We start from the raw sequence: 72,089 nt of genomic DNA on the forward strand, positions 1-72,089 counted from the left end.
AGTTTTGTCCCATAAGTGTTCCCTAGTGTAAAACATGTTTTTGTGTCATTGTGTTCTCTATTTGTAAAATTTCATCTAGTTCATTCATCTAAGTAGGAAATAAACCATTAAAGAATCTAAGATTTAAATAAAACTTAACCTTAATATTAAATATTTCATTTATTTTATCATAATTGTTGTGACAAACTATTCCAGTAGAATATCCATGATACTTTACATATCAATGTTGAAACATTTAATACCACTTTAAATTTCCTATCCATTAAATCTAGCTTGTGGAGAATGGCTTATCATTAGAGGCGTATTTTCTCTATAACTTGGGAAAAATCTTGATTGACCCAATATACCTTTTTCAACCTTTTGTTTTTGTCTATATTTCTAGAGAAGCCTGAGTTAGAGATCGATCCCTTATATATTTCCTCCTCAATTTGATTTATGGTTATCCTTTTCTGCTTTTGATTAACTAAAATTTCTATTTTTTCCTCTCTTCCTTAACCTTAGGAGAGAATTTGGAATGGAAAGAACTAAGTACCTTCATGGCATCCTTTTCAACTCTAGTTACATATCAACAAATACTTCATGGGGGGACAAAGAGAGAGATAATTTGGTTATTGGTTTCAACCTTTTCTGAGACCCTCTTTTGCTAGAATCTAGGAGTACTTTAAAGTTCAACTTAGCCACAATCATAAAGTAGTACAGGGGAGAGGCTTTGGGTTGTGGATGAGGCTAGTGGTTACAATTGCGACTAACTAAGGTGATGAGAATAAGGGGTGAAAATGAAGTGTTGTACTGATGAGTATAGGATGGGATTTGAAATTGATATAGACTTGAATTTGACTCAATAGTTAAATCTACTACCAATCAAGGACGACTCAAATTGACTTTATAAAATGCCTCGCTTTCAAGATACAAAGCAAAGAAATAGAAATAGTAATAATTGAACCAAGAAACAAAGGAAGTGCATTGAGACACTCACCTATAAGAAGTGGAAAACCTAGGTCTTAGGGAGGGCCTTCCACCAGTTCTAAATTATTTATTTTCAAAAGTATCCATGAGCTTTGGACCTTTTGGAATCTTTATGAACTAAAATAACTAGGTTCCTATTGCTCCCATTATGGTGCATAACTCTAGTATTTTCACAAACTCAATGGGAAACTTGTAGGATGGATGGGCCCATTTTAGCATGAATTCCTTCATTGTGCTTCTCCCCTAATTTATGAATTATGTCTAGTACATTTATGTGTAGGATGACAACAACCTAGCATATGTGGAGGATGGTGGAGTTAGAAAATGGCACCCCATATAAATTCTCATTATCCTTGATGTAGAGAAATGGGTAGTAACCTATTAGTTGATTAGGAATTTTATCACTCCAAGGCCATAGTAAGTCTTTACTTACCTAAGTCACCCTTTCATTCACTAATACACATTCCAAACCATTATATTTCCTTCATACATGGGAGGGGATTATAGTTGAGATATATTAATAAAACAATATTTGAATTAAACTTGTTAATGGACACTAGTTAATGGATATTTTATCTAGGTTATTACCATGGAATATTCTAGATGGGGCTTAGTTGAACAATTGTGAGCCCCCTCTATGACCACATTGTTGAGGAAAATTTGTATAGCTAGTTGCATTCCTTTCAATAATCCTACTAAAGTGACTATCTTTGTTGGTATTGTTAGAAAAAATGTAGAGGATGGACCATGTTATGTCTCTTAAAATACCTCTAGCTCTAGAATATCCCACATTTCTTTTGGAGGCACCAATAAAATTAATCTTGATGAATAGGAGATGGGGTCTATACAATTATTGTAGCAACATCCCTTCCTAATTCCCACCAAATCATAGGAGAGTAGGAGGTGGCTACTATGCTAACCCGAGAAAAAGTCATTTCACGCATTTCCTCTACATGCCCTACTTTCTTTTCGCTCGTTTGAGCAATTGTCATCTTTGACATGTTTATTTATATGTCATGCTTGCGACCTTGTTCTGGTAATGTTGAATGTTTGTGTCCAAGTTGTGTTCGCTATATAAACATCTATCACACTCACACACAATGTTGTAAGCACTGTCGCACAAGTGTCATCACAGTCGTTCGAAGGTCTATCCAAAGTGTTGCACTTGTCTCTTTCACCATTAGACAGTCCCACAGTGAGTCACATTGATCATATGTTAACAATGTAAAGTTTGAAACAGGAACTATAAACTCAAAATGGGAACTCTAGCCAAAAAACCCCAAGAAAACATGAAAAAGAGTGCTAAAAATGAAAAGTACTGATGCTGGAATAACACTTTATTTTTCTCAGGTAAATTTTCAACATGTTTTAAAAATGGCAGTGAAAACAAACTTTTTGTGCAAAAATTGTGCAAACAACACACTAAAAACGAAAAGTGTTGATGTTGGAATAACACTTTTTTTTCTAGGGTAAATTTTCAACATATGTTGATGAAATAAGCTCTGTTATTTTTTTCAAGATACATTTTCAACATTTTGAAATAATGGCATGAAATATTTTATCATGACTCTAAGAAACATTAAAATTTCAAAGGAATAATGAAAACATAAATTTAAAAATAAAAACAATAAATACAATGAAAGAAACAAAAAAAGAGTTAAAAAAATAACAAAACCTAAATAAAAATGTAATTAAAAACAAAACATAAAATTAAAAAAAGACAAAAAAATAAAATATATAAAAAGGATGAAAAATATCAAACATAAAAACAAAATTAAAAAACAAAAAATATTAATGAAAAAAAATCAATTATAAAAATGTTAAAAAGGAAAAACAACATTATAACAATTAAAAAACTAATATATATATATATATATATATATATATATATATATAACAAAAATATATTTAAAAAAAAAGAAAACATAAAAAAATGTAAAAAAAAAATCTCGTAAACTATTAAAAAAATTGGGAAAAAAAGGATCGTAAACTAGATTAAAAAAAAAAAAAAAACTAGAAAATTAACAAAAAAAAAAAACCAAAAGAATTAAAACGTCTTAACTAGTTTATAAATAAAATTAAAAAACACAAATAAAAAACTACTAAAATTAAATTAAAAACATTTAAAAAAAACACAAAAGATGATAAAAAAACCTTAAAAAAAAACTCAAATTAAAAAAAAAAAATTGCGCCCATGACTGATTCTGAGAATTGGTCCTCAGCCGCCCATGGCTCGTGGGGGCGCAATTTTTTTTTGTTCAGTTTGATCTTTTTTTTGGTTAAATTTTAATTGTTTTTTGGTTTTTTTTTTGGTTTTGTTTTGTTTTGTTTGTTTGTTTATTTGTTTTTGTTTGTTTTTTTTTTGTTTTTTGTTTTTTTTTTTTAATTTGCGTTTTTTTGTTTTGTTTTTTGTTTTTTGTCTTTTTTTTTTTTTTTAATTTGAGGTTTTTTTTTAGTGGTTTTAATTTTTTATTTTGTTTGTTAATTTTGTTTATAAATTATTTAAGGCGTTTAAAATTTTTTTGTTTTTGTTAATTTTCTAGGTTTTTTTTTTTTTTTGTTAAATCTAGTTTGTTTTTAATTTTAATTATTTTTATAGTTTTTTTGTTAATTGTTTTTAATTTTAATTTTTTTTTATAGTTTTTTTGTTAATTGTTTTTAATTTTTAATTTATTTATTTTATAGTTTTTAAATTTTATTTTTTTTCCCATTTTTTTTTATCAAGATAATTTATTTATTTATTTTTATATTCATTTTTTTAAGTAATCAACATTTAAAAAAAAATAAAAATAAAACAACTAGAAAATTTGTTAAGTAATCATGATTTAAAAAAACAATTGGACATAAAAAAATTTGAAGTGTCAAAAATGTAATATTAAAAAAAAATATATCCACACTTAATACATTAGAAAATTTGAAGTGTCAAAAATAAGCCCTCTAAAAAAAAGGGTTGATGCTGCATCAACATGTTTCAAAATCAGCATGAAAGTCACTAACATTTAAAAAAAAATCTATATTTGATACATAAGAAAATTTAAAGTGTTGAAAATACGTTCCGACAAAAAAAAGTGTATTTTGCATCACCACTTTTTAAAATTGGTTGACTTTTTTGCTACCTCAATGAAACGGGTAATCATATGAGTTCCCGTTTCAAAGTTTACATTGTTTAGAAATATCCAAGATTATTCTTTCGAGATGATGTGTAATGTGGAGATAGATAAATGTATTGTGAATGAAAGAGATAAGACCCAAGATAAAAGAAATGAGATGTAGGAAGTTGAATCATCCTGGGAATAAAATATGGGGTAAAGCCAAAGGAGATCCCCCTAAAACCTCCAGGGTGATATGGAAGCAAAAGTCGCTGAAGGCCAATAGGACATCAAGGAATATAATGTGATAGGGGGGCCCATATAAATATGTAATGGATGACCATGTCACCCTGACGATACAATCTTAGAAAGATGGAATGAGGCATGTTAGGTTTTAACATCTTGGGATGGGAAAGGGTGACATAAGAATCAACAACAACTATCGTGACTTTTTTATTATCCCAAGCCGATATTTTGTGAATAAATAGTTCTAGAATGTGTCAAGGCATGGTTGTTCCTTATGAATAGGGATTATTTCTGCTAACTAATGGATTGCTTCCAAGACTTCTCAACCCTTTTCAATACTCTAAATTTTTTCCAACTTTTCCTTTTTTCGAAATATCCATTATTCAATCAACTTCTTAACACTTTTAGAAACCAAAGTCTTGGGATAAAACAAAACAAACATGAATCGAGCACTTTGTTTCTGTAATTAATTTCGCGAGTAATGCCCAAGTTTTAGCCTTATCAACAAATAAGCATAACATCACTATAATCAATCTCATAAATTTGTGATATAAAGTAAATATAAAGCAAGAATTTTTACATATTCATCTCAAGTATTAAACTAAATCACAACTTGTCAAAATTAAAATTCTGATGAGTGAATGAATACTTCCCTAGTGACATGTTCACAAGAAAATTTTGTTGGGATGGATTTTAATCATTCCTCTCCAGGATAAAAATTAAAGTCATTTTGCTTTCTTATTACATGGATGCATTATTTGATGAACAAAATAAAAGCAAGAAAGTAGAGATAGAAACTAAAGAAACAAAAATAAAAACTAATTATATTTGTACTCCTAATCATACTCCTCCTCTAATAGAGTAGATTAAAAACTAAGTGAAATTATATTTCCAATGGAGCCATTCCATTAGTTTAAGCCATGCACATATGTGTACATCAAATATTACTATTAAAAATATAATTGTAACTAAATTATTAAAAGAAAAAATCAACTTTTTATGTACATTTATTTCGAATTAATTCAACAAAAAGAGTTAATTTACAAGAATCCTTGCTTTAAAAGTATTCTCCAACCATACTTCAATTGGATCATAAAAATTAAGATGAACATATATTAATGATTGTAGAAGATTCACGGGAGTGAAAAACAACAGATCATATTCAAATGGTGTATCTTTAAATGTTGAAGCCTATATAAAAATCCTAGTATTATGTACAAGAGGAAACACATTATTAGAAATCTTCTTACTAATTGAAATTTCCAAAAAAAATTCAAATGGATCATTAAATTGAGAGTGGAAATGTAATGAATCTTTAAGAACATTTCCCCATAGATTAAATAGTTGGATATATTGTAAGGATACACTTTCAAGTGTAGAAGTTAGTGGAAGATATTCATAATTTAGGCCTTGAAATTGATTTTCATGTTTTTCTATTAATTCACTTGATGAATATTTAGCATTTGACTGCTTAAAATACCATCATAAACTATCAAAAATTTTAAATATAGAAGTTGAATAAATATATGAAACAAACCATAATAATGGAAGAATATAAAATAAAATTGCATCATCATTTACACTAATATTACAAATAATGTTACAAAACAATTGACATTTATTTGAAAATTTGTCCTTCTCACAAGTATCAAATGAGATAATGCAATTGGGATTAATCCCAACATCTATTTGCAAAAATGAAAGAGGTTCAGGGCTATGAGAAAGACTTGGAACTTGAATAATGTTAGAATAAAAAATTGGAATGGATTTCTTTTCAAGAAAATTGCAGTCATTATGGTGTTTTGGATTCATGATGAGGAACTTTTGTAGCGATATTAGTATAAGAAGATATTTCATCTTGAAATATAGATTGATTATAAAGATTAAGAGCATGAGAATTTACTGGGTGAAATAAATCAATATTCTCAAACTCTAAATCGTCATCATAAATTATTTTACAAATTTTATTAGCACTCTCTTCCTTTTCATAAAGTAAATTAGAATAAGAAGAATAATAAGTTTTATATGCATGAAATTTCTTAAAATTATTAAAGATGTGATCATTTAAAAACTCCTTTTCCTTTTCAAAATTAATTGGAAATTCATTATTTATTAAATTTGTGACAACTCCTCTATTTTCTAAAACCCCATTTGTATAAGAAGGAACTATTGAATGATAATCAAACAAATCAATCTCAACAAAAAGATCTGGATAAAGAGAGAAATGGTTGTTCAAACATACAAATATGAAAATTTCTCTGTATTATAGAATGAGCATTATAATTATAAATTTATTCCTTAGTTTCTAGTCTTATTTCTTTATGAATGTTTCACTTAGCATGTTATAGCTCTGATACCACTAACAAGTGGTATCAGAGCTATAACATAGCACATAAATCAGATTCGTTATGATTTAAAGTTACTTTAGGAGTGTAGTAATTTGGGCTAAGTGAATGTTCTTGAGAATCAATATCTAATTACTTTGAAATGTGTGGCTGAAAGTCATTGATAGCAACCAAAAATTCAGAGGTATTTTCCATAGAGATAATGCTGCTAAAATAATCGTCTTTGTTGATTTTTTCAATTTTCATTGTTGATTTCAAAGATTTTTCTTTATTAACATAAGCAATTTTATTTTATTTGGAAAATCTAATTCATCCGCAATCAAATGACTTAGAACACTTTCAAGATAAATATTATTTGTATTGAATGCGCTCATGTCATATTGGAATTGTCCATTAGAAATTACTACATTGTCTATTTGAAGAGGATCAACAATACCATTGTGGGAAATCAGTTCCTCAGCAACAACAAATGCACTTAAAAAAGTAGCATCTTTCAGTTATTGGTAACTACTTGGAATGCAAGGAAGTGAAAGAATATATCAAAACCATTCTGTTAACTAAATATCTAAAGGTTTATAATGCTCAAGTTCAAGAGATACTTGTTCGTAGTCATAATATTCAAATGTGTGAAGGAACTTTGTGATAAATTCATCCCAAATATGAATAGAAGAAACTTGCATAGATTCATACAATCTTTTGTTTTTGCCTATGGAATTTAGAGTAAAGATATTGCATAGAATACTCTCATGAATATAATTGAAAGAATAATTTGTAAATTTTTTAATAAATTGAAAAACATTATTATATATAGAAACATTACTCTTATCATCAAACTTTACCTTCGTCAGGAGTCTTACAATTTTCATTGCAGTGGTGGCAGACGCAAGTTCAGAGATGCAACTCCAAATGGGAAGTTTGGAATGATCCATTGTAAATAAATAAAAAATTTAAGATACAAAACTCTGAAAGGAAAACTTGTCATTGGACATCTTTCTCTCACTAAAAATGTTGATGGCCAAAAATGACCATAATCAGCATTGGGGAGATCACTTGGTTAGGGCCCTAATTAGGCCTTTATCCAGTTGATATGATGATTCTGACTAGTTCAAATGGGTCTAATTACCCTTCACTCTCCTTGTTGACTTGTGATATTCTTTATTACTTATCAACAAGAAGAGGATTTAGACTTACCATCTTGTATTTCACTTGAAAGAAATATGTACTTAGTTTGACATAAGGGTTCATCCAAAACACCAATGGAATTTCTCCTATAAGAGGAGACTTCTAAAAATGAGAATTAATTCTAAATCTAAATCTAAATGCAGTGCGGAAAAAGAAAAATAGATAAAAATATTCTAATTTGGAATATAGGAAATAGTTCCTATATACCAAGTGAAATGGTTTTAAAAATAATGGGGGTTTACCATACATTTTATGTTAAATATTGAGTTGTTGAAATAGTTTTAACAATTGATATTCTTGATGCAGAACATGCTTTGTTTATAGAAAAGTATTAAAAGATGAGCCAACAAAACATGGAAATAGTTCACACAATTTAATGAAAATTAAATCGATTTATGATGACAAATGTATGAGTAAATAATTACCTGGAAATTAATTTAAACCCATGAGAAAATCAAGATATTAATGGTTGATCTATGTAATTATTAAATCACATAGATGATCAAATAAACAGAGATTCCCATATTTAACAATAGTGCTAAAACATGGAATCATTGGCACATATCTAACATAAAATGAATAAGGTTATATTCACAAATAATAGTATTTGAAATAAAATCATAAATGTGTATATCTTGTGCTCTGTCTTTACAAGAAATTTCTCCAATAGTCCTTCCAAAACATCCAACTCTACCAATAACAAATGGAGCCACAATTACGTAAGATCTACCTCTACAACAAAGATTAAATTTTAGAAGGAAAACCCCCAAGATCATATTTGAGTATTCCTACAAAATATACAGGAAATATCCTTTGTACAGTAGTGCAAAGAGTACCTTAATTTCATAAAAAAGGAACCCCAACTCTTCTTTAGAGCTTCTATTTATCATTTACAAGATCATATCCCAAAATGGAATTATATTTTAATGAATATTTTGGTTTTATTTGGAGTTGGAAAATCCCTTTTTCTCTCTCTTCTACTCTAATATAATTCCTTCAAGACTCATGGGTCTGATCTTATCCAACAAGTTCTGTAAAAATTATCCAAAAAGATAAATAAAAACAATCAAATTTACATAGAAAACCAAAATGAAAAACTGTCAGAACAACATTCAAATTGATTTTTTTTTTTGATTACAGTGGAATCGGCAATAGGGGCAGCCTCGCGACTCACGTTACATAGGGTTGATTCTGACCGCTACCTTTATAACCACTGGGAGCTGTGCCCGCCCCTCTATACAGCTCCAAGGTAAGTTTGGGGGATTTGAACTCATGACCTTCAGTACAGAGCCTGCCTTTCTAACGAACTTCACCACATTGTGATTACCAACTCGCGTACCCTTGTGGGGCTCAAATTGTAATTTAATTTAATAAGTTAATTAAAATAAAATCCATGATTTATATTTCTTCCTATAGATACTTCTCTAGCAAGTGAGTGATTTGAAATAAATTAGCAACAACTAGAAACTCCAGCCAAATGAAAACTCTCTAAAACAAACTCAAAAAATTAATTTTGGTTGCAAATTTGGAGCCTTCACTTATGCTTATTTTGTTTTGCACTAAATGACCATATTTGGTAAAATAACCACTACCAAATTATTTTCTTGGAAATATATTTCTAATGAGTCCTCATGGGCCTCATTTGGTGGAGTATAACTCGAGATATCTCCTCTCAAAGTTGGAGCTCAAAAATTGTTTAAGTGTTGATAAATACACAATGTTCAAAGTAGTTTGATTTAAATTTAATTTTAATGAATTAAAAGTGTTTAAAAAAATAAAAAAATAAAAGAAATTAAAATGAAACAAAAGGAAATCAAAAATAAAAAAATAAAAAAATTTAAAAGGTGGGGGATAGGGTGAAGATGTGTATGATGATTGAATGAAGTTGGGGGAGTACGTGGAGTGGCAGAGGGGAAACCCACATGAGTTGAGACCGGGCCCTTCCCCACTCCATTATGTTTTAAATAAATTAAAGCACCTTCCCTTATGATATATTCAGTCCACCTTTCATATATAATTTGAGATGCTCTTCCCATGTGATATTTGTTACTCCATGTCATCCAGGACTTTTGATCTTGGGAGATTTCGACAGATCACCATATGAAAACTCCCTATATTAAATTTCTGGGGGTGTTATATGTGCTCTTGGTTGTGGTGTTTTTATTTTTCTTGTTTTATTTTTTTTATTAGCCAATTTATTTGGTTGTGGGGTTGTGTGTGTTGTTGCTCTTGGAGCATAGAATAGTTGGTGTTGGGGTGTACTATTAAGTCACAACATGATGTGAAGGTCACTGGTTCGAAAATTTATGGGCAAAAATCCAGCCATGTTAAGGGTTGTGTGGCCCAAAACTGGTGTAATCCCTAGGTGATTTTGATGGTTTAGATGCCCCTCGTTTGTCGTTTCTCAAGCCACAGGGAAAGCCTATAGTTAAACTCAAACAACATGACATAAAAATATAATTATTTTATTTACATATTAGATAATAAAATTTTATTTACAAATTAAATTAAAAAACAACTTTATTAACTAAGTTATTAACTAAATTAATTAACTTAATTAGCTAAAAATAAAATAATTAAATTAATAAAAATGCATTCACACATTAAAATTAATTTTATTTACAGTTTATAAAAACATAATAAAATACATATTTACATATTTTATGCATAGGCGATGAAAATGACCAAATTTTGACCAATCATAACTTTAAAACTGTAAGTCAGAATTGAGAAAAATTAATGTCATTTCAAAGCTGGTAATAAAACAAAAGAAATGGAATCATAAAAATGTAATACAAAGAAAATTAAAAATCGCTCAAAATAAAGTGAATTAAAGCATTCTAAGAGCAATATTAGCAAAATAAACATGGAGGGACCCATAATTTTTTGAAAATTAAGGCGAATTGTTGAAGCCTTAACACCTTAGAAAATGACTTAATAGTCCACAATAATTGATTGACTTTAATTAGTTTACTTTTCCTATATTTGACTCGGGAAAGAAGACATAAATCACTTACTCTACCAAGAAATAACCTAGACGAGGAAAATAATGTCTTCTACATGTTAAGAAACCAAACCTATGTAGAATATCTATCAAAGCTACCACTAGCTTCAATATTTTGGACTATGTTGTGGGAGAAGATGGACATGAAGTTGAAGAGGTCTACAATAATAAATTCATGGACAAATGGGTATATAGAAGTAGTCAATAGAAATTTAGTGTAGCTTTGTAGGGGTTACAATCAAAAGTATCCAAAGACTTGGGATGAAAACATGTTATATATACATCATTCTTATAATAGGTATGTCCCTATTTGAAACTTATTTTGGATATTTTCCACCTTCACCTCTAGACATTGCATATGGATAGCAAGGAGGAGCAAGGGAAGATATTATATGGGATGCCTTAAGGGAAGAAAAATATATTGAGAAGATTAAGGAAATCTAGATACATGTACAAGAGACATCATAGAAGTTAGTGGAAAAATATAAGGCTAGGCATGATTAGCATAGAACAAAGAATTTCTTCAAGGTAGAAAATAGAGTATGTCTGTAAATGAACAAGGAGAGGGTATAGGGACTTGGAAATAAATAAAGCTGATACAATATATTCCCTTTGATATGTTGGAAAATGTGGGATATAATGCCTACAAACTCAATTTACCCCCATACATGAGTATTTACTTAGTGGTGAATCTGTAACTCTATGATCCTTCCAAGCTAGATCAGGAAGAGGAACAAATCCTGCCTTCTATGGAGGATTTGGCACTATATCAGCATAGGAGAATAAAGAAATAGTGTCTTCGTAAAGCAAGGGAGGTGTGCCTAGTGATTGTGCAGTTGCAACTATGTCAAGGTTCTTCTACTACAAAAGGGGAAGAAAAGTGAGCCACTAAGTGAGAGGTAATAGTACCACCCAGGAAGAGACACACATGAACTAGAAGGCTCATTCTAACATCCAACGAAATAGTCCACGAAAGATGTGATAGTCCTTACAACCAACAAACAAGGAAATATTTGTCTAGTGTCCCACATAATAGTCCACAAGTATTGGACAGAGATAACAACCATTATAACACATTCTCAATAAGATAAGAACTAAAATAACTAAAAGAGTTCAACTATCTTAGTACATGTAAAAAAAAACGTGAAATAAAAACGTCCACATGATATTCTTACAAACATTCATAGTTCATGCATGAAGAACGTGTTGACCTTAAAAGGCTTATGTTATTACGCAAAAGTTTCAAGACATGTGTTTACAATGTGCATCACTAGCCCCAGTGGTGTGACATTGGAGCCACTCCTTGCTCCTCCAAGAGCTAGATGATCTCTCTAATGCCTTGTGGGAGGAGCCAAGGTGAAAACTCCTTTGCTCATACAATGAGAGGATATATATAACCAAGGGGTGATGCTTCCCCTTTGTGACTCTTTGACTACCCTCATGACTGTTTAACTTCCTATGACTTTTCAAACTACATGACTCTCCATATTCATGTTTATCCTTTAGACTTACACTTTACAATACATTTGAATATAATACACACGGTCCACAATGATGATGTGGCATATGACAGTTCATGACAAGACATGACACATGGCACTACTAATATAAATTGCTTGGATGATGTGGCAGTGTTAGGCCACTATTGCTGCTATGAGTGATGTCTTCTTGAGAATGATTTGTCTTCCACCTCTTCATGGCTTGGTGATAGGAATATGCAATGATCTCAAGTCTTGGGCTGTGGTGACAAGAGAGTGTCCTTTTCCCATGATAGATTAGCTTGCATTAAAATACAAGATTGCCCTTTGCATGTCTTCCTCCTCCATCTCCTTCTTCAACATCCCGCCAAGTTTTTGTATCTACAATTTACTCATGACGAGATGACATCAGCTCGAAAACATCCTAACCTAAGATGGTATATTATAGTCCAAGGACTGAGCCATAACTGAGTTACAAATTGGGAAGGAAGGCTAAGTGACTACACATTGTGCAGTCCCAATAGTTAGGGTTGATGCTTGAGTTCTAGAACTAGGTAATGCACAATTAAGGCTGGGATGAGAGACAATCTTTGTGAAGTTTTGGGAGACAATGGGTTAGGTTGAGGGGAATGAACCTAGGAGGATATTCTGTGTATTTTTTGAACATAAGGGAGGTTGGTCCCTTGTGGGGTTACGTAGTTCAGGGGCATAGTGATCAAGTGCTCAAAAAATAGCTCAAAATTCAAAGTTGTTGGATTGGTGTGGAACCTATGATGAGCCCCAAAAATGGGTAACATTATGGGCTCATTTTGCCTTTATTCTCATTTATCCACCATTCTCCATATTTTTATGCATGCTTTTGAGTATATTTATGTTAATTGAGTGAATCGGAATTGTCACTTGACCACAAAGTCTAATATGTGCTTATTGCATATTTTAGGACATTTTTGGACCAAGATCAGGAATTTATGAGTAGATTGGCAGCCTAATACGAAGGAACAAGGCTGAGGATTTATAGGAGGGGTGTCTCCTACACTAAATGGCCCCTTCCTTGAGTTCTCCACCATCAGCTCAGAGTTCAACAACCCAGCAAAGATGATTTCAAGGGTAGCCGAGCAGGTCTAGTGAAGTGGCTGATTAACTACAGTTTTTGGCAGCCAAGCTCCTAAAGTTAAGGACTGTTGGGAGTCCTTGTTTGCATAAGTAGGAAGGCTTCAAGCCTTGGTAGTTTAGCTATTGAACAATTTATTTTTCACACTTTAGTGCAGCTCTACATTCAGCTCATTTTTTAGCTCTTTCTGTAAACAATTTTTTGACATGACTATAATGTTTTGATCAATGAAGATAAATTCCGCTTTGCACCAGCTCTGTGCTTTCTTAGGAGGTTGTAGCTCTTGGTTTTGGGCCCAACCCAAGTGCCCAGTACCTCGTTTGTGTACTTTTATGTGTTCTTATTGCACTCATAGAATAATTTCTATTATTTAGGTTAAATCTTGCTTTGTTACTTAGGTTGTTTTTGATGATTAAGATAGTTGTTCATGCTTCAGGTTGATTTGATAGTTTGATAATAGAAAAGATCCAAAAAAAAGCTACCAAGCAATCCTTGATCTCATTTCTCCCTCCTTGGGACCATGAATTGAGACCAAGGCACACTTGCTGCCACAAAAACACTGTTTTTTCCTTCCAATGCAATTGCTAGTGTTAGGTTTTAAGTTGGAAAAGTTGATATCAGCTATGTGTTCATGCTTAGATCTGTTCTTGCTGAGTTTCCATAGCTTTCTTGCATGATTTCCTGTCTATAAACTTATGTTCATCATGTTTCTTGTTTCTAGGTCAGAATTAGGTCAAAGTAGATAAATCTCTTCTTTTTAGCCTTTGCTTGAATCAGTCTTGGAAAGAAGTGTGCAGAACACCTGTAAGACACTCCAACCTAATCTTCCTCCATCATAAAACTTTCTCTAGTCTCTCTCTCAATATTTCCTACACCCATTCGCCATACTTTCCCAACTTGCCCTAATTTCTACAATTTTGTGCAACATTGCTTCCTTCATACTTGAACAGATCCAACCATCTTCATCACTCTTGAGCTTCATCTACCAAATTCTAGATCCCTTAACATCCTTATCCATCCTTAATTCCCACGTTTCCACTTTTTTTCCACCATCAACCCTCTAAAATCCACTTTCGGCCCGTTCCTGTAGAATTTCCTATAGATCCCCTGCAGACTTCCTGTAGAAGTTCACGCGAGTAGTTTTTCGAGATCTGATCACTGTGGAATTCTCTAGAAGGGTGCTAGGGACCCCTTAGTCCCTCTTCTCACCTTCCCAACCTCCTGTAAATGTCCACTCCATTTCCTTTTTCCAATAAATCTCTGCACAGTAAAAAATAGTTAAAACACATGCATAATAATTCTGCATAAAATTAATCAAAAATACAAAAAGATGATTTTTCCATATTTTCCTTCAGAAGTAGCTTAAACACATGCATTTTACCTTTCAATAGTCAATGGCATCCATTTCAGTAGCTTACATCTCTTTTCTTACACAAGTAGGGTTAGTCGATAAAACTAGGGTTCGCTAGGGTTTCCGTTTCCTTTCAGCTTTCATCCTCTTTCTGCAAGTAGATTAGCCTCTTTTGAGTTAGCTTTCGTCCATCACAGTTAAAATCTTCTTTTGAGAACACATAGAAGTTTGCTTAAGCTCCTAGCGTACTTGTGCCAGCGGATCAAGTGACAACTTGCAGTAAGAATTAGTACTTGTGCATACAGCACCGTCGCTTCCAAGTTTGTTATGAACTATCAGGTTGATAAAAGTAAAGAAGGGAGTCCCAGGAGTTGCAGAATCATTGCTGCAACACAAGAGCCCACCATCTTTTTGGCGCTATTACCAGGGAAGCATCAAAGTATTTGTGATTACTGCTTTTCTTCTATTTTCTACTGCAACATTCTGCTGAGTAGTTTATTTCAGCAAGCGTAGACTAGACATTTCCTGCTTTCAGTTCAATTCCGCAATTTCAATTCTGCAAGTGTAGCTTAGCATTTCAATTCTGCAATTTCAATTCTGCAAGCATAGATTAGCATTTCAATTCTGCAATTTCAATTCTGTAAGCGGAGATTAGCATTTCAATTCTGCAAGCATAGATTAGCATTTCAATTCTGCAATTTCATTTCAACAACATAGATTAGTCATTTCGTGCTTTCATTTCAATTTTGAAATTTTCATTCTAGCAAGGTTTATTTTAGTTAGTTGCAATTTGTTGTTCAATCAGTTTCATTTTTGTAGGTACAAGCAGAAAAAACAAAAATAAACCAAAAATATTTCATTTCATGCCTCGTAGGAACAGAGACAATTCAGGAAAATTCCTACCCAACACCCCCACCACATCACTGAGTCACCCTTCTCTCCTCTTTGGTGGCAGTGATCTAGAAGAACCTATAGGTGAACCTCCAAAGATATATGAAGATCCTATAACATATGAAGAGCAAGAAAACATTCCTCTTGAGACCATGGCTGAACACAGAATGGTATAGGAAATGAGGAGAGAACATAAGTCGCCTTTCCCATTCGAGAGACCAATGGGGACAAAAAAATGAAAAAAATAAGTCCCTCAGCCTTACCTAACTTCCATGGATTGACCACTGAATACCCTGATACCTTCTTGTTTGAGTTTATTGTCCTTTGTCGAACTTATGACTATGTAGAAGATGAGCAAAAGTTGAAGCTCTTTCACTCTACCCTCAAGGATGCAGCACTACGTTGGTTCATGGGGTTACCTGGAAACAATATCACAACTTGAGCTTAGATGCAGCAAGCCTTTAACAAAAAATATTGGGATTACTGTAGGTCAAAGGAAACAAAAGGAGAAATCTTTCAGATGACCATGGGCAATGATGAATCTTTAGAAGACTATGAAGAGAGGTTCGAACTTAGTTATAAAAGGGCCAGGTGCACACTTGACCTTGAATCTCTAAAGATGGTTTTGTTCTAAGGCATCCCTGAACACCTTCTAGATACCCTCCATTTTTTGGATAGGGGAGACATCTACCAGCTACCTTATGATGACATAAAGACTGTGTTTAGAAACCATTCTAGGGTAGCCCGGAAAGAGGTATGGGGAGTCAACTTTCAGCCAGTACCACCTTATCCAAAAACGAGTTTTTGAATTAGATGGAAGACCTCAAAAGTGAGGTGAGACAGACCATTACCATGCAGATGGATACCTTTCGAATCCAATAGAAGCAAGAGGAAGCTAAGAGGGCTTTGGCCATCTTTTGTCCCAGATGCACCAGGAAGCATCCTAGGAACGAGTGTCCATTGCACTCCATAGAGGTGTGTTTCGTTTGTGAGGTAGACCACCCTACAAATTAGTGCCCTTCATTACCTAGATTTAAAGTTATGTACCAAGGGGCTGAAGGAGCCACTGAACCACTCTACTTCATGAACCAAAGGAGGCCACATGGACCCAGACTTTACCAGCAGGGAATGTAAGGGACATCCTAGACTTATTACAACCCCAATAAATCCACTCACATACCTTCTTGGGATCCCCCTATTGATCCTTCCTGGTCCACACCCCCCCTTGGTCATATCCATCTCAATACCATACTCAACCTGTTGTTCATTCATTTCATTCTCATGTTCAGCCACAACCTCAGTGGAATGAACCTCATCAGGGTGGAGGCCCCAATACAACTCTCCTCCCGCTCTTTTTCCTCCACCACCTGCTCAACCACAACCATTACCTCCTGCTCCTCCAAGACAACCTCAGATACCTACTCAACCGAACCTGAACCCCAATAATAGACAGGCCCAACAGGTATATACTGGAGAGACAACATGCCCTACCTATGTTGTGGAGATTTAGGAGATCAACCTATGATTTGGGAAGGTCCTCCCAGACATCCAACCTCCTCCTAAGGAGGATGAAGAAGAGAAACATGAAAGTGAACCCAAAGCCATTCCACCCTTTCCTAAGAGACTAACCGGAACCACGCAACCAAACCCATAAGAGATTGAACTTCTGGGAGAACTTAAACAGTTATGTGTAAAAATACCACTTCTCCAGGCTATAAAAGATGTACCAATATACAACAAATTGATCAAAAAGAAGTGTTTCAAGCACCAGGCAGGCACAAGAGAGATGCCCCAACTATCAATGTCATAGGACAACTGTCTGACCTGATGTTGGGACAAGTAATCTATCTAAAATATCTAGACCCTGGGAGTCCTATAGTTGATGTCCACATCAATGTCACCATAATTCCCCACATCTGATTGATCTAGGGGGTGCCATTAATGTGATGAACAGGGACACCATGCTCAAGCTCAACCTTCAGGGCTCCCTAAGAAAGACCTCGACATTCCTACAGTTAGCAGACCGCTCATCGTGACCCCTGAGGGGATTGTGGAAGATGTCATGGTCTCCACTGATTCTGGGGAGTACCCTGTGGACTTCTTGGTCCTTTAGCCAAAGGAAAAACTCACTGGGTACCCCCTCATCTTGGGAAGGCCTTTGTTAGCTACTACAGATGCTTACATCAGTTGTTGAGATGGGAGCATGACCATTAAGAATGGGCATATGTCCAAGCAGCTAGTCCTATATCCTCCTACCCAACCTCTGTTAGATCTAATGACTGAAGGGACTGTGCTAGGTCATGCAATTTCTCAGCAAGGATTACAGGTGGATCCCAGCAATATTGCTATCATCCAAATGGTCCCACCTCCTCAAAAGGTAAGAGATGTTCGGAGTTTTCTAGGCTATACAGGATATTATAGAAGATTCATTAAGGATTTCAGTAAGCTAGCCTCTCCATTTTTTGGTCTTTTGGGGAAGGATGTTGAGTTTATATGGACTGACAGCTGTCAAGAGACTTTCGATGCATTAAGAGGTAAGATGGTAACTGCCCCAATCTTGAGAGGTCCAAACTGGGCCCTACCTTTCCACATTCACATAGATGCCTCGAACAAAGCCATAGGAGTAGCCTTAGGACAAGTTGAAGAGAAGCTACTGTATGCCATATATTTCGTCAGTAAAAACCTGTCCAAGGCAGAGTTAAACTCTACTGTAACCGAGAAAGAGCTCCTAGCTGTAGTCCATTCCATAAACAAGTTCAGACACTACATCATTGGCTATCAAACTTTTGTGCATACTGATCATGCTGCAATTAGGTATTTGATGAATAAACCTGATGTAAATGCTCGTATCATTAGATGGTTACTTTTATTGCAGCGATTTGATTTGACCATTGTTGATAAGCCAGGTAAGGAAAATGTTGTTGTTGATTTTCTATCTAGACTAGATTTGCCTGCAGGTGAAGAAGGGATGGTGGATGATCAAATGCTAGATGAACACCTATTTGCTGATATAGCAAATTATTTGGTTTCAGCTCAGTTCCTACCATACTTGTCCTTAAAAGAGAAGAGCAAGCTCGTGAGGAAAATTGCCCCATTCACTTGGATTGGGGGCAATCTTTTTAAACTTGGCCCAGATCAGATTTTGAGGTGGTGTGTCAGGGAGGAGGAAGTTTTTGACATCCTCCTAACCTGTCATGATGGGCCCTGTGGGGGCCACTTTGCAGCAAAGAGGATTGTTTTTAAGATTTTGCAGGAAGGCTACTATTGGCCCACTCTTCATCAAGATGTTAGAAGATACATCAGCCAATGTGACCGATGTTAAAGGATGGGGAAAATGATTCCAAGGGATGAGATGCCCCTACAACCTCAAGTGACTTTGGAGCCATTTGAGAAGTGGGGCATGGACTTTGTGGGTCCTATCAACCCTCCTTCAAAATAGAAGCCTTACATCATTGTGTGCACGGACTACTTGAGGAAGTGGGTAGAAGTGGTTGAGTTTTTGAGGGAAAATATCTTTTACAAGTTTGGCTACCCAAGAGAATTAGCCACAGATCAAGGAAGTTAGTTTACCTCTAACCTGATTGAAGACCTGCTCACTCATCACAATATTAAGCACAAAACTTGCACCCCTTATCATCCGCAATCAAATGGACAAGTGGATGTCACTAACAAAGCTTTGGAAGAGATTTTAACTAAAGTGGTGAGCAGCAGTAGAAAACATTGGGCAGACCGATTGGTTGAGGCCACCTGGGCCTATAACACTACCTGGAAAATTACAACAGGTTTCACACCCTATGAGCTGGTCTATAGGAAGAAGGATTTGCTATCCATAGAATTTGAATATAACACATTGAGGTTGGTAGCTCAGCTGGACCTAGATCTCAGCCATGCACAAAAAGAAATATTGCTTTAGCTAAATGGATTAGATGAACAGAGAATGCAGACCCTTCTCCAATCAGAGGTAGTCCAACTTCAAAGAAAAATATGGCATGACCAGCACCTCAAAGAAAAGAAATTTCTACCAGGAGATTGGACACTGTTATATGATTCAAGATACAAGGATTTTAAGGGAAAGCTGAGGACAAGATGGCTGGGACCATATACAGTGGAGAAATGCAATGAAAATGGTTCAGTCCTCATCAGGACCATTGATGAAGAAGCCATCCCCATGCTCGTCAATGGGCATCGATTGAAAATCTACAGGAAGCCCCTTTCAAAGCAAGAGTTCATTGAAACTCTGGGTAAATCAGTGCTGGTAGTGGAGGAGGTCCCTATCTCCACTCCACCTACACCATGAGCAAAAAAAAAAAAAAAAAAAAAAACACAGAAAAAGAAAAAAAATAAAATCCTTGGGTGAAAACCTCTTGGATGCACCCAGGGCAGACAGTGAGGGTGAAAACCTCCTGGAGATTCCCCAGCTATCTCAGACCAAAAAAAAGAGGAAAAATAAACCTAATTTCTGTTGAATAAATTGCAGGTTGCAGGAAGGTCATTACAGGTTTTAGGAGGATCGCACAAGACACAGATAGAGGACATGACCAGGCTGCATGCATCCCTCACAATCCATTCCTCCATGATCATTATGCTCTCCTAAGATTTGGTCTCATTCGGGCTAAGATTCCACCTTCTACAGGAAATTCTATATCTTCTACAGGAGGATCCTGTAGAATCTATGGAAAAGCCATAATTAATCCTAGAAGAGGACCCAAGGGTTGAGAATCTATCTATGAGGCCTGTAAACCTCCTTGCATCCATCCATCACCATATGTAACCCTTTTTCCATCTGTGTACACCTCCATGGCACTCGTTTTTATGTCCCTGCACAGTCACACACAAAAATCCCATTTCCTTCATGCTACAAACATTTTTTTTTCTTTTTCTTTTGACAAATCAAAGCAGCAGTTTTTTCCACTCACCATACCTGATACCTTCCATCTATATTCCTTATCAGTTGAGACCCTCATCATCAGTTGCAGCCTTTCTCGTTTTAGCTTCAATTTCAGAAGGAGAAGTGACTGCAGGAAATCCTACAGGATTCCTGTAGCAGCTGATCCCTCTAAAAGACATGCTCTAAGACAGGGACAATAGAGTATGGCACATGACACATGCATGGTGCTCTATTTGAACATGTGAACATCAGCAACCGCCTGAGGCCAAGCATGCAGAGCACAAGCAGCTACAACAATGAACAAATGGGTTCCAACATCCGAAATATGCATAACACGGCCGCGACTGCACAGGTAAGTGCCTAAACCTATTCCTCAATTACATGAATCATATTTCAAGGCTGCGTGACTATGGGAATGGTTCAGATTGAACGGAATTGGTGGTCGGTTAACTGGCCACCCTCGGTTAGTTACACATCCTCGTGGCATCCAAATGAGCCCCGTCAAATTCAAAACTGCCAGTAATATACGTAGCCAACACGTGTGGTATGTCCATTCAGTAAGAAATATTCGGGGACTAGTAGTGGTGGCGACGGATAACAGGAGGAGGGAGGTGATGGTGGTCAGACAGCATGCAGAAACCTTATGACCATGACCTTGGCTCAACGGTCCAGTCTGGCCACCTCATCTCCTCACCACGAATCATGCCTGTAGTTAAAAGGCAGCTCAGTCGAAACATTCACCACCCTTTGTTCATTCTGCACTCACGACGTCCTCAACTAAAGTACGCATCTACCACTTCCAGAGCAGCTAACTAGTCATCCTCCACCAGTTTTCTGCCTATTTTTGAAAATATCCTACCTATCAAGCTCTGCAAGAAGCACAATTTCATTCTATAGGAGCCAGGAGATTTCTACAGGAAGGGTTCTATAGGAAAGGCAGAGTACAGCTCTGCAGAAAGGAAACCCGCGATTTTCGTCGAAATTCAAGCTCAAAATGGGGTAAGCTTAGGAAAACCTCTTTGTGCATGATTTGTTTGAGTAGGGTGGTGAATTAAACATGGCAGTAGATTGAGAAAGAGAGTGAAAGTTCTGTTTGTGCATTGAAAAAGTGAAATTCTGCCTGCATATGTCCCTGAGCCCACACAGTTTCTCTTTCTCTCTACATCCGAAATCTCCTCATCCTTTTTCAAATTCTCTTGTAAGAAAGATACATGCAGTAGTAAAGGCCAGCCAGTGTGTGTGTGTGTGTGAAAAAAACGAATGTGCCTATCTATCTATGTGCTGGGAAAAGAACCTGTGTCCTTATCCTCTGTTCTGTAGAAAAAATTCTTTCTTTTCAAAAACAAAAAGTCAAATTCAGGGTGACAGCAATTTAAAACAGGGGAATTATTTCCATTTGATGTTGTAAAGAAACACACGGGAAAATCCTTCTCGAGTTCAGCAAAAAACCGAATTCAGCTATCCTCTGTTTCAGTGATTGATTATTTTTTCCCACTTGAGCATTTTCTTTTCTGGTTAAAATGCAAAAAGAGCACTCAACACCATGCCAGGAGGATTCATAAGGAAAGAACCCTTAGACTCTAGCAAATTGTACGAGCACCTCGAGGTGGTGGACCTTTCCACCAGGGCAAACTAGATATCCTTCTTTGACAGAATTCAGGGTTATGATGAGGAGATAACTGAAGAGTTTTTGATGTCCCTGAGATGACATTCGAAGACATATGCCACAGTTAGTTTTAGGGGTTTGACCCTAGAACTTGCACCTAATGTCATCAATAGAATTACTGGTTTACCATTGGGACTCCCTTGGAGCAAAGAGGAGAGATCATTGGGACAAGTTTCTAAGAAAACATTTTTTTTGCCTGAGAAGCATCCTATAGAAGATAAAAACGGGGTGAGAAGGACAAGCTTGCCTCCTCTCTGGAGTGAAGTCAGTTATCAAATAATGAAATATATCACATGTGAAGGGAGGTTCAACATCATTTATGGATATCATTTTAGGTTGTTATGTGAATTAAGGTATGGGATGGACTTACCTCTAGCCAGAAAAGTGAGCATCCCATATTTCCTCCTTCAGTCCTTAATTGAATGTGGTACAAAGCTAAATGAAGGGGTTCCAGATCAGTTGGCCCACCATGGGCTCATCAAACTGTTGGTGGAAGATGCTTTGCATACATATACTATCCCCATCACTTGGGAAATCTTCAGAAATATTTCCATGGATGATCACATCAGAATTTTGGCTGAGAACATCAGCCCATCTAGTAGTGATGAAGGGGAGAAAACTGAAGAAATTGAGAAGAAAAATGATAAGGGAGCATAGGACATTCAAGCAAAAGGCAAAACAGAGGAATAACAGAAGGAAAAAGAGGAATTTGACAAGACTACTGAACCTAAGATAGAGAAGGAGACAACAGCAAGAACAGAGAAGGGAAAAAGGACACAGATTGGAAAGTAAAAGGCCAAGAAATCCCAAAAGAAGACTACCACAGCCAAAGCTGGCACCCAGCAAGAGAAGGAAAAGACACACCCTGAGATATCAGTGACATAGGCGGAAACAGTGGGCATAGAGATTTCTATAGGAAGCGAAGGAAAAGAACAATAGGAAGAGAAATCCCCTGAAATGCCGGCAAGGGAAGCAGCAATTGTTCTTGCTGCATTAAGCACACCTACAAAACAAAAAGGAAAAAGAAAAAGGAAAACCTCCATGTACTTTCAAGCCAGAAGAAGCACAAGGATCAAAGTGGGAAAACCCCAGCCACGATCAAAGGAACCAATTGCCATTGAGGACACACCCACTAAAAAGAAGGAAGAGTCTCCTTCCAAGATACCCATCACCTATGAAAGAGGAAGCCAAAAAACCTCCACATGGAAAGAGAAAATTAAGTTGATGAATTCAAAAGCAGTTCTACAGGAGGCTGAAACATCTCTACAAGAAACTCTAGCCAAGTTAAAAGAAACTGAGAAATTAGAAGAGGAGGCTGCGAAACAATCACAAGAAGCAGACAAGCCCGAGGAGATACTTGAACCAAGCCCTCAGCCTAGTTTGGGCTCATATTAAAACTTGTTAGAAAGTGGGAAGATCATCCCACAGAACTTTGTTGTACCACTTTTCTTTGCATTGGAACAGGAATGGGTTAGGACTCACAGTTGGATGAAAATTGCTAAATCCAAGGGAGTTGCAGACATGGGCCACCTGGAAGAACAACTGAAAGAATTGAGAAGAGAATTGGCCCTGGTGAGGCACATAGAAAGTAGTAAAAGAGCCCAGCTACAAGGGGAGAATGAGCTGTTGAAAAAGCAGTTGTGGCTACAGGAAGTGCATAAGGAAGATAGGTTGTCCATTTTGGGATGGCAGTAGCAGCAAGAAAGACCTCCAGCAGACAGGAAAACAACCAAGGAACAACAGAAAGAGGGAAACCTACAAGCTAATGTTGAGATGCTGACAAAACTGTTGCAAGAAAAGAAGTCTCAGGCAGCAGAAGAAATACAGGTTTTAAAACAATAGTTATAAGACAAAGAAACCCAAATGGCCTGCATGGCCAGCTGGGCAGTAGAAGCCTTACAATGTAGGTAACCTACTGAGTCCTATGCATTATATCTTAAATACCAATGGTTGAAATTTCAAATTAACACATTGGCCCAAAGGGGCACCATTCCATTCCAAAATTACAATCAGTTTATGCATTTGTGTGACAATAGCTTAGCTGAAGATAAGGCCAAGTTAGCAGAATTCTATTTACACAACTTGGCACTTCCCAGCATGAATATATGGGATCCCAATGCTGCATTGGGAGATGTACAACTCATGATTATGGCTTCATGGTTAAGCCATGAGGAAAAGAGGGCAGTAGAAATTCATAAGGTTATGGCCAGGGAGCTAAGTGAGCCACTCATGATCAGGGCAGAGCCAGAAGATCCCTCAAATTTACTATATGCTCATCAACACCTTGTCAACAACCCTCAAGTCCTTTCAGATTATGTTGAAAGGAAAGCTCATGCCATTGCTCACTTTGAAGACATGGAACGACTGTTTGGTGATAATTGCATTCATGCTTGCACAACGAGATGGAACACATTGTCCCATAGTCTGAAGATAAGAGAGTACCACTCCCCAACCAGAATGAGGGGGGCTTTGGCAAGAGTACCCCTTTATAAACAGTCAATACAAAACTTCAAGGCCAACTGGATTGGCCTAAAGTTCAGTCCTCCACTACTCTTAGGACTACTGGAAGGGGTCAAGGAAGAAGAAGAACACAGACAATGGGAGGAAGTAGATAGAAAGGCAGGGTTTCATGACAGAGAAGAGGACATCACCTCAGAGGCCTGGGATGTCAAAGAGGCAGTCAAAGCAATCAAAGATGATGAATTGGATTAGTTGCTCAGAGGATGAGCAACACATTCAACAAGGGGGTGATGATGAGCCCCAAAAATGGGTAACTTTATGGGCTCATTTTGCCTATTATTCTCATTTAATCCACCATTCTCCATAGTTTTATGCATGCTTTTGAATATATTTATGTTAATTGAGTGAATGGGAATAGTCACTTGACCACAAAGTCTAATACGTGCTTATTGCAGATTTTTGGACATTTTTGGACCAAGATCAGGCATTTATGAGCAGATTGGCAGCCAAATACGAAGGAAAAAGGCTGAGGATTTATAAGAGGGGTGTTTCCTACACTAAATGGCCCCTTCCTCGAGTTCTCCACCATCAGCTCGGAGTTCAACAGCCCACCAAAGATGATTTCAAAGGGCAGCCGAGCAGGTCTAGTGAAGTGGCTGATTAACTGCAGTTTTGGGCAGCCAAGCTCCTAAAGTTAAGGAGGACTGTCAGGAGTCCTCATTTGCATAAGTAGGAAGGCTTCAAGCCTTGGTAGTTTAGCTATTGAACAATTTGTTTTTCGCACTTTAGTGCAGCTCTGCATTCAGCTCATTTTCGAGCTCTTTCTGTAAACAGTTTTGTGACATGACTATTATTTTTTTATCAATGAAGATGAATTTCACTTTGCACCAGCTTTGAGCTTTCTTAAGAGGCTGTAGCTCTTGGGGTTGGGCCCAACCAAGTGCCCAATACCTCCTTTGTGTACTTTTATGTGTTCTTATTGCATTCATAGAATAATTTGTTATTTAGGTTAAATCTTGCTTTGTTACTTAGGTTGTTTTTTATGATTAAGATAGTTGTTCATGCTTCAGGTTGATGTGATAGTTTGATAATAGAAAAGATCCACAAAAAAGCTACCGAGCAATCCTTGATCTCCTTTCTCCATCCTTGGGACCATGAATTGAGACCAAGGCACACTTGCTGCAACAAAAACATTGTTTTTTCCTTCCAATGCAATTGCTAGTGTTAGGTTTTAAGTTGGAAAAGTTGATATCAGTTGTGTGTTCATGCTTAGATCTATTCTTGTTGAGTTTCCATAGCTTTCTTGCATGATTTCCTGTCTATAAACTTATGTTCATCATGTTTCTTGTTTCTAGGTCAGAATTAGGTCAAAGTAGATAAATCTCTTCTTTTTAGCCTTTGCTTGAATCAATCTTGGAAAGAAGTGTGCAGAACACCTGTAAGACACTCCAACCTACTCTTCCTCCATCATACAACCTACTCCAGTCTCTCTCTCAATATTTCCTTCACCCATTCGCCATACTTTCCCAACTTGCCCTAATTTCTACATTTTTGTGCAACATTGCTTCCTTCATCCTTGAACAAATCCAACCATCTTCATCACTCCTGAGCTTCATCTACCAGATCCTAGACCCCTTAACATCCTTATCCATCCTTCATTCCCACTTTCCCACCGTTTTTCCACCATCAACCCTCTAAAATCCACTTTCGGCCTGTTCCTGTAGAACTTCCAATAGAACTTCCTGTAGATCCCCTGCAGACTTCCTGTAGAAGTTCACGCGAGCAGTTTTTCGAGATCTGATCACTGTGGAATTCTCCAGAATGGTGCTAGAGACCCCTTAGGCCCTCTTCTCACCTTCCAACCTCCCACAAATGTACACTCCATTTCCTTTCACCAATAAACCTCTGCACAATAAAAAATAGTTAAAACACATGCATAATAATTCTGCATAAAATTAATCAAAAATACAATAAGATGATTTCTCCATATTTTCTTTCAAAAGTAGCTTAAACACATGCATTTTACCTTTTCAATACTCAATGGCATCCATTCAGTAGCTTACATCTCTTTTCTTACACAAGTAGGGTTAGTTAGTAAAACTAGGGTTTGCTAGGGTTTGCGTTTCCTTTCAGCTTTCATCTTCTTTTTGCAAGTAGATTAGCCTCTTTTGAGTTAGCTTTCATCCATCACAGTTAAAAGCTTCTTCTAAGAACTCATAGAATTTGGCTTAATCTCCTAGTGAACTTGTGCCAGCTGATCAAGTGACAACCTGCAGTAAGAGCTAGTACTTGTGCATACAGCATTGTCGCTTCCAAGTTTGTTACAAACTACTGGGTTGATAAAAGTAAAGAAGGAGTCCCAGGAGTTGCAGCATCATTTTTGCAATACTGGAGCCCACAAACCTATATGACCACATAGTTCTTGTCATCTTGAATCCCACACAACTTGGTTCATGCAAATCAGACTCCATATGACTCCAGAAATGAGTTATGTTCACTTTCCCAGATAGGTGAATTTTAAGAATAAATTGACAGCCTAGTGAGTAGTCACTACTGTTGACGTGGTGCTAACTGACAGGGTATGTGGTCATTGACTTTGTCAACGAGCTCATCAGTGAATCACAATGTGACAAGTGGCTTCTTTTCATTGATCGAAATTCTATGAGTTTTATTCATTGGAAGGGTGGCCAACCACGAGCAGACACATGGCCCAACTGGAGGCCACCACGTGGCAACCCGGGAGGCCACCAAAATTTTCATCATGGTTCAGGCAGAGGTAGTGGGGGTTGAACCTGCGACCTCCCAACACAGCCATTTACTAGTACATCGCGATGGAAGTTCTTAACATCTATGGAATGAGAGTTCTATTTGAAATTTAATGCCGCGCAGTTTGGGGGTAGGGCCAACCCTTGGACGCACCACCACACATGACCACTGACAGAGGAGGAGTGGGGGCTTGACAGACTGGGGTAGGCTATTAGCCTTAGCCTCAAGCACGTGGCCCCCCATGTGGCCAGAAGTTTTGTTACATAAGTGTTTGTGGAGATTTAAACTGTCCGACAATTTCACGTGGTTTTCAGTGAAATTGTCACTCCATTAGCATGTTTCTGGGGCGAAATTGTAGGATGATGCCGAATTTTGGGTAATTTGTGGTTGGATTAGCAAAATATTGGGAAAGGTCATAAATTCTTCAAGTTTTGGCCAAATCAAGAGTAGAAAGAGGCTACACATGAATTTTTGGGCATTCTGGAGCCATTGGAACAGGTTTCAAAGCATTTTGAGCATTGTAAACTGATGTATTCACACTTTTGAGCATAATGGAGACAACCAAGCCATTGGAAGCTAGACCAATGAGATGTAGCCTAGGAGGGGTGAACTCCTTCATCATGTGCTATTGTGGTACAATTTATGGTTATTTTTATGTCTGTCATTTGTTGTTGTTCAGTCATTTTTTTATGTTAAGTTACACATAAAAAATATATAAAACACTCATAAACCCATAGTTAAACTTGCAAACAATATCATAAATCCTCAAGCATATTTATTATAGTTTGAAAAGGAATTTTAACACAAAAAACTAATTTTCTTAATCAGATCAAGTTTAGTATCAGAGCTCTTGATTTTATTTGTGCTTAACTGTTTGCAAATGAATGTCATGCTTACAAGGTTAAAACTCAATAGAGGAGAAGGGAAGCTAGTTTAAAGCCCTGAAGTTGGGTCAAGGCGAAGGAGGACAAGGTTTCCACAATCTCCATCACCAGTTCTTCATCAAGTTGTAATTGAGATTCCAGTGAGCATTTCTAATGAAGGAGAACCTACAAACATGATAGAATATGATAAGGTCTTCAGGAAGGCTTTCTTTGATATGATAGAGATGATGAAGGTCCTCTATGAAGAGAGGAATACCAGACTATAGGGTGAAAGCTCCAAACCTCCCAAAGGAGAAGGTTCTTCAAGAGGACGTAATGGAAATGGAGGTAAACCTCCACCATCTTCTTCATCTTCTTCTTCACAAGCATCTTCACCCTCTTCCACTAACACAACTTACTCATAGTCATTAACATACCCCAAAAGGAATTGATAAATCACCCTTGTTAAAACCTGATGTTAAATTTGAACTACCCATGTACATTGTGAAGTGAATGCAGAGAAGCTTGATAATTGGATTTGTCAATTGGAGGTCTATTGTAGAATTCAAAACCTTCAAGAGGATGACATAAAGATTCAATTAGCTTCCTTGAGGATGGAGGGTGCAACATTAGTATGGCAGGAAACAAAGACACAAGGGGAGATAGAAAAGCACAGTAAGATCTCAATTTTGTGGTCTGATTTCATTGCTGTAGTTAAAAGAGAATTCTACCCTCTAGCTTGTATGCAGAAAGCCATCATGAATTGGTAGAACTTTAGACAACTTAAAGGTCAAAATGTGAAAGATTACACCCAATAATTTAGAAAAAGGTCTCTAATGTTAGGTGTAGATTTGCAATCGCAAGACACATTGTTGAGGTACATAGGGGGTTTACACAGTTACCTTAGGCATACTATCCTTATGTTTAATCCCAATAATCTAGATGAGGTGTGTGTTCAAGCCACTCATCTTGAGGCAAGAGGGAAAAACCTGTAGTAAAAATCCATTTAAGGGTAAAGAAAAAGAAAAGGGGTTCAAAGGAAAGAAAAATGAATCCATTAAAAAGGAAGGAGAGAAAACAATATGTAAACATTTTTCCAAAGAGGGTCATGATGATGCTAATTGTTGGAAGATTCATCTTGAGATGAGGCCTAAGAAATTCAACAACAAAGGAAAAGAAAAGACAACTGCCATCATTCAAGACGATTTGGGATCCGATTCGGGTGATGAAACTAAGATTACAGCCATGGGTATAAAAGGAAAGGAATCCATTGCTAGCATTAGTATATCAAATTGTCACACTAGTACTGCAAATGAAGAAACAAGGATTGAATTATTTCATGTGAGGGTAATATCCAAACATACAAAAATTGGCACACTATTTGATAGTGGGTCCCAAGCCAACTTGAAATCTGATGACTTAGTCAAAAAACTTAATCTTGAAACTATTTTACATCCCAAGTCATATCTATTGGGTTTGATATGCAATGACACAATCCTACAAGTTACAAGAAAAGGTATTCTTCGATTTGCAATCAAGCTAGACTTCATTGACGAAGTTGAATTAGATGTTATACCACTTGATATCTTAGGAATTGTTTTTGGTAGTCCTTACCTCTATGATAGAAAAGAAATCGTCTATCGTCGTGAAAACAAATACCACTTGTTCAAGGATGGTGTGGAGTATATTGTGAGAGCTCGTCGCAAGAAATTGAATCTTTCATTAGTTAATGTAGGGAAAATGAAAATACTAGTGAATTCAAGCAAGAATTTAGTGCTTCTTGTGATCAAACCCAATGTTGATGTTGATTATGAAGCATTTGATGGTTGTAATTCAAAATTGAAAACTGATTTGGTTGATGTTGTTAACCATGATGATGAGGTGTTTCAAAAAGAAAAGGGATTTTCTTCCAAGAGGAGAATCCAACATGAAATACCATTGCAACAAAAGTGTCTTCTTCCTAACATTAATATGCATTGGATGTCAAGAAGGGAAAGTGCAGAAATAATGAAACAAATCCATGGGTTGTTGAACAAAAGGATCATCCGACCATCTCCTTAACCATGTGGTGCACCTATTTTTTTGGTGTCCAAGAAGAATGGAGAGCACTTCATTAAATGGGATTCAAGAATTGGCTATCATCAAAGTAGAGTTGTTGAAGGAGACATATGGAAGACAACATTCAAAACAAAGAAATGTTTGTTGAATGACGTGTTATGATTTTTGGTGTTTGCCATGCTCCTACTACTTTCATGCATATGAAGAAATATGTATTGAAGCCATTTCTAGACATGATAGTCTACTTGGATGACATTTTCATTTTCAAAAAAAATCATTATGAACATGCCATGTGTGAGAGAAAAATACTTGATGTCATATGTCAAGAACATTTTTTATTGAAGATGTCAAAATATATGTTGGATAAAACTTGTTTGATGTACTTGGGCCATAATATTCAAGAAGGTGAGTTGAAGTTAGACCTCTCCAAGTTTGATGCCATTATGGATTGGTCAATGCTCAAGATAGTCATTTGGATAAGAGGTTTTTTTGGAGCAGCCCAATTTTGGAGGAAAGATTTTGTTAATTTTTCTTTTATTGTAGCTCATTTGCATTATTTGGCAGTTGTGCAAAAGGTCTTCCAGTGGGAAGGAAAAAAACAAGAGGAATTTGATGCTTTGAAACAGAAGATTAGTTCAGCCTTTATACTTGCTCTTTTATACTTGAAAAAGGCATTTGAGTTTCAGATTGATGTATGCGACTATGCCAATGGCGCAATCCTTATGCAACATGGTAAGCCCATTTCATTTCATTTAGAAATTTTCAATGGTGCAGTGATCAATTTGTAGCGATAAAGGCACTTTCATTGGATGGGTTTTCTTCTACTATTCAACTTGGTCAAAAGGAATAAGAAAGGTACAAGTGACAAGATTGTTGATTTAGTCCTATATTTTGTATAACTACTTTCCTCAAGCATCATTTTGTTTTGCATGAAAGTTATGTTCAAAAAAATACATACTTTCAAGATGTACATTCAAGCTTGAGTCAAAGGAATCAAGTAGAGGAATTCGTTTACCATTTACATCATAATGTGTTTTATCATCTTGGTAAGAAGGACATTGCTATGGATAGTAACATGGAAAAAGCCAAAGAGTTCATTTAACGACTCCAAATGATACATCAAATAGCTCAAGATCGGCTTGAAAAGAGCAAAGGCAAGTACAAAACAAGGCACGATAAGCATAAGGTAGATCACTATTTCCAAGTTGGCGACGAATGGATCGAGATTAGAAAGGTGAGGGAACTGTACCCTCACTTGCTGGACAACTGAAAGTGATGTTTTGGGGTCCAAAAGGCTTCCAGTGCGGAGGAATGATCAGGTGCTCAAAAAATAGCTCAAAATTCAAAGTTGCCATATTGGTGTGGAAACCGGGACGACCACGTAGTTCTCGTCATCCTAAATCTGGCACAACTTGTTTCGCACAAAATGGACTTTGTATGACTCCAAAAATGAGTTTTGTTCACTTTCCAAAATAGGCGAATTTAAAAAAAAATTGACAACCTAATCAGCAGTCCGTACTATTGACATGGCACTGATTGGGCAGGGTATGTGGTCATTGACTTGGCCAACAGGACCCTTGATGAATCAGAATTTGACAAGTGGCTTCTTTTCATTGGTCAGAATTCTATGATTTTTATTGGTTGGAATGGTAGCAAACCACGGGCTAACACATGGCCCAGCTGGAGGCCACAAAAATTTTGGTCACAGTCCAAGAAGAGGTAGCGGGTGTTGAACCCATGACCTCCCAACGCACACCAAATCCATTTACCAATACACCACTAAAGAATTTCTTGACATGTATGGACTACGCGTTCTATTTGAAATTTAATTCTGCGTAGTTTGGGAGTAGGGCCAACCCGTGGACACACCACCACACACGACCATCAATGGAGGAAGAGTGGGGGCCCAGACGGTGGGGGAGGGTCATTGGCCTTAGCCCCAGGCATGTGGCACCACACATGGCCACAATTTTTGATACATAGTCGTTAGCTGACATTTAAAATCTCTAACAATTTCGCTCGATTTTCGGCAAAATTGTCGCTCCGTTAATGCGTTTCTAGGTCGAAATTGTAGGATGATGCCAGATTTTGGGGAATTTGTGGTGCAATTAGCAGAATATTGGGAAAGGCCATAACTTCTTTAGTTTTTGACCAAATTAGGAGTAGAAAGAGGCTACATAGGCATTTTTGGGCATTTTGGAGCCATTGGAATATGTTTCAGAGCATTCTGAGCATTGCAAATTGGTGTATTCAAACTTTTGAGCATAATAGAGAGGGTTAAGCCATTGGAAGCTCAACCAAGGAGACGTAGCCTAGGAGGGGTGAAATCTTTCATCATGTGATGTTGTATATTGTTTATGGTGATGTTTATGTATATCATTTGTTGTTGTTTAGACATTTGTTTATATTAATTTGCACATAAAAATTACATAAAAACACATAAAAATCCATGTTTTAACTTGAAAAAAATATCATAAATCCTTGAGCATATTTAATATAATCTAAAAGGAATTTTAGCACAGTAAAACTAATTTTCTTAATCATATCACATAGGGAGGTATATTTTTTCTTGTTCTTGGGCAATGCACAGTTTGGGGCTGACTAACTGAAAGGATTGCATAATTTTGGAAGGGAAGGCTAAGTCTTGGGCTTAGGAATTCCATAATGCAATAGTCCTAGGGAATAGGAACTGTGCATTGTGAAAATCTAGGGATCAAGGTCATAGCCTGTTGATTGGAACTGCTTTATGTGCAATCTAGGCAGGCTAGGTGAAGCCAGGTTGAAGGGTCAGGGATCTTCTTCCGAAAAGTCTAAGTGTTGGACCAGTGAGACTAACAAGTTAATTAATGAAGCTTCGATTATGTCCTAACACTTATAATTCTCTACAATCAACAAAATTGATCACCCATGACACATGAACAACACTTTCACTTGTGTGTGACCGCTTCATGACAAAGTACGATAAGTGTGACACCTAAGATAGACTTTATGATGACCATGTTGACGCTTGTACGATAACGCTTAAAAGTTTTTGAATGAGTGTGATGGGTGTTTAAATGGTTATAAAGATGGATAAACAAAAATATGAGCCCTTGAAACTACTAGAATGATCTTATGCATAAAGTGAGACATCCAGTATGAAAAAAGACAACATCTTGCCTATCTTGCAAAAGGGAGCAGAACACTTAGCAAAAACACATGGAATGCCTTTTAGTTTTTGAGACCATACCTGTCATTGAAGACATAATGATATGAAAATGATAAGCTATCATTCATATTACACTAACAGGTGCATTTCAACTTCATGAATGATGTGCTTTGTTTTTTCGTACCTTCCCTCCAAAGGGTTGGGAATTAGATGGAGTCTTCATGTAGTCATGATCTATGACATTCTATCATACCCTAGGGTTCCTTGGTCTTCTTATATGATGATTATATTTTCTCCTCAGCTCCTTTAGTGCCATCTATCATGCCCTCGTTCATATCCTTCTTTATCACCTTGCCGTAGTGTAAGATAGTACCTGCATCTGTAACTCACTAATGACTAGACGACATTAGTCTGAAAACCCCTAGTCTAAGATAGAGCACTTGGATTCATGGATTGGGCCATGACTAAGTGATAGGTCAAGGAATAAGGCCCAACGACTGTGTAATTTCATAGTTCAAGTAGCCAAGGGTCAAGCTTGATCACTGAGACTGTGTAGTGCACAACGCAGGCTAGGTTGAGAATTTTTTTTGCAAATTCCTCATTGAGGGAAAAAAATTTTCGCAATGCTCACTAAGGGATATAATTGTGCAATTCAAGCATGAAATGGATGTTGTGGGATGGCGCCTTGGGAGGAAAAACTGCACAATTTTAGGAGGCAAGGGGGATTGGGAAGTTGAGAGGCTTAAGGGACATAACTATGTAGTTTCTGGAGGTAGTGAGCTTCAACTGAGGGAAGGACACTAGAGGAAGTATCTGTGTAGTTTTGAGTCCAAGAGATGTTACAGGGAAAAGTGTCTATTTAGAGCTGCTCTATCCTACTAAGGTGTGACAGTTATCTTAGAAATAAACAGAGAAAAACCACTTTTGTATTTCCTTTATGAACTATAGATAGAGAGGAATAGAAAGAACCAACCTGTGTCTTGCGCTAATCCTTTGATCCAATCCCTCTCTTCTTTGATAGTCTCTAGCTACCTGCTCCCTTACTTTCCCAGCTTCACAAAGTACCTGTAAGATCACAGAAGAAGAACACTATACAAAGACATGGATCTATATTCATAAACAACTTAGGATCAGATTTAAGTTAACCATACAAATGTAACAAGCATCAATGATACAAAAGCATGGAGGAAAAACTCAAATAGTTTTTATTGATAAACAAGAAAAGATCCAGGAGGAGTTACAACCGGTGGTTCCTGACCCAGCTTCAACCTCCCAGCAAAGAAGCCACTCTTCACCTCAAACAAAGCATAGATCACCCAATACTCTGATGTTTGTCTCAAAAACCAACAACAATTCCTTACAATATGCAAAATTCCAGCCTTTGGATCTCTGGGATGAGGGATCCATATATAGATATCTGTAAGGAGGATGAGTCAGCTTGTGATTTGATTAGTGTCTTCTCTCTGTCAGTTCTTGCTTCCACTTGGAGATTGAAGGCCTCTTACTCATCCTTGGTCGAATTCAGTGAGGCAAGTGTCACAGGAGAAGATTCTGGAAGCTTCCATTGTCTCTCCACCTCGCGGAATGACACTTCCATTTGTCATTTCTCGCCCATCACACCCCACAGAAGGCACTTTTGAAATGCAACGCACCCTCATAGTGTATTTAGGTGCAATGCAACGCACCTAGCCAGTGGAGCAGCTGAAATGATCCTGTTTTGAGTTATTCTGAGCAATTTCTGGTGGAGAACTTCTGGGAGAAGCTGTAATCTGTTGACCTTGTTCCTTTAGGGGTTAGAACAACACTTTTAGGGACTTAGGAGCCCTTGGTTTATGGACTTATTCTTGGAGTTGTAGGGCAAAAAAAATCTATAACAGTTGCCCCCTAAAGTATGAGGCTGTTAACCTTTTGGTGTCGGGTGAAATGCTTTATTATGAGGATCCGAAGTTCTTTCAATGCTGGGAGGAGACCTGTAATAAGATACAATACAATACATTATCTTCATACTATTTTCATGATCTAGCTGAGGCGGGCATTCCCATGCTCAACTTTATAAATTCATTTTCATGTACATAGGACAGACAATCGTCTGAGGGTAGACTGATGATTCTGATAGAGCCATCATCCTTTTGGTAGGTTGATTATCTATGATGCAATGCTGTACATTTGATGTCTTTATTTCCCTAAATATATATCACAGCCTAGATGGATGAAACTAGATCCGGGGTCTTCAATCTCGTCCGATCTTTACTCGAAGTACAAGTCGATCCACGTGAGAAATGTTTTGAAGTTGAACGTGGAAAGACATCGCTTGATTACCAGTCAATGATGTAAACTTTTAACAAGCGCGAGAGGAATCACCGATAATGATAATGATCCTCAAGGTACTGCAGTACAATTCACGTGGTGTGAATGAAGGACTTGGCGTCGAACACCACGCAAAATCTTTCGGTCGAAGGTCATTGATGTAAACCTGTCGCTAGAAGTGAGAAACTTGCCATTGCAAGCTTCAAAGTACTGAATGGGGTGTTCCTAGATCAACTTCTTGGATAATGAGCTGATGTCGACAAGAAGTGATCCGTCACAGGAGGGCCTTAATGAATCCCACATCAATGACACGGAACGGAGCAAATGATTTTGATGGAGGTGAAAACGATCTGATGATATAATGTTCAGGGTGGCGGTCATGAAAGAATGGAGTATAATGTATGGTAGTGGGTGAGACACAGGTGACTTCTCTGGATGACTTCTCTTGAACATATCGGCGACACTGATGTGATGGATTGGTAGCATTAACCCAAAATGTGGATGGTATGGCGTGACCATGGCGATGTGACCGGTGAATGAAACAACCCAACCCGACTCGGACACGGAGTGGAAGTGTCATGTTCAAGAGCAACTTGCTACCAATAAAGATTCTTTGAGTTTTCTTCCCAATTTTCCCCAGTCATTGCTGACCAGTACCTCTTTATTTTTGTCAAGCTTGAGGAGGATAACATATGCTTGTTCTATAATTTGCCCTTCGGGCAAACCCATTGCTATGTTTTAACGAGCCTAGCGATAGTGAAACTCGTTCTCGTCTAAAGACAAGTTTGTCGCTATTAATCTTTTTAACGAGTTTAACGACAAAGATAACTCGGTTCTTTTCAATTTTAGAGAGTCTGAAAAGGAACATAAAGGTAACTCCAAAATTCCTTTTTCGTCATCTAATCCCTTAAGTCCGAAAAAGTATAAAACAATACAGAAGGGATGAATTTTCGATAGTTTTAACGAGCCGAACAAAACAAGTGCTCGATCTTTTTGTGTAATAATCCCTCAGGTCCAAAAAGATTAAAATCTAGATGAGGGATAGCACTTCCTGTCCCTTTAATGAGCTGGAAGGCTAAGGACTTGGCAATATTTTCATATTTTACGAGTCAGTTGAAAAGAGCTTAAAGGAGACTCGTCTTTTGAGGAACGAGTGATAAAACGGGTAGCAGCTGATTCCAGGTAAGGTTTGGAATTTTCCAATCATGGCAGTGTCACAAGGATGGCTAGTGAAATCACTCTTCGCAGCTGTTCCTCAAAATGGGTAAAAAATCAAATGGAGGTGAATGATCGGCCATTGAAAAAGTGGAGGTGACGGTGCAAACACGACCAAGGCTTTAACGGCTGAAGTACTACATTCACGATGGTTATTTACTGGGGAATAGTTCATTTTTTAACGAGCTTAAACGTGGGTAGAAACATTTGCTCATGTCTTATGTTTATATTTTAACGAGCTTGAACTATGTGCTAAAACTACTCAATTAATCCAGTCGTATGATAAGAATGTCTCATATAAAAACGACAACTTTTAGAGTTTCGCCCCACATCCTTTCTTTATGCAAGTTAGGAAACAACCAATCCAAAAAAAATAGATAAATGATCGCTCTTTGTTTGCACTCCAAAAGGTTTGCATGCCCCCAGGTATAAAACAGAGTTTCAAGGTTACCCCTTCTTTAGTCCGTTAAAACATTTGTTTTACCGAGAGAGGCCTACCTCTTACAGGTTACCCAAAGATTGTTCTATTCACAGCGCAAACAAAACACTTCTTCGGCGATGTCTACCGAGATAAACAAAGGTGAGCGGCGGTGCTCGCCACCTCACATAACTTTGACAAGAGAATCTTGTTCTAGAATAACCCCCTCTTCCAATCACGGATGGGGGTACAGACTAGTCATATTCTCCCACGGAAACCTACCCTATACCCGAAGTTTTCCTGCCGAAGCAGACCAAGATGTATGCCCCCTGGGTTTCAGTCATATCCCTCCGAATCACTCGCGCTCATTGGGAGGACAGACTGGAGATTGAGACATTTCTTGCGTGAAAAGACCATTCAGGGATGGTATATGACTATTTGCTCTGTATGATCCGGGAAATGGAAGTTGGTCCACGAGCTTGACCACTCTTCCTTCGTGCAGAAAACACATTACTCTAAAGAGTGAGGAGACAATTGCTCCTATGCAATAAATATAGTCTCGTCCAAGGAGTAGATTGTAATCCAGGGGTCCTTGAACTACCATTACGTTCATGTGAACTGTTTTCCCTCTCAATGTTATGGGCACATCAGGAAGGATCCCTAATGGTCGACTGGTTCCTTTATCAAAGCCTGACAGATTTCTCATCTCAAGCAAAAGCGATGGCGAACCAAGCGCTTTCCAAGCAGTTGAGGAAAGGATACTCACAGAAGCCCCCTCATCTATGATGGTACCAGCCATAACCATTCTATATATTTGAACAATAATTCGGAATGGTACGCTAGCTGGTAAACGGGGTTTGCTTAGTTGATTCCAGTCGAAGGAGACAACTAGGTTGCTTGGAGGTGGGACCGAATAGACGGCCGGGTACGGCTCTGACGAACTTCCTTCCTGCGGTAAAGGAACGGGTAAATTGTCCCCATGTTCGTTGGAGTCTGTGCTTATGAAAAGAATTTGGACGGTGTCATCCTTGTTCTCTTCAGTGATTGTATCATCTGAAGATGGAACCTCTGAAGGCAAGACCGGGTCAACTGCCGCCTCGACCTTTTGAATTTCGTCTGGTGTGGATTCAGATGGTTCATCTTCAATGACAGATGCTTCGGCCGACCACTTGAGTGGGTCTGCCAGATTTTCAACTAGTGATGGACTCGGCAAGAGTTTTTTATATCCAGGAGGAAGTCATAACGGTGAAACCAGACGATCATCCAAAACTCTTTTAGCTTCGTCTAAGAAGGGACAATGGTTGTTATAGACATTTTTGTGCCTTGCAGCTCCAAGCATGAAATGTCCATAAACCAAGGGCTCCTAAGTCCCTAAAAGTGTTTTTCTAACCCCTAAAGGAACAAGGTCAACAAATTACAGCTTCTCCCAGAGGTTCTCCACCAGAAATTGCTCAGAATAAGTCAAAACAGGATCATTTCAGCTGCTCCACTAGCTAAGTGCGTTGCATAGCACCTAAATCCACTGGCTAGGTGCATTGCAACGCACCTAAATGCACTATCAGGGTGCGTTGAGCAGGAAATGACAAATGGCAGTGTCATTCCGCGAGGTGGAGAGACAATGGAAGCTTCCAGAATCTTCTCCTATGACACTTGCCTCACTGAATTCGACCAAGGATGAGTAAGAGGCCTTCAGTCTCCAAGTGGAAGCAAGAACTGACAGAGAGAAGCCACTAATCAAATCACAAGCTGACTCATCCTCCTTGCATACATCTATATATGGATCCCTCATCCCAGAGATCCAGAGGCTGGAATTTTGCACATTGTAAGGAATTGCTGTTGGTTTTGAGACACATATCAGAGAATTGGGTGATCTATGCTTTGTTGGAGGTGAAGAGGGGCTTCTTTGCTGGGAGGCTGATGCTGGGTCAGGAATCATCGGTTGTAACTCCTCCTGGATCTTCTTGTATATCAATAAAAACTATTTGAGTTTCTTCTCCATGCTTTTGTATCATTGATGCTTGTTACATTTGTATGGTTAACTTAAATCTGATCCTAAGTTATTTATGAATATAAATCCATGTCTTTGTATAGTTTTCTTCTTCTGTGATCTTACAGGTACTTGGTGAAGCTGGGCAAGTAAGGGAGCAGGTAGCTGGAAGCTGTCAAAGAGGAGAGAGATTGGATCAAAGGACTAGCGCAAGACACAGGTTGGTTCTTCCTATTCCTCTTTATTTATAGTTCATAAAGGAGATACAAAAGTAGTTTTCTCTGTTTGTTTCTAAGGCAGCTGTCACACCTTAGTGGGATAGAGCAGTTCTAAATAGACACTTTTCCCGGTAACAAAATGGCGACTCCGCTGGGGATCGAGTCTAATTAGTTTGTTTGTGTATCTCTTGTTGTTTGTTTCATAAACTTATAAGTAGCAATCGAACTGCATTTGCCATAACAAATGCAAAGTAGACATCTTCTGCTTCAATCCATTCACTGGATTTGTTTATGATTTGAACAGCTGATTCATAGACTATTTGATTGCCCTTGTGATAGCTCTTAGACCCTCCTTAGATCTACCCCTGATTGTGCATTACTGATTGCTTTTACTCGGCCAAAAACCAGAGACTAAACTGCAAACTGTGACCCAGAACCCGGATAGAATTCTCGTTTCTGCCCCAGCGCAGGTACTATGAAGAGATCCTTCATTTCAACGCACTTCCCGAAAGGGAAACCTGCGCTGCAATGCAGTTTCTCTGTGTAACAGGTGCGCTGATCAGCCTAGCCCTGTGCAGCTGAGGTTCTTTGCTTCATTCTTTCAGTTTTGTCTCTGAATTTTGCAGCCTGTGATCAGTATATGACTGTTTCAAACCCCTTTTCCTTACTGATATTCTGCTTCGTTTGTACAAAAGAACTATAGATGTTTTTGTGTGTTTGTTGAGTCGTTTACAGTTTTCCATTGCAAAAGTAGAATAGTTGTACTGTCGTCCTTTGATTTAGATCTGTCGCAAGTGTTGATTTTGATCATAGTAGAAAGTTTATTTGCTGTTGATGGTCGATTATGCTTTTACTATTGCCTTTGGTTTGAATTTGTGACTTTCTAGTGTCAAAACGAGTATTTATTTCAAAATCATAAAATGTCGTAATCATCTCTACCTTTTGATTTCGAAAAGAAGCTTGTTTGTGTTTGTCGCTTGAAAGCAAATTCAGATTTGTACATCAACTTCTTTTTAGCATCAATACTAAGAAAGTGAAAAACAAATACATGCATGTGCATTTGCATATAGACACTCTGTTTGGCTTGATTTAGGAAAGTGCATTTACAGTGTGCTCTTTGCTCTTTGTGAAAAGATTGTGTCTTTCTTTTCCCCTAGTAGCTAGGATTTTCATTGCTGAAAAGAGATAAAAGTTTGTTTATCATCTTTAGATTGCATTTTAGGAATTACATCTACATCTCGTGGTGAACCCAAAAGGCAAACTTCATAAGAAAGATCAGCTTAAAATAAATTCAATGAACCTAATAACGCTTTGGAACTTAACGCACAACATTTAGAGGTCTAGGCTAGAGACGTATTCCGGCGTCGTAAAGCCTGGTAACTGTTGTCCTCACTGATGGTTGGGTGATTCCTCCACTTTGAGACGATAAGTGCCAGTACGGACTTGTGCTCCCACGTACCGTCGAGTATATTTTGGGAGACCCCTATAGGCTTAAAACCTTTATCCATAGGAAGCCATGTCGACCGCCCTACTGATCGCAATGCACCGAACACAGCATTCGGGAAGATTGACTGCCGTACCGTAAAAAGTATTATGCAGTTTTGCGATTGGTTTGGTACTCCCTCTACCTAGACCTACAGAGCAGTCCCTTTCATTCCTTTTCAGACTCTTTAACGGAAAAGGTCCATCTGAGCACTTGTCACTTCAGGCTCATTAAAAATCGAAGGAGACTAGAGTCATCTTTTGTTTTTTCTCGACTCTTAAAAACTGAAAAAACAAGTTGTGTCAAAGCGTGTTAAAATTTATTTTAAACGGAATATTCATTACCCCTTTCCTACGTTGATCTTGGGTTGAGAAAATGGAGTCTACCAACTAAGGAGTTCCCCTTGGTGGAAATCCTAGTCCCTTCTCCTCTTGGGGAGATGTTGGTGCAACCCATATGGCCACATTGTCGCTTCCAGGACTGACAATTGGTTTGCCTGTATGGCTCTTCTCAACCTCTGTCGTTCAGAACACCACTATTCCTGAACAATCGAATCAGCAATTAGACGAGTCCAGATTTTCCCACCAACCTTCTACTTCCTCTAATTCTTCCTCTCCTCCTTCCTCTTCGCTTGATGGGGCTGGTAAAGCTAAAAGTCAAGTTCCTAAGGAGAAGAAGGAAAAGAAGAAGAAAGAGAAGAAGAAGAAGGAACCAAAGGCGAATGGGGGAAAACGAGTGTCGTCTAACGAAAATCCACACACTGCACCGACCAGGCCTAAATTGCCATGTGTCATTTGCAAAGGAGACCACTTTCACAGAGATTGTCCTTGCATCCCTTGGATATTAAGGGACTGGTCTCCTCGTTTGCACAACCCGGTGTCGTCAACCTCTGATGACCATGTTGAAAGCACACCGTCAACTAGTGAAAGTGAAGCCCCAAGACAAAAAGGGAAATGTAGATTTCCTTGTAAACTGTGCGAAGGCAATCATGCCATCCACCGTTGTCCCTTCTTAGACGAAGCTAAAAGAGTTTTGGATGATCGTCCGATTTCACCGTTACGACTTCCTCCTGGATATAAAAAACTCTTGCCGAGTCCGTCACTAGTTGAAAATCCGGCTGGCCCGCTCAGGTGGTCGGCTGAAGCACCTATCATTGAAGATAAACCATCTGGATCCATACCAGACGAAAGTCAAAAGGTCGAGGCGGCAGTTGACCCGGTCTTGCCTTCAGAGGTTTTATCTTCAGATGATACAGTCACTGAAGAGAACAAGGATGACACCGTCCAAATTCTCTTCATAAACACAGACTCGGATGAACATGGGGGCAATTTACCCGTTCCTTTACCACAGGAAGGAAGTTCGTCAAAGCCATGCCCGACCGTCTATTTGGTCCCACCTCCAAGCAACCTAGTTGTCTCCTTCGACTGGAATCAACTAGGCAGACCTCGTTTACCAGCAAGCATACCATTCCGAATTATCGTTCAAATATATAGAATGGTTATGGCTAGTACCATCATAGATGAGGGGGCTTCTGTGAGTATCCTTTCCTCAACTACTTGGAAAGTGCTTGGTTCGCCATCGCTTTTGCCTGAGATGAGAAATATGACAGGCTTTGATAAAGGAACCAGTCGACCTTTAGGGATCCTTCCCGATGTGCCAATAACATTGAGAAGGAAGACAGTTCACATGAATGTAATGGTAGTTCAAGGACCCTTGGATTATAACCTACTCCTTGGACGAGACTATATTTATTGCATGGAAGCAATTGTCTCCTCACTCTTTAGAGTAATGTGTTTTCCGCATGAAGGAAGAGTGGTCAAGCTCGTGGACCAGCTTTCATTTCTCGGATCACGCATAGCAAATAGTCATATACCATCCCTAAATGGTCTTTTCATGCAAGAAATGTCTCAATCTCCAGTCCGTCCTCCCGATGAGCGCGAGTAATTCGGAGGGATATGACTGAAACCCAGGGGGCATGCGTCCTGGTCTGCTTCGGTAGGAAAACTTTGGGTATAGAGTAGGTTTCCGTGAGAGAATATGACTAGTCTATACCCCCGTCCGTGATTGGAAGAGGGGGTTATTCTAGAACAAGATTCTCTTGTCAAAGTTGTGTGAGTTGGTGGGCATCGTCACTCACCTTTGTTTATCTTGGTAGACATCGCCGAAGAAGTGTTTTGTTTACACTGTAAATAGAACAATCTTTGGGTAACCTGTAAGAGGTAGGCCTCTCTCGGTAAAACAAATGTTTTGACGGAAAGAAGTAGAGGTAACCTTGAAACTCTGTTTTATACCTGGGGACATGCAAACCTTTTGGAGTGCAAGCGATGGGCGACTATTTATTTCTTAAATTTTTAGGACCTCTAACCCTTTAAACTCGTAGGATTGGTCGTCACCTAACTTGCATAAAGAAAGGATGTGGGGCAAAAATCTAAAAGTTGCCGTTTTTATATGAGACATTCTTATCATATGACTGGATTAATCGAGCGGTGTTACCGCAAGGTTCAAGCTCGTTAAAAAATAAACCCGCACTGAGCAAATGTTTCCACCTGCGTTTAAGCTCGTTTAAAAATGAACTATTCCCTGGTAAATAACCACCGTGAATGTAGTACTTCAGCCATTAAAGCCTTGGTCGTGTTTGCACCGTCACCTCCACTTTTTCATTGGCCGATCATTCACCTCCATTTGGTTGTTTACCCATTTTGAGGAACAGCTGCGAAGAGTGATTTCACTACCCATCCTTGTGACACTGCCGTGATTGGAAAATTCCAAACCTTACCTGGAATCAGCTGCTACCCATTTTATCACTCGTTCCTCAAAAGACGAGTCTTCTTTAAGCTCTTTTCAACTGACTCGTAAAATATGAAAGGATTGCCGAGTTCTTGGCCTTCCAGCTCGTTAAAGGGACAGGAAGTGCTATCCCTCATCTAGATTTTAATCTTTTTGGACCTGAGGGATTATTACACGAAAAGATCGAGCGCTTGTTTTGTTCGGCTCGTTAAAGCTATCGAAAATTCATCCCTTCTGTATTGTTTTATACTTTTTCGGACTTAAGGGATTAGATGACGAAAAATGAATTTTGGAGTTACCTTTACGTACCTTTTCAGACTCTCTAAAAATGAAAAGGACCGAGTTATCTTTGTCGTTAAACTCGTTAAAAAGATTAATAGCGACAAACTTGTCTTTAGACGAGAACGAGTTTCACTATCGCTAGGCTCGTTAAAATATAGCGATGGGTTTGCCCGAAGGGAAAATTATAGAACAAGCATATGTTATCCTCCTCAAGCTTGATAAAAATAAAGAGGTACTGGTCAGCAAAGACTGGGGAAAAATTGGGAAGAAAACTCAAAAGAATCTTTATTGGTAGCAAGTCGCTCTTGAACATGACACTTCCACTCCGTGCCCGAGTCGGGTTGGGTTGTTTCATTCACCGGTCACATCGCCATGGTCACACCATACCATCCACATTTGGGGTTAATGCTACCAATCCATCACATCAGTGTCGCCGACATGTTCAAGAGAAGTCATCCAGAAAGGCCACCTGTGTCCCGCCCACTACCATACATTATACTCCATTCTTTCATGACCGCCACCCTGAACCATATATCATCAGATCGTTTTCACCTCCATCAAAATCATTTGCTCCGTTCCGTGTCATTGATGTGGGATTCATTAAGGCCCTCCTATGACGGATCACTTCTTGTCGACATCAGCTCATTATCCAAGAAGTTGGTCTAGGAACACCCCATTCAGTACTTTGAAGCTTGCATGCCTCAATGGCAAGTTTCTCACTTCCGGCGACAGGTTCACATCAATGACCTTCGACCGAAAGATTTTGCGTGGTGTTCGACGCCAAGTCCTTTATTCACACCACGTGAATTGTACTGCAGTACCTTGAGGATCATTATCATTATCGGTGATTCCTCTCGCGCTTGTTAACAGTTTACATCATTGACTGGTAATCAAGCGATGTCTTTCCGTGTTCGACTTCAAAACATTTCTCACATGGATCGACTTGTACTTCGAGTGAAGATCGGACGAGATTGAAGACCCCGGATCTAGTTTCATCCATCCGGGCTGCGATATATATTCAGGAAAATAAAGACATTAAAATGTACAACATTGCAGCACAGATAATCATCCTACCAAAAGGACGATGGCTCTATCAGAATCATCAGTCTACCATCAGACGATTGTCTGTCCTATGTACATGAAAATGAATTTATAAAGTTGAGCATGGGAATGCCTGCCTCAGCTAGATCATGAAAGCAATATGAAGATAATGTATTGTATTGTATCTTATTACAGGTCTCCTCCCAGCATTGAAAGAACTTCGGATCCTCATAATAAAGCATTTCACCCGATAAACGGCCTCATACTTTAGGGGGCAACTGTTATAGACATTTTTGTGCCTTACAGCTCCAAGCATGAAATGTCCATAAACCAAGGGCTCCTAAGTCCCTAAAAGTGTTGTTCTAACCCCTAAAGGAACAAGGTCAACAAATTACAGCTTCTCCCAGAGGTTCTCCACCAGAAATTGCTCAGAATAAGTCAAAACAGGATCATTTCAGCTGCTCCACTAGCTAAGTGCGTTGCATAGCACCTAAATCCACTGGCTAGGTGCGTTTCAACGCACCTAAATGCACTATCAGGGTGCGTTGAGCGGGAAATGACAAATGGCAGTGTCATTCCGCGAGGTGGAGAGACAATGGAAGCTTCCAGAATCTTCTCCTATGACACTTGCCTCACTGAATTCGACCAAGGATGAGTAAGAGGCCTTCAGTCTCCAAGTGGAAGCAAGAACTGACAGAGAGAAGCCACTAATCAAATCACAAGCTGACTCATCCTCCTTGCATACATCTATATATGGATCCCTCATCCCAGAGATCCAGAGGCTGGAATTTTGCACATTGTAAGGAATTGTTGTTGGTTTTGAGACACATATCAGAGAATTGGGTGATCTATGCTTTGTTGGAGGTGAAGAGGGGCTTCTTTGCTGGGAGGTTGATGCTGGGTCAGGAATCATCGGTTGTAACTCCTCCTGGATCTTCTTGTATATCAATAAAAACTATTTGAGTTTCTTCTCCATGCTTTTGTATCATTGATGCTTGTTACGTTTGTATGGTTAACTTAAATCTGATCCTAAGTTATTTATGAATATAAATCCATGTCTTTGTATAGTTTTCTTCTTCTGTGATCTTACAGGTACTTGGTGAAGCTGGGCAAGTAAGGGAGCAGGTAGCTGGAAGCTGTCAAAGAGGAGAGAGATTGGATCAAAGGACTAGCGCAAGACACAGGTTGGTTCTTCCTATTCCTCTTTATTTATAGTTCATAAAGGAGATACAAAAGTAGTTTTCTCTGTTTTTTTCTAAGGTAGCTGTCACACCTTAGTGGGATAGAGGAGTTCTAAATAGACACTTTTCCCGGTAACAACGGTGGATGGCATGATCGCCTTTGCACAGTTTACAAGGAAATCTACATTTCCCTTTTTGTCCTGGGGCTTCACTTTCACTAGTTGACGGTGTGCTTTCAACATGATCATCAGAGGTTAACGACACTGGGTTGTGCAAACGAGGAGACCAGTCCCTTAAGATCCGAGGGATGCAAGGATAATCTTTGTGAAAGTGGTCTCCTTTGCAAATGACACATGGCGATTTAGGCCTGGTCGGTGCAGTGTGTGGATTTTCGTTAGACGACACTCATTTGCCCCCATTCGCCTTTGGCTCCTTCTTCTTCTTCTCTTTCTTCTTCTTTTCTTTCTTCTCCTTAGGAACTTGACTTTTGGCCTTACCAGCCCCATCAAGCGAAGAGGAAGGAGGAGAGGAAGAATTAGAGGAAGTAGAAGGCTGGTGGGTAACTCTGGACTCGTCTAATTGCTGATTCGATTGTTTAGGAATAGTGGTGTTCTGAATGACAGAGGTTGAGAGGAGCCATACAGGAAAACCAATTGTCAGTCCTGGAAGCAACAATGTGGCCATATGGGGTGCACCAACATCTCCCCAAGAGGAGAAGGGACTAGGATTTCCTCCAAGGGGAATTCCTTGGTTGGTGGACTCCATTTTCTCAACCCAAGATCAACATAGGAAAGGGGTAATGAATATTCCGTTTAAAATAAATTTTTATACGCTTTGACACAACTTGTTTTTTCAGTTTTTAAGAGTCGAGAAAAAACAAAAGATGACTCTAGTCGCCTTCGATTTTTCATGAGCCCGAAGTGACAAGTGCTCAGATGGACCTTTTTCGTTAAGGAGTCTGAAAAGGAACGAAAGGGACTGCTCTGGAAGTCTAGGTAGAGGGAGTACCAAACCAATCGCAAAACTGCATAATACTTTTTACGGTACGGCAGTCAATCTTCCCGAATGCTGTGTTCAGTGCATTGCGATCGATAGGGTGGCAGACACGGCTTCCTATGGATAAAGGATTTAAGCCTATAGGGGTCTCCAAAATATACTCGACGGTACGTGGGAGCACAAGGCCGTACTGGCACTTATCGTCTCAAAGTGGAGGAATCACCCAACCATCAGTGAGGACAACAGTTACCAGGCTTTACGATGCCGGAATACGTCTCTAGCCTAGACCTCTAAATGTTGTGCGTTAAGTTCCAAAGCGTTGTTAGATTCATTGAATTTATTTTAAGTTGATCTTGCTTATGAAGTTTGCCTTTTGGGTTCACCACGAGATGTAGATGTAATTCCTAAAATGCAATTTAAAGATGATAAACAAACTTTTATCTCTTTTGTGCAATGAAAATCCTAGCTACTAGGGGAAAAGAAAGACACAATCTTTTCACAAAGAGCAAAGAGCACACCGTAAATGCACTTTCCTAAATCAAGCCAAATAGACTGTCTATATGCAAATGCACATGCATGTATTTGTTTTCGACTTTCTTAGTATTGATGCTAAAAGGAAAGTTGATGTACAAATCTGAATTTCTTTTCAAGCGACAAATATAAACAAGCTCTTTTTTCGAAATCAAAAATAGAGATGATTACGACACCTTACGATTTTGAAATGAACACTTGTTCTTGACACTAGAAAATCACAAATTCAGACCAAAGGCAATAGTAACAGTATAATCGACCATCAACAGCAATCAAACTTTCTCCTATGATCGAAAGCGACACTTGCGATAGATCCAAATCAAAGGACGACAGTACGACTATTCTACTTTTGCAATGGAAAACTGTAAACGACTCAACAAACACACAAAAACATTTACAGTTCTTTTGTACAAAGGAGGCAGAATAACAACAAGGAAAAGGGGTTTCAAACAGACATATACGGATCACAGGCAGCAAAATTCAAAGATAGAACTGGAAAGAATGAAGCACAAGAACCACAGCTGCGCAGAGCTAGTCTGATCAGCGCACCTGTAACACAGAGAATCTGAAATGCAGTGCAGGTTGCCCCTTCGGGAAGTGCGCTGAAATTAAGAATCTCTTAACAGTACCTGCGCTGGGCCAGAAACGAGATTTTGTCCAGGTTCCGGGTCACAGTTTGTAGTTCAGTCTTTGGTTTTTGCCCGAGTAAAAGCAATCAGTAATGCACAATCAGGGGTAGATCTAAGGAGGGTCTAAGAGCTATCACAAGGGAAATCAGATAGTTTGTGAATTAGTGGTTCAAATCATAAACAGATTGAGTGAATGGATTGAAGCAGCAGATGTCTACTTTGCATTTGTTATGGCAAATGCAGTTCGAAAGCTACTTATAAGTTTATGAAACAAACAACAAAGAGATACACAAACAAACTAATTAGACATTCCCCAGCGGAGTCACCATTTTGTTACAGGGAAAAGTGTCTATTTATAGCTGCTCTATCCCACTAAGGTGTGACAGTTACCTTAGAAACAAATAGAGAAAAACCACTTTTGTATTTCCTTTATGAACTATAGATAGAGAGGAATAGAAAGAACCAACCTGTGTCTTGCGCTAATCCTTTGATCCAATCCCTCTCTTCTTTGATAGTCTCCAGCTACCTGCTCCCTTACTTGCCCAGCTTCACAAAGTACCTGTAAGATCACAGAAGAAGAACACTATACAAAGACATGGATCTATATTCATAAACAACTTAGGATCAGATTTAAGTTAACCATACAAATGTAACAAGCATCAATGATACAAAAGCATGGAGGAAAAACTCAAATAGTTTTTATTGATAAACAAGAAAAGATCCAGGAGGAGTTACAACCGGTGGTTCCTGACCCAGCTTCAACCTCCTAGCAAAGAAGCCCCTCTTCACCTCAAACAAAGCATAGATCACCCAATACTCTGATATTTGTCTCAAAAACCAACATCAATTCCTTACAATATGCAAAATTCCAGCCTCTGGATCTCTGGGATGAGTGATCCATATATAGATATCTGTAAGGAGGATGAGTCAGCTTGTGATTTGATTAGTGTCTTCTCTCTGTCAGTTCTTGCTTCCACTTGGAGACTGAAGGCCTCTTACTCATCCTTGGTCAAATTCAGTGAGGCAAGTGTCACAGGAGAAGATTCTGGAAGCTTCCATTGTCTCTCCACCTCGCGGAATGACACTGCCATTTGTCATTTCTCGCCCATCGCACCCCACAGAAGGGACTTTTGAAATGCAACGCACCCTCACAGTGTATTTAGGTGCAATGCAACGCACCTAGCCAGTGGAGCAGCTGAAATGATCATGTTTTGACTTATTCTGAGCAGTTTCTGGTGGAGAACTTCTGGGAGAAGCTGTAATCTGTTGACCTTATTCCTTTAGGGGTTAGAAAAACACTTTTAGGGACTTAGGAGCCCTTGGTTTATCGACATTTCATGCTTGGAGTTGTAGGGCACAAAAATGTCTATAACAAGGGAGGTTTGGATTTCTATTCATTGCATAGTTCTAGAAGGCAAGGGAAAATATTGAAGGTTGAAGATGTGAAGTACGCATTTTAGGAACGCTGGATGAGGCTAGGTTAATAGGAATCCTTCGGTATTTGGCTAATTATGGGATTAGTGGAATCGATGTGAACAGTTATAGAACTTGAATGTGACCACACACTTGGATACTTGGTGATACAATGTAGATCATCGAGGACATATGAAAACATACTTCTCTTAATGAAACAACCTTGTGGAAATTCATGACAAGGGCAACCCCGTTGATAGACTTTGTGACGATAATGACGACACTTGTGTAATGGTGCGTGAAACTTTGTAAATGAGTGAAAAACATGTCTATATGATGATAACAACTAACTTTCACAAATATTTCCCCTGAAGCAAGCCAAAACTCCCCTTTGCATGACAAGCAATAATTCCCATGCCCAAAGAGGACACTTTCTTTATAAAGATAAATGTGTGAACGACACTTGCTATCTAAGTAGGGGGCTTGAAATGATCAGCTAACCAATAAGTGACTAAGGAATGAGCGATCACAACATCCACAGTAGGCTCCAAAATTTGAGTATAGGCCAAAATTTTGGATGGTGTTTTAGCCGCTACAATTAAGTGGTTGGCCTCTAGAAAGCCTAGTTTGGTTGTGCTTGATGTGTTTCATGAGATCCCACATTCATACATGGAATATGGCACAAGGGTGATTGGCTAAAAGAAATATTTGGTTCAACCTAGTCTATGGTCGGGTGGTTCATGGAAGTCCCAGTCCTGGTTGAATTTTTCATATGTTAATGAGAGCTTCTTTTCTCTTGTATGTGATCGGTAAATGTACTTGTTTATATCCAATTTTTATGCCTACTATATACTTGTTATTTATGTTGGTTATATGTTGGTTATGAGCATGTTTTATGGTAGTGATGATGTATGGATCTCATCATGTTTTGATTTGTAAATGAATGAATAATTAATATCTGAACTAATAGATGATAATGTAGCTATTGTGATAAGACATCAATGCTTCTTAGCGGTTCTATGATAAGCATGATACCCCTATGCTCATATATGTTGTTATTACCTGTAGAATGCATATTTGTGATATGTTTGACAAAATTCTGGTCATGGTACTTGATCAAATTTTGTGTTATAGGCTTTGTATTGGTGTCATTTATTGTTTTGGAAAGTCTCATCAAGTTTCAGGCAATGGTTTGGATACTAGCCCTGAAAAAGTAGCTTAAAGCTCATAGTCTCTAGCACATAATTCACTGAAAAAGACTGTAGTCTCTCCCTTTCAAGCATTGTGGGAGTGACTGGAGGGTCCCATTTAGATGCATGCCCATGTGATGGGAGAGAATGGGGGTTTAATTCATTGAAATATTAAGTTAAATTAGGGGTTGGGCACCTGGAGTGGTGGATTAGCTCCTGGGGGTCCTGTACCAACTAAGGGAGGTCTGTGATGTGTTGGTTCATCAGTTCCACTTCCTTAACTACACTTAGGGAGTTGAATCATATCATGGTAACTATTTGTCACATGTTTACCCCAGTAGACAGGTTAACTTAGGTAAATGTGGGAGGAGGGTGTTACAGAGTGGTATCAAGTGAGTTTCGTTCTCTTTGGGGAATGCCTGGTTTTTGTTAATTTTTGGTGTTATCTGATAACATAGAGTGGTATCAGAGCATAGTTCAACACTTGGAATGGATGGGAAGAGTGTATTTTTCAGGCATACATGTCATTTGAATATGTGTTATTTATTTTTGTGGACTATGTTCTTGTTGTGTATGCATGGTGGTGGTCATTGTTGCAGTTGTGTTGCCATGTGGAAGTCGATGGTGTTGTTGTTGGATGTGATCATCATGAGTGCATGTCGATTATGCATTTGTTATGCATGTCAGTTGTTATGCATGCATTGTTATGGTTAAGTTTATTGGCCATGAGTTTATTGTATGCATTTTAGGTCATCATGATGTTGTCGATATGTTATGATGCTAATGTGTTGGCTAAGATACAGTAGGAGATGCAGAACAAAAAATTAAGGTTGTGGCACTAGACTTTTGGGGTGAGATCAGATCATCATATAGGTTTGTATGTTTGGTATTCATGTATGTGGTTAATGGTTGTTATAAGAATTAGGGTTACTTATATGCTTGTTATTCTATTTTTATTGTGGTGTTGATGGTGCTCGACCCACCAACATTTAGGGGATCTACCTGGTATGAAGTCCCAACTAGACCTCACGCCGTTTGGTGTAGAAGTCCCATCTGGTATGATGGTCTAGTTTCCATTATCTTAAAGGTTTTCCTTAGCTCTTGCTTGTCATCACATGAGAGTGGTTTGCTTTGTCTTTGCACATTGAGGTTCACGTGCCTAGTGAGTGCTTAGTGTTACCTATGTCAAGGTTCTTTCATCGTAGAGGGAGAGGATGGAAGTGACTCTCAAGTCGAAAGGGAATAGTCCCAACTCTATTAGAGACACATAACACAAAAGGACATGCATAGCTTCTGGTGGAGTAGACCACATGGATGCGACAATCACAAACACATAGTGAACAAATAGCACATATAACACCCAGTGGAGTAGTCCACATGAGTGTGGCAGTCATTATAACAAGTTTATGAGAATGGTTCTATATAGTCTCTGGTGGGATAGCCCACACAGGCAAGACATCGTTAAAAACTTATACAACACATTTTCGTAAGCAAATGTATTAGAACAACCAAAATAGTTTAACTATCTTAATATAGGTTAAAGCAACATGCATTACAAGTGTCCAAAGAATAGTCTAACAAAAAAATACAATACATGTGTGAAAGCATGTTGGCCTATTATCAAGCTTCTGAATTAAGCGAACTTCCAAGACACATTAGTATACCGTTACATGACTAACCTTGATAGCAGGGCATTGGAGCCAATGCTCGCTCCTCAAAGAAAAGACTACAAACTCTCAGGGCTATGTGCGAGGAGCAGAGGTGAAATGTCTTTTTCATGTACAAATGAGGGGAATTTATAGATAAGGGTAAAAATGTCCCTTGTGATTGTTCAACTTCCCTCATGACTATTTGACTTACATGACTCTTCATATTTTCATGTGGGTGTTTTAGAATTCCACGTTAAATTACATTGATTACAACAATATGGGCCATAGTAGTGATGTGGCCGAGATGACTCATGACATGAATTGACACGACAAAGCTGGTATGTTTATGCTGGTGGTGGTGTGCATGTTGAGCTGTAGTGTTACTGAGTGATGGATGTGCTCTTGGTGTATCATAGCTTCACCTCCACATGGAAAGGTGTGTTGAGTCTTCGATGGTCTTCGTGTTCACTTGATGTTTCATGTGCATGTATCTCCCTTGTTTGTACTTTGGCATGCTCAATGTCTCTGTCCATTCATGAAAAAGTCTCCTTGCATGCACTACTTATTCAACCAATTCGTCGTCGCGCCATATCTCATCCATGTACCTGTATATGAAATCACTCATGATGAGACGGCATCAAATCTAGAAATATCCTAGTCTACCATGATGCATTGTCTTTCTCTTTCATATTTAGGTGACCGGGAGATAGGACAAGGCTTTGAAACTGTGCGAAGAACATTTCAGGCCGAGATGTGGGCTCAGGGCACTGTCCATGAAAATTTCAGATAGGTCATTGGGAGGTTGTCATGGGAAATCTAGATCAGCAGTGACTGTCCATGGGATCTAGCTTGGTTGGAGGGAAACTATACGTAATTCAAGGAGACAGTGCAGGCAGCAGGGGCAGACTGGTAGTGAAAATTGCATAAATTCTCTAAGGAACTGGTAGCAGTTTGTGGGAGGCTACTGTTAAAAACTGCGCAAATTTGGAAGGTTGGCCTGCTGGACATCCCTGCATAGTTTCTAAGTTGAGCGGGATGTTGGGAAACTGGGAGACTACTCATGAAAATTGCGTAGTTTTGAGGAGGAGCAACAAGCTAGCTGATAGGTGACTGGCTGGAAAAACTATGCAATTTTTTAAGGCAGTGTAGTGGCAGACAGTGGTTGTCTATTCGACATGTTTGCGTAGTTTATTTATTTAGTGAAAGCGAGCATGCCTAGAAGCTTATACGCAATTTTTTGGAGGAGTGAGGCCCATGGTCATTGTTTGGTCAAACTCTTTGGTTGACCACCTAGAGACTTGGTTGATGTTGCTTACAGGTAGTGCAGATTGAGATGGCTTGCTGGGAAACTTCTGTGTTGTTCTAGTAATAATCAGTTGATTCCATTATAGGATTACATAGTGCAGACTACCTGGGAGGCATGCTCAAGCTCTGTGCAATTTTGGGCACCGGTACACATTCATTAAGGGCTAAAGTTGTGCAATCCAGCTCAACAAAGGTCTAACTATTGGGGTTGGTCCGGTTGACATAGAATGACTAAGTGTGTGAATGAGTGACTTTGTACATGAATGGCCTTATGAACACACACTCAACATGACTTGATGACAAGATGGCTTGAACCATCAAGAAAGCATTCACTTAGTATGACTAATCGACGGTGTGAGTGACAAGCGTGACACTTGTGATAAATCATTGAATGACTGTGACGACACTTGTGCAACAGTGCATAAAACTTCATGGGTGAGTGCTATGGATGTTTACACAGTGAATACAACTTGTTCACGTGAAGACGAACCTTATGCATAGCCAGAACATGGCTACAAGCAAGACATTGTGACCATTATCCAAAAAGATGTCCGATGAATGGTCAAGCAAAGGCAGGTGCAAATACTCAATACGGGCTCACGGGATGAACCCGAGGGCTTGCAAACATCAAGGAAAAATCCAAGAAAGGCTCCAAAATTTGATGTAAGCCAAACTTTTGGAGGCTACAACACTTGGCCACACATTGGTTGAAATCAAACTTCTTTGTTTTGGTCCGTTGATAGAACAGGGCCTTGGTCTTTCAGGGAGTATTGAATTATTGTACAAGTTAGTTCGGCCTCCCCACTTACCCATTGGATAGACATGATTCACCTTTCTCCAACTCAGTCGAACACAATGACAAGTTTTAGCTTGATCACAGTGTTTCGAAATCGGGAAGGGTAGTTTGGCTCGCGAGTTAAAATATTTCAGAGTATAAGTTTTCATCTCTAGTGTTGATCTGCTGCCAACAGGCCTAGATAATGCCCTGATGGAGTCACACAGGGACACATGCATTGCCCCACTGCCAGCGAGCCTAGTTAGTACCAGGGCAGAGTTGTGTGCTTCACCTCTCTACGTAGGAAGCCTTTCTCTTCTTTCGCCTTTGTATTTTTTTTAAAAGAGGACCGTGCATAGGAATTTATTTATTTTTTGGGTGGAAGAAAGATACCAACTTATTGAGAGAAGGATAGGTTGTTCCTTCAGAGAAGCACTCAAGACCCCTCACATAGGTTTGCTCATTTAGATTGTCCCCTTCTCTGTTTCTACTAGTTAGATGAGCTTGAACACACAAAGAAAAAGGGTAAGGACGTGTATGGGGTTTCCCAGTGTGGACACAGGTTCATGGTTGGACCCAAGCTTCCCTTGCAGACAACTCATATTTTCCATTAGGAAATCATTGGCTGAAGGTTATAACCAAGCACAGAGAAGATGGACATAGGACTAGCCAAGTGTTGCAGTGTCACAAGACTCCTTGGATCTCAGTCACATATTCAAAAGCTAGAACTTAGTAAAGGGAAACACTTATTGGAAAAATAAAAAATAGCATGATATTAAGCAAACAAAACAAAGCAAAGAAAAAATAGAAAAGTAAAGTGGAAAGACAACAGGCAAGAAAAGTGAGAAGGCAAACAAACCAAACCAAGTTAGCAATCAAATAAACATGCAAACTATATAGAAAAGGCAAGAAATAAAGAAAAAACTACTCCTACTCCTATGCTATATAATCAGGGTTATGTGAAATGAAATTTCCAGTGAAACGATCATAGGAATACCTGACTTTCAACCACAAAGATATAAAAGATTAAGACAGATAAAAAATAGTGTGCAATAGAAAATACAAAAACTTGAAAAACTTGCACATGAGAGAGAAGGTCTCACCTATGGGCAATAATATGTGTCATAACCACCCAACACACATGCTTACCTCTTCGGTGACTACTATTTTTCAACAAACCTCAGAGGCCTCGTGCTAGTGTGTGTTATTTTGCACTACGTTTCTTAGCGAGTGCAAGGAAGGACTGAACCTTGTTACCTGTAACACAACTTGCCAAGTAAGATTTTTCCATCCATTCAGTGATTAGATCATAAAATTAGTGATGATTGTTTTGAAATACTTGTGATCTTTGAAAATTAGGATTCCTGATTTGAGAGAGGGGATCAAGATGGGAGTCTGATATGGAGAGATATATTTGATCATTCTCTTCAGTCATATCAAGACAGTGAGGGCCTGCCATAGCCATCAACGTAGGCTGAAGTGCCTCGCCCGCTGGACATAAGTTCGAGGAGAAAGATATTACACAGTGAAGATCATAGTGTACAAAGCAAGTTTCATTGGATGTACTATTAGGAAAATGATAAACTACATGACAACCACACAAGATAGAAGAAAAAACAGATTAGTTGGTCGAAATTCCAGATTCCTAGCTTGACATGAACAAAGAAAGTTTCTGAAGAATCTTGTGGATGCTCTGAATGAGGGAACCAAGTTTGTTATGACAAAACACCCACCTTCAACTGGTAAAAAATTACACAGGAATCATGGTCATCATAGAAATGTCGAAAGGATGCCATCATTGTGAATGTGTGAGGCTAGTTCGGGTATCATGGAATGAGAGTAACTTGATTTGCATGATAGGTTGTGTGCTTGTCATCACACAGGGATATTTTTGGTGTGATGAGCGGGTAGATTTGATGTGAAAAATTCCCAAGAAGATTAAGGACTTGATCACGAGAGAGAACACTCGATAAGTATGATTTCGAACAGATACTGTCTTTGAGATTACCAACTTCACTATTCCATGATTACATAAGGGACGAACACTTCTAATGTGAATTGGATGTAAGAGAAGTTCATGAAGAAGGACATGTTGTAACAAACTCATGGATTCAATCATTAGTGAAAATTTGAAAATTTGAAATATAACACCCAGAATATTAAATATTCTTTACATGGGGTCCACATCGAGTGAAACCATGTAGATAAATGGATTGTGCGTGAGAAACCATATTTTATTTGGTTCAAGGAGTATATGAGAGTCGTGAGATCCTAACATAACCATAAATGGATGTTGAAGTGCCTCGACTCCCTGGCATGTCCCAGAACTTTACAGAATTGAAAAATGGCATTTTGAGATGTGAACCAAATCATTCATGACTTGAGGATGGTTGTTGTCACTGATTTCAAAACTTCTCTTAGGATGGCATCCATCTCTATCATAGGCTTCATCAAAATTTCCAGCTTTAGAAAGCTGACTTGATGATTTGTCTTCATGTAACACACAAGATGATGACGAGTGGGAAGAGTCTTGTGCATTGAGACTATTTTCATCATGGACATCCTCACTGCCTGGTACCAAACGACGATATAACTCATCAAATGAAGAAGCAAGAGAACAGGGAGTATCCCCACTACATGTAGATTTTTGAATGGTAGGACACACAGGAAAGTGTGGTGCAAAGGAAGTTTCGATATGGACGTCTGCTTTGATCGGTTGGAATTCCAGATCTAAGTTAGAGTGTACATGCAAGGAAAACATATCACATAATGTGCTTGGGTGTTCATCACAACAAATGTAAGCATGGGAGTGATGATAACCCAAGTCTGGAGGTTGATCGAAAGAATTAATTGTGCATGATGTTTCAACAAGATTAGCAGATTGAGAATTGATCAAGAATGGAAGCTCAATGTTTTGATGTGAACCATTTTGAAACATAGAAGAGGAATTTATCGTGTCTTCACCTTCCTACTCCTCCACCTGTATAATGATACTTCCTTGCACATGACTGGAACTTGAGCCAACAACTTGAAAATCAAGAGAATTCATGCAGCTAGCTTGTGAAGTGGATTGATCAAGTGAGTTATGGTATAAGGAGGCATGGCTTGTAAATGATGAAGAGTAGAAGAGATGCATATTAGACTCAAGGCTTGGGTTATGAACACTAATATCCTCTTGAATAATTGAGGAATGAGTCTTCTCCATAGGATTTTTGAGCCATTCTATAATTTCCTCCATTGGAGTGGGAGATGGATGAGAAGATGAGTTGGGAACATGTAGTGCATATTTCTTAGCTTTGTGACTGTTGCGAGGGGGTACCCATTGCACATATTTCTTATCCTTGGAACACTATGAGGGGACACCCGCTTTGAGACCAAAAAGAGAGGAGGACACAAAAAAATGGGGTATTGGGCTACTCCTCTTAAACTGAGGGCCCTCATGATCTACAAGAGTCGAGGGAGAAGGGAAATTAGGAGGTTCACCATGTCGGGAAATATGAACCAAGCGTTTCAACTCTTGGCTCATGAAGTCAAGGTTCGCAAACCATTCAAGAATTTCGTGATAGAGGTGAAGGAAAGGTAGTAATGTCCTCAACTAATTTGCCAAACGTCATTCCTAAATGAGAGATTCTTTCATAGACATCTTGGTAGTTACACTTATCGAAGGCTTGATGGAGATCCTTGAGGAGAGTGAGAAGGGAATGGATGGAATCAAGTGGCAGGGTATGACTTCACCAATTAGCATGACCTTCAAGGGTGAGGAAGAAAAGAATGAAAACAAGCTCTTCACTATCGATTTCATCAAATTCACAGAAATGAAGAAATTCAGAATTGTGCTTGGTTATGAATGTTCTGTCCTCACCATCAAACTTTAACAAGGACAAGTGATTGAGAAGCTCATTGGGGATTGATATTTAAGGGAGAAATGAGAGAAACAACCTGGGATAATGAATTGTGTATGATCCATTTGGCAAGAGATTCAAACCAGATGTAATGGGATTAGCTTGTCATTTGGCCATACTTCTAGCACCATAAATGTTGACAGTGCTCAACCCACCAACATTCAGGGAATCTCCTCGGTATGAAGTCCCAACTAGGCCTCACGCCGTTTGGTGTAGGAATCGCATTTGGTTCAGATGCATGGTGAGTGCTTTGTGTTACTTGTGTCAAGGTTCTTTCACCGCAGAGGGAGAGGGTGGAAGTGAGTCTCATGTAGAAAGGGAATAATCCCAACTCTGTCAGAGACACATAACACAACAAGACATGCCTAGCTTCTGGCAGAGTAGTCTACACGGATGCAGTAGTCATAGAAAAACAGTGAATGGATAGCATGTACAACATCTAGCGGAGTAGTCCACATGAGTGTGATGGATGTTACAACAAGTTTACAAGAATGGTTCTTTCGAGTGTCTGGCCAGATATCCCACACAGGCGAGACAACGTTAACAACTTATACAACACATTTTCATAAGCATATGTATTAGAACAACCAAAATAGTTCAACTATATTAAAACATGTTAACGCAACATGCATTACAAGTGTCCAAAGAATAGACTTACAAAAAAATACAATACATGTGTGAAAAAGTGCTCGCCTATTATCAGGCTTTTGAATTAATCGAAAGTTTGAGGACACATTGGTACAAGATTTCATCACTAACCCTGATGATGGGGCGTTGGAGTCACTGCTCACTCCTCAATGAAAATACTATAGAGTCTCAAGGCTATGTGGGAGGAGCCAAGGTGAAATGTCTTTTGCATGTACAAATGACGGGTATCTATAGCTAAGGGTCAAACTAGCCCTTGTGACTACTCGACTTCCGTCATTACTATTTGACTTACATGACTCTTCAACTTCACATGACTCTTCAAATTTACATGTGGGTCTCTTGGACATCCATGTTACATTACATTGATTACAACAATATGGACCATAGTATTGATGTCTCTGAGATGACTCATGACATGACTCGACACAACAGAGCTGGTATGTTCAAGCTGCTGCTGGTGTGCATGTCGAGATGTAGTGCTATTAAGTGATGGATGTGCTCTTGGTGTATCATAGCTTCACCTCTGAATGGTAAGGTGTGTGGAGCCTTTGATGGTCTTCATGTTCAGTTGATGTTGCATGTGCATGTATCTCCTTCGCTTGTACTTTGGCATGCTCCATGTGTTCGTTCATTCACGAACAAGTCTCCTCGCATGTGATCCTTGTTCATCCCATTCGTTGTCGCACCATGTCTCATCCATGTTCTTGTATCTGCAATCACTCATGATGAGAGGACATCAAATCGAAAAATCTCCTACTCTACCATGATGCATTGTCTTTCACTTTTAGATGCAGGTGACTAGGGGAGAGGAGAAGGCTCTAAAAGTATGTTGAGCACATATTAGGGTAGGATGTGGACTTTGGGAACTATCCATGAAAATTTTGTAAAGGTCATTGGGAGGCTGACTTGGGAAATTTGGATTGGCAGTGACTATCTGTAGGATCTGGCTCGACTGGAGGGCAGATCTGCACAATTTTTTTAGGGAGATAGCGTAAGCAGAAGGTGGAGATTGGTAGTGAAAACTGCGTAATTTCTCTATGGAGCTGGTAGCGGGCTACATGAGGCTGCTGGAAAAAACTGCACAGAGCTAGAAGGCTAGCCCACTAGACATCCCTACACAATTTCAGAGCTGAGCAGGATGTTGGGCATGTGGAACACTACTCATGAATACTATGCAGTTTTCAAGAGGAGCAACAGGCTGGCTGATAGGGTGACTGGCTAGAAAAAACGTGCAATTTTTAGTGCAGTGCAATGACGAGCAGCGGGTGTCTGTCCGGAATGTCCGCACATTTCCTTCAGTCAGTAGAAGTGGGCATGCTTGGCAACTTCTATGTGATTCTTTGGAGGAGTGAGGCTCAGGATCACTGCCTAGTAAAACTCTCCGGTTGACCAGCTAGAGGCTTGGTTGATGTTGCTTGTGGGTAGCGCAGATTAAGATGACTTGCTAGGAAACTTTTGCTTCGTTATGGTGATAGTCAGTAAAGTCTATTCTAGGATTGTGTAGTGTAGACTGCCTGGGAGGCAGCCTCAAGCTCTGCACAATTATGGGAAGGAGTACATGTCACTATGGGCTGAAACTATGCAATGTAGCTCAACGAAGGTCCGGCTGACATAACTTTAGGAGAATGACTAAGTGTGTGAACGAGTGATTTTGTACATGCAGGACCTTGTGAACACACACTCAAGATGACTTCAGAACAAGATGCCTTGAACCATCAAGGCAACATTCACTCAGTGTGAATAGCAGATGGTGTGAGAGACAAGTGTGACACTTGTGATAGATCGTTGAAGGACCATAATGACACTTGCGTGACAATGAATACAACTTCATGTGTCAATGCGATGAATATTTACATAGTGAATACAACTTATTCACATGAAGAAAAACCCTATGCATAGCCAGAACATGGCTGTAAGCATGACATTGTGACCATCATGCAAAAAGATGTCTGATGAACGGTCAAGCGAGGAGGGTGAAATGACTCAACACGGGCTCACGGGATGAACCCTAGTGCTTGCAAACATCAAGGAAAAATCCAAGGAAGGATCTCAAATTGGATGTAAACCAACATTTTGGAGGGTGTTGTAGCCGCTACAACATGTGGTTACATGTATGATACACACTAGTTGATCAATGTAGTCATATGCACATGTGTAAGATAGTCATGAATGGTAGTAACTTGTTATATGCATTATTCTTTATGTTGTGTGTTAGTTAACTTTCTGATTATGTTATATGTTAACTTATTTATGTTATATGTTAGTTAACTTGATGATTATGTTATATGATAGCTCGTTGGTGTTATATGTTAGTTAACTTGATAATTAGGGTTATTGCATTAAGATCTTGATGTTATATGTATCGTGTTGATATGGATTGGTTTGTGTATATGATTATGATTATGAAATTCAGGTATGAGTTAATATATTGTGATATTATGTCATACTAACTATTATCACCATCTCACACTCAGGCCTCTTCAAAGAAGCGAGATGAGATGTTATTCACAAAAGGTGGAAAACGAGGTTTGTATCGAGCACCTTAACCTACAAAGGTTAAGTGTAGTGTGTCTGCATGGGGAGAGTTCCAAGAACTAGACTCAGGTAATGAGCTAAGGTTCATACTTATGATTCGAGATGGATCACAGCTTATAGAATATACAACTAAGGGCTTGTGTGCCCCCGTAATCTGAACCTATTTACATCTAACCACAACTCTAGTAGCGAAGTACAAACAGGTTAACACCACTATAGGGCCCTGGCGTTGAATGGTCAGCACCCTATTAACGTCCCAAATCCATTCCAACACCCAACAAAGGTTTCCTCCACTCCATGATACACTCTACCGTAATAGGTAGGGACCATCCAACAGGTGGTTTCCTCCCATTCGTTATTCAAGAAACATGTATCAGGTATGATGGTAAAGTGTAAGTAAATGGTGAAATGTGAAATCACCTGCTTCCTTGTATAAGCTTGTCCCTTGTCCTTCTGAACCAACCAAAGACTGTCATGTGTCTTCCCTTCATTCCTTTATATCCCACCACCTAGGCATACGTCCCTGTCTTTGCATGAAATACCTAAGGCCCTAAAGTTATCGTTGGACAACGATCATTTGGCCCAATCAAAGAGCCTCTTGCCTAGAAAACAGCGTAAGATTCCTTTGTACACTCTTCCAAAGGCCACAGATTCCTTCCCGAGTTGCTTTCATCCCCCTACGGGCTCCAGGTAACTCAACACCCCAACCTATTTATTTCCTTGCTTTTGTTTTATTCGAATGGTTTAAGCACGCGACACCAGCAACCCCCAAAACTCATGAGGTCAAAAGCACTGGTGTCGATCTTTTAATAGACACTGAATCCCATATTGCTGACCCTAACTATCCCTTTCATCTTACAAACCTCCTTTATGAGATATTTAGAGACCATGTGAGGAACGAGGACCCATTTAGGGTTGTGGCTTCTGGGTTATGTTATCAAATTATCCCTCCTGTCCATCACCTCCCTGAATTCATAACTTGGTTGGCGGATTCTTATCAAAATGAAAAAAACCATGTTTTTTGTCCTACAGGTGTGGTAATCTTTGAGATAACCCCTTTTTTTAATTCAGAGATCTCTCAATTTCCCAGCATATCCCACTATGTGCACCTTTAATAATGCAGCCCTAGATGGGAATTTCATGACACTCCCAGCAAAAGAGAAGCAAGCCTTCTTAGAGAAAATTCTCACTCTAGAGACAAAAACCCTGCCTTCAAATATTCAACTCCTATTAACTCTCTTTAAACCCATTGTTCAGTCAGTCTTAGCCACTATCGCTTGTCTATTAGGTGGAAACACCACCCTACAATTAAGCAGGGTGGCCCTTGGGTGTTTTCATAAGATGAAGTAGCCTGGATGCTAGCTAAACATCCCAAAATACCTCTCAGCCTCCATTCGCTTCCAATTCAACTATTTCAAAGTCTCCTCTTACTTCTGCTACTACTCATTGTTGTTTTACTTGTTCCTATATGCCCATATTGAAGAGTTCCAATGTCTCCACCTCGATGTGTTCACGTCCAATAAAGAGAGAAATTCAGTCTTTGACTGGAATATCTTTGTAAGAAAGAGGCATATTTTGGGTGGATACTCTCAATTCCTCTCATCCTTCATCGCTATTTCCTACCAAATCATTCATGGAGTCCTACCCCCCAGAATCTTCACTGAGCAAAAGGAACTCCCCTAACTCCATGAGCAAGTTTCCATTGGAGATTGGTACCTCTATGAGGACTGTACAATGGTTCGGGTTTACGGGTGCAAAATTCCTCCTTATCATTTGGTAGTGTTTCTACCAATGAGGGTATTCGCCCTTGAGTTAATAACGAAAATCCTCAGTGTTGACCTGCTCCACTTTGTGCCGGCCAAGAAAGGTTACATCATTAAAATGGGACAGCCAGTAGGTCCTTTTGTGATAAGTACCAGGAAAGCCTTAAAGATAGTTGAGGCCATGCTCGAAGCCATGGAATTTGAGAAAGGATAAATTTGGCGTTACGATCCCCAAGGTCTCCTTGATCGAAGAAGGGAAAAGATTAAAGCCTCAACTTATGTCCATGATCCTAAGCCTGAGGTCGAATGGAAAGCTAACTTTGATTTCTAGCCTCCTAATACAGACATGGAGACTGAGTCCTCGATCAGCACGAACAAGACACAAAAGAGGGCTATTGATAGTTTAGGGACAACTAGCATGCAAGAAGGATCCGTTCATAAAAAGGCTATAAGTCAAGGGAGGGAACAAGAAGAGGAATATGAGGAGGAAGAATAGTCCATTCAGCTCCAAGCACAAGTGTCTTAGAATCCAGGTTTTTAGGTCAACTTGGACATAGCAACCATGGCCTGATCAACATCGTCGAATGAGGTAGCCATCCCAAAGTTTGAGGAAAGCCATTATGATGCGAGGATAGGTTGGTCACAGGGCAAAATAATCCAAGTAAGGAACATGAGAGAAAAGGAGAAGTTACACCAAACATGGCCACAAAAATTCTTCCTCAACACACTCGGGTATTAGCTACTATGGATTTAGAGAGGGAGGAAATGAAAATTAGATTGAAGCACCCATCCATCCAAACCTTACCTTCAAGTTCCTAGTTTTAGGATTTGGATGTGTCTCTGGATTTGACTAGTGTCCCTCTGGAAAATAAAGTCAACCTACATAGGCAGGTAGGAGAAATGTAATACAATGATATCAATAAGCACCAGATGACCATTTATTGGGCTCTGATATATATAGATAAAATTGCTGAGAAGGTAAAGGTTGATAAGGTCAAGTCCCATGTTATTTTTCAATAGAATGATTAATATAAAGAACTAATCATGAAAATGGGAATAGACCCCGAAGATGATGCAACATTGGTAGCATTCCTACAGGAAATCAAGAAGGAGAATCTAGAGTTGAGGCGACAACTAAAGATGCAAGGGGATGAACATATTAAAATCCCTGAGTTAATCCAAAGTGAAAAGGAAAAGCAGGTGATAATGTAGAAACTAAACGAAAAAAGAGAGAAAGTTGCTGCCCTAGAACTGACAGTGGCATATTTACAGAACTGGATCAGTTCACATGTCTATACAATACTCATCCCTGATGATTCTCAAAACCCTATTGATCGCCTTACTAAGGCACTAACAGAGCTAAGCAAATTTGAGGATAAGTTGATCAAAGTTCAAAGGGATTTGGATACAGCTAATGTCCATTTGACCCAGAAATAGAAACAACTCCAAGCGGCAAATGAAAACATCGATAACCTCACAAGAGATTTACAGAGTGCAACTCAAGAGAAAAAGGAGTTGAAGAGCAGACTAAAAGGAAATTTGGCCCTTATATAAGTCAGGAAAGTGGTGTGGGACAAGATCATCTCGAAGGTTAACCACAACTGGGAGTAAATAACTTTGATACATGATCAAAAGAAGCTCTGCAATGAATATTCCCCTTCTCTCCAAAATGACAAGCAAGCCAATATCACTAACTCACAGTATGCTAAGAAGTACATTTAGTTTTTTATTGAGAGAACAATCGGGGAGTTAAGGCCACTTGAAATATCAGATAGATGGAAACAATGGCATAGATTTCTAAGGTTAACTTGAAAGAGGAAGCTACGGCTAAGGTAAAACAAAGTCTGGAAAAGCTACAAAAAGAGGTGTCAATCTCTGATGTCAATTTCAACCAGCCACCTCGAGATCAAGTTACCTAACAGGTGGGGAGAAAATGGAGAATTTATCACACAAGAAGTGTATAATCGGAAAATGACTGAGATTAAGAGAAGGACAGGTGTAGCTCCCAAGAAAACACCAGTCCTTAAAGGAACAACCATAACAAACTTCTTGGAGAAATAATTTCACCTTCTCGAGATGGTTAAGGGTATCTCTCAATGCAAACTGGATTATGTAGGGGTGATCAATCTCAGACTCCACTATCGACAATTCAACTCTATTCCACCTCCTCCTCCATCCATGTGGCAGCGATGTGAGAAATTTTCTAATCCTCCAATGCTTCAAATGGTTCATCCACAGGGCTCTACTTCTTTGCACCAATTATCACATCTTCTCGTCGCCCATGAAGATCATGTTTATTGCGCAAGTTATGGCCTTTGATTTTACTTTTTAGTTATTTTTACATTATGTTTATTATGATTTTAACAATACATTCTATTATGGTTAAGAGGGGGGTGCCTTTGCGCATGTTGTAGTTTTGATTTTTGATTTTTTAATGATCATAAAGATTAAGGAATATATTTTTAACAGCCTATGCTTTAGAGGCCCCGGTATATATATGTTCCTGGAAAAGGAAAACATGTTCAGAATTCAGTGAAAGAAACTCTATGTTATTTTTTAGAATGTTTTTGGATTTTTGAATAGGTATGTCTCATATTATCAATTAAAATCATGGCTATTCCTTCATTTCAGGATTACAATATGTTTTCTCCCTATTGAAATTCCATTATGTCCATGTTCTTCTCTAATTTCACATCATGTAGTTGCCATATATGTTTCATGTGTTATTATAGATTCATTTGAATTACTATATTAATGCAAATGCATGTATGAGTCCTCAGAAGCTAACTCTTTAATTGCACTCCGTGAATCATCACATTCATTCCTTTACTGATCCATTATGTCTTTCCTAACTCAGAAAAGTGTAGAATTCTTGATATCTTGAGCTCTACATGATGGGTTATTCTTTCTTTTTATCTACTTTCATATCTCTGCTAAAGTAATTGATCTGTAAATCCTTGAGCTACTTGGCCTTCATGATTTATCTTCAATGTTTCTAAGTGTTACATGTGTATGAGAATGTACAAAGAAATATATGGACTATGTCTTTCTTTGATGAATGAACCAATCAAGTGTTTTTTATGATATATATATATATATATATATATATATATATATATATATATATATATATATATATATATATATATATATATATATATATATATATATATATATATATATATATATATATATATATATATATATATATATAGATATATATAGATAGATATAAGGAAATCTATATGTGGTGTCTCCATTATTTGAAGAATTGTCAGAGACACCTAAGATCTAGATGTTCTAGGCACTGGTCTCGTAGCAATTAGAGGTTGTATCTAGAATCGACAACATCTTTTGGTGCCATTGTCAGGGAATGTATTAGAGGACTTTTCCCTTGGGATACGACATTGAGGAACTCTTTGTGAAGGTGAAAAAAGACATCCTGATTGCATATTCATCGCCTTGGTGACTCCAAAAATCTCAGTCTCAATTATCATCCTCACTTTTAGAAAGCCCCACACTCGTTCATATACCTCTTAACAGAGAATTCTATTTGTATCTGACTCAGAGAAATTGATTTTTAGAAGAGTCTGGAAGGAGAAAACCCCCACTACAAATTCCATAGTTTCGTCATTCTTTGAAGCCTCCTCATCAAGTTCTGAACATGCTATCATTCATTGTTCATATTTTACTCCTAAGATCCTAATATACCTCACAGAAGACAACCTAGGACATTATATTCTCCAATCAGAAATTAAGGAAGAAGAAGTCTCAGTTGCAACTCCTTATTTTCATTTCCTCCTCCTCCTAAGATTGAAAAAGGTAAATCCATCCTCACTAACAACAATATTCAGTACACTTTCAATCTCATTGTTCCCAGTCTAGCTACTCCAACCACTGTTTTCCTGACCCAACCTCCCCTAGTAAATCTCACTTTGCCCCCATTAATACATATGGCAGTTCCAGGTTTCTTACTGAATAAGTATGCTCCTCTTGATTTTCCCCAACCCCTGAGTGTCATGCCTCAGGACGACATAAAACTTTTACCTAGGTTCAATGAGGATGAGAACACGACAGAGACATATCGAAACCTTTTGTGCTTTTGTATAGAATATAAATGTAGAACAATTAGATGTTGTTCTAAGGCTTTTTGTTCAATCCCTTGATGGTGAAGCCAGAAAATGGTTTAAAGCCTTACCTAATGCTTCCATCACCACCTAGGAAGAACTTGAAAACTCTTTCACACAGAAGTGGGGTGAAAATAGATCTCATGAATATGTCCTCACATAATTCAATGCTATAAAAAATAAACCAGAAGACGATATCTCAGAATTTATAAAAAGGTTCAACAAATAGTATAACAACTTGCCTATTGAGATAAAACCCCCTCAGGTTGTTTCCCGCGTGGTATTTGTGGGAGCATTTGAATCAGAATTTGGTTTTACCCTAAGAGAGAGGAATTCTGGCACATTAGATCAACTCTAGGTTGATTCTCTTAAGGTAGAGGAAAACTTCACCTCAGCAGGGAAGTTAAGAGGAAACAATGATCTTGTTGAAAAGAAAAAGGGAAAAGAGGAAACATCCTCCTCTATCCAGGCTAAAGAATCACAAGATCTAAAGTGGGAAGAGATGGATAAAATAATTAAGAATTTGTCACATAAGTTAGTGAAGCTCGAGCTAGAGAGCAAATGTCTCCCTCAATAGAATTCTCAAAACAACAATTGAGGCTATAATCCACAATACAGGAGGCCACCTTTGCAGATACTACAAAGGGAATGAAAATATCAACTCGATCATATTCCCCCTCCATTATACATAGAGGATGACCCATATGAACAACCACAAGATATCCATGAGATGCAAGGTAACTTGTACTCTTCCTTTTCAGAAGGGGAACAGGAAAACATAATTCATCACGAGAGTGGTCATGACAGGGAAGAAACAATAAACAAGGAGGACATAGGTGACTATTGTAAACAAATTTTCGACTTCATGCAAGCAAAACTACACTAGAGGTATGACCTGAGATCCTCAATGAAGAGGTCAAGGGAATCCAGACAATAAGAGGGAGTTTCTCCCCAAGATACTTCCCCAGCACTTGATAAAGGGAAAGGGAAGTTGGATCCTAGAACATCCAAGGTAAAAGTCCCTTTAATTAAGGAATATAATAGGTCTGAAGAACACACATAAGGGAAGCCACATACTCTAGTAAAATCTACCTATGAAAACGAAAGAGAAATAGAATCAGGAGGCATAGAGAAAGGCCAATCTACCTTCAATCTTCAGAGGCAACTCGAAAAGGTAAATATCCTCATTCCTCTAATTCAAATCCTAAAACAACCCACTTATAAAGCCTAAGTCTCTCAGTTCATGCTTCCATCTAGTTCAGTACCATCTCATGATTGTTTAAACCTTCAGGATGAAATACCAATGGTCATCTTTGGGCCTCATGTTGAAGAGCTAGATCCTTCCACTACACCCTTCTATGTGACCCTCATGATTCATGACCTATTATTGAATAAATGTATGTTGCACTCTAGAGCCTTGCATAACCTCATGCCCTTGACTGTGATGAAGCAACTTGGTTTACAAATCATGAGACCTTACAAGGACCTCCACTCCTTTAACTCTAAGAGGGTAAAATGCTTGGGAATGATAAAAGACTTGGTAGTGAATTTGGCTCAGATTCCTATGAAGAGCGTAGTAATGGATATAGTGGTAGAAGATATCCCTACTCGATTCAGCATGCTCCTATCTAGGTCCTAGGGTTCCAAAGTGGGGGGTTCTATCAAGTTAGATCTGACTTACGCCACTATTCCCACTTTTGGAGGTGAAGAAAGAAGGTTGTATAGGGAGTCAAGATTCGTAAAAATAGTGACCCAAGCTGAAGGCTCAAAGAATTCCCCTATATACGAGAAAGAAAGTGACCTTTCTTGTCTACTACTAGAAGAAGATGAGATCATCTTAGAAGAAACACAAGTACATCTAGCGGTCCAGTTAGATTATCAACACAAAGATAAAGGAAAAGTATGGAAATTATACTTTGATGGGGCCAATTCCAAAGAGGGAAATGGAGCAAGGTATTTTTGGTATCCCTTGAGGGTAGTATGATCTCGCTCTCATTTAAGTTGGAATTTGAAGCAACCAACAATGTGGTTGAATATGAAGCACTACTCCTTGGACTACAAACAACAAGGAACATGAATATTGAATTCTTAACCGTATATGGAGATTCTGAGTTGGTTGTAAAGCAGATCAGAAATCAGTGCTAGGCTAAGCACCCGAGATTGAGGACTTACCGGAATGAGGTATTGGACTTAATTGACAACTTATTTTTGCCCTTTAATTTTCAATTTCTGCGCAGGGAAGGAAAAAAAATGGTTGATTCCATTTCTATAACATTAAGAAACTTCAAAACTCCTCAAAATATGCTTCGCAGGTATGAGGTAGAGGTCAGGTATAGACCCTCTATACCTAATAATGGTAAGCACTAACAGGTGTTTGAGAATGATGAACAGATCAAATGCTTTACAGAAGTAGTTGGGGAATTTTCTAGCTCAACTATTAACCAAGAAGAGGAAAAAGAGGCAAACCAAGGACCAACCTCATGGGAAGACACAATGGCTAGACACAAAATTCTACAACTGAAAGGGAATACCATTCCTCATGGGCTAGTTCCACTTGAGAGATTATTTAATAAGAATGATGTAGCTTCCAAACCAATAGCTGCAGAGATGGACAAATAGGTAGAAGATTGTAATATTGGCTCGGAAGATGAACCCCAGATGGTCAAATTATCAAAAGGAATCCCCTTGCAATGTAAAAAAAGGTATTTAAATCTCTTCAAAGTCTATAAAGATGTTTTTGCTTGGTCTTATGATGATTTGAAAACATTTGACACTAACATTATACAACATAAGATTCCTTTAAAAAATGGAATGAAACCATGTAAACAAAAGCTCAAGAAGATTATTCCTCTCTTAGTCCCCTCTATTGAAAAGGAGGTGAGGAATATTATATAAGCTAAAATTTTAGTGCCTCTAAGGTATTCGTGGTGGGTGGAAAAATTAGTCCCAGTCCGGAAAAAGAATGGGGAAATAAGTTTATGTGTGGATTTTCGAAACCTTAACAAAGCATCGTTTAAAGATAACTACCCATTTTCCATAGATGGATTACATACTATAGAAATTGGTTTGATCATCTAGAATGTCCATGATGGATGGGTTCTCTGGTTACAATCAAGTGGTAGTTCACCTAGATGACCAGAATAAAATGGTGTTCTCTACCCCTTGGGGAAATTTCATGTATGCATGTATGCCTTTTGGCCTTATAAATGCATGAGCCACATTTCAAAGAGCTATGGATATAGAATTTGTGGGGGAACAAGATAATTTTGTAGTGGTATATTTGGATGATATCACAGTCTTTTCTAAGACTGATGAAGAACATATCATGCACTTGAAACTCACCTTTGAAAAGTGTAGGAGATATGGGTTGTCACTGAATCCAAAGAAATCTCAATTTTCCCTGAGTGAAGGAAAACTACTAGGACACATAGTGGCACAGGAAGGAGTGAAAATCGACCCTAAATGAGTGGAGGCCATCAGTCACATTCCTCTACCCAGAAACAAGAAAGAGATCCAAGTTTTTTTGGGAAGAATCAATTTTTTCTGAGAAGGTTCATACCCAACTATGCAGAAATAGTGAAGGGTATTACAGATATGCTAAAAAAGGAAAATGAAGTCAAATGGAGTCCTATATCCTCGGAATATTTTGTTAGGATCAAAGAATCTTTTTCCGAAGCCCTAGTAGTAGTTATCCCTAACTACTCAACACCTTTATATATATTTTCTTTCGCTTCTTCACATACTATTGGTTCAGTCCTGTTACAACAAATAAACATGGTTATGAACAACCCATTTCCTTCTTCACCCAAGTATTGAGGGATTCCAAGTTGAAATGCAACATCTTGGAGAAGTAGGCCTATGCACTAGTCAAAGCTTTGAAGGCATTCAAAGTATATGTATTACAGTAAAAAATTACAGCATATGTTCCAACAACAATAGTCAAAGATATCTTGGTGCAAGGGGACAGTGAGGGAAAAAGGGGAAGGTGGATCACTAAGATCCAGGAATATGAATTAGACATAAAACCCACTAAGCTCATAAAAGGCCAGGGGATGGCCAAGATCCTATCAGAGTCTAACTGCCAAGATTTGGGGATAAATCTAATAACTGATGGAGGTGAAGCAGAAGTCCAACAAAATGATGTCAAAACCTCAGAACAAAAAATCTGCGCCAAATATGAAATGTCACCTTGGTA

This window comes from Pinus tabuliformis, chromosome 9 (genome assembly GCF_031772625.1).
Source record: "Pinus tabuliformis cultivar Carrire ecotype Pingquan chromosome 9, CPIR1, whole genome shotgun sequence".
Lineage (NCBI taxonomy): Eukaryota > Viridiplantae > Streptophyta > Pinopsida > Pinales > Pinaceae > Pinus > Pinus tabuliformis.